This window comes from Callithrix jacchus, chromosome 16 (assembly GCF_049354715.1).
Source record: "Callithrix jacchus isolate 240 chromosome 16, calJac240_pri, whole genome shotgun sequence".
NCBI lineage: Eukaryota > Metazoa > Chordata > Mammalia > Primates > Cebidae > Callithrix > Callithrix jacchus.
The window spans coordinates 60,434,851-60,506,939 of NC_133517.1; positions in this window are offsets into that span (position 1 = coordinate 60,434,851).

The window sequence follows — 72,089 nt, forward strand, 5'->3', positions numbered from 1 at the left end:
AGCATTCAGTTATTAGTTACTCTCTTTCTTTTTAAAGTAAGTAATAGTAAAAGTAATTACTTTAGCTATTTTGGCTTATGGATCTGATCCCATTGGAAGGAGCAGGCTTTAATCTCTACACTCTATTGAGGAGACATTTGACATAAGTTTATTTTCCTCTCTGATGGAGTTATTGCAGAAGACAGTGGCTTGATTTACATTTTCTATTTATCTCTGCATCAGGCCTCCTCAAGCATTTGTGGATTGGTCCTTGACATTTACACAAAAAACACAGGAGAGAAGCACAAAGGCAGTCAACATGCACCAGACCAGCTCTCTGAAGAAAGAGTTAATGAACTTACTTGTCCTTGGGGAATTTGAGGTAGTGGTAAGAGGGGAGTCTCAACAGAACTAAATTGCTCTCCTCAAAACCATCAAGGACTATTATCAGTAAGAATAAGAAGGTTTGAGACAGGGGAGCTTGGCTTTGCAGTTTTGTCTTTAAAACTAAACACATAAAGGAGATGTGGTATAGCAGGAAAATACTAAACTAATATAAAAGCAAGTTTTATAGATGTGAATTTTTCAAATCTAGCTATGTGACTCAGAGATATTTTCATTTCAGTACCTTCTATAGCATGCAGGAGGCAGTCACTTACCAGGTTGATTAGATGAGCATAAGATAGTTTAAAAATGTAGGTGAAATAATTTTTTAAAATGTAATACCTCATAAATAAATTAACACTCAATTATGGATCTGGGTAAAGAGAAAGTAAGAAGAGTTGAATATACAGGATGATAACAGGAAGAAGACAAAGATCAACTCTAAAAGAATGCAAACAAATAAGGTGTTCTTCTGCCTGGAGACACCTACCTTTTACATCACAGAGCAGACAGGAATGCCAAGGAGAGCACAATAATATTCCTGAATTGAAAAGACAGAGATTGGAATGCAGGGAGGAACAAGAGGAGCCTGCAGGGTACCGGAGAAGAAGAAGCTACTCATAGAAAAAGCTGCAGATAATAGCATAAGGTTATATTCTTAAGTCTGATATTCTGAATTGATGGGCTTTGAACTACAGATGAGTAGGGATTTGTAAGACAAGCAGTTCTGAGAGATTGCAAGGCTGTGGAAAAATGAAGTTGTACCAATCTGAACTTAAGTTTTTGTTACTACCAGCACATCTAATAGGAACCCCTAAAGGAACATCCTTTAGTAATAGGAATAAATAGGGCCCTGAATATAACATCATTAAATTCATTCAAGCAAATTTTACAACTACCTCCAAAAGATTGAGCTGATACAAAAGAGATACCTGCTCACCGGAATAAAGTCCAACACAGTATAAAGAAATATAATAAAAATCTGGCATAAAATATATAAAATTCAAAATACTTATTATCAAAATAAATTGCTTAACATGAAAAAGTAGGAAAAAGTAATCTACAGCTAAAAAAATCAGTAAATAGAAACAGACCTATAGATGAGAGAGATAAAGGATTTAGTGGACAATCATTTTAGAATATTTATTATTAATAGTGTACGAATAGATTCAAGTATGTAAAATAAAGACACAAAGAAAATAAATTAAAAGACATAGGAAAACAAAGTAGAACCTCTAGTTTTAAAAAATAAAGTATCTGAATTTAAAAAATAATTGGATGGATTACCCACACATTAGAAACTAACGGAAAAGAAAATATCAACAAATTGGAAGACATAGCAATAGACACCATCCACATTAAAGAACCAAGGGAAAAAAGACAATAAAAAATTTTAAAAAAGCAAAAACATTATATAATAATTTATCAGATCCTTAGCCATCTGTAGGAAAACATAAAATATTATAATGTGTATTATTGGGGTAATAGTTTCAAGAAGGAAGAGAGTTGGGAAACAGAAAAATGAATTAATAAGGCAAAATTATTGTTAAATACCACATGCCTGCAAATCTAAGAAGTTCTATTAAAATTAAGAAGAATAAAATCAAACTAAGCTAAGCTAAGGTAATCATAAACAGTTGCCTAATACCAGTGTAAACAGAAGATCTTAAAGACTAAGAATAAAAAACTATAGACAAGAAAGCAAAGATCAATATATTACAGACTTCTCATTAGAAACTATTCAAATAAGAAAAAAACTGAAATTACAAACCCAGCAATCCCATTACTGGGTATATATCCAAAGGATTATAAATTGTTCTATTATAAAGACACATGCACACATATGTTCATTGTGGCACTGTTTACAACAGCAAAGACCTGGAACTAACCAAAATGCCCATCAATGATAGTCTGGACAAGGAAAATGTGGCACATATACACTATGGAATACTATGCAGCCATAAAAAACAATAAGCTTGTGTCCTTTGTAGAAACATGGATGAACCTGGAAACCATCATTCTCAGCAAACTGGCACAAGAATAGAAAATCAAACACTGTATGTTCTCACTCATAGGTAGGTGTTGAACAATGAGAACACATGGACACAGGGAGGGGAGCATCACACACTGGGGTCTGTTGGAGGGGTTTAGGGGAGAAACAGCAGTGGGTAGGGAGGTTAGGGAGAGATAACATGGGGAGAAATGCCAAATATAGGTGATGGGGGGAAGGAGGCAGCAAACCACATTGCCATGGATGTACCTATGCAACAATCCTGTATGTTCTGCACATGTACCCCAGAACCTAAAGTGTCATTTTATACATATACATATATATATATATATATATATATAACAACAACAATTAAAATATGATTTGAAAATAAACAAGAAGCCAAAACATTTTCAGAAACACTAAAATTGAGAGAATTTATAAATAGTAGACCAACACAACCAAACTAAATAAAATGCATCAGTCTTAAGGAAATGATATCAGAGAAAAACTTGAACGTATCAGAGAACCCAATATAAAATATATGCATAAATATTAAGTAGTTTTATTTTTATAATTTTATAATAATAATTTATTATGTAAAACACAATGACCAATTCTCTTTCAAAAATAAATTTTATTATATATTTAAAAGTAGAATGTATGATTTTAAAAGTACACAGGAGAGGAATAGCAAATAAAATGTTCCAATGTAACTTTTTACCCTACATGCAAAGTTGAATATTACTTAAAACTACATCATGATTATTTCAAGATAAATATTTCAAACTTCAGAATTATCAGTAAAAATGAAACATAATGTTATCGCTAATATTTCAGTGTTAAAAATAAAATGGAATATTAAAAATATAGTTAAGCAATGTAAAAGAAGGTGTGGGGAGAAAAAAATTAAAACAATGAAGAAAGAAAATAAAGGCATGGTAAATTTAAACCTAACAACATAAATAATTACATTAAAGATAGATGGTGTTAACACTCCAATTAAAAGGCAAGATGATCAAAGCTAATAAAAAATAATGACCTACTTGTCTGGTAGGAAACCAATTTAAATATAAAAATACTATTATCTTAAAAGTACAAGGATGGGAAAACAAATAGTAATAAAATATTAATAAAAATATGATGAGTTGCTATGGTAATATCATTAGAAATCTAAATTCAGATAAGAAATATGACAGCAGTTAAAAAAGAAGGGAAACATTTTATAATCACAAGTTTTATAACATTTTATAAAATTCTTAATTCATCATGAAGACATAACTAACTTAAACTTCTATGTACCCAATAAGATAACTTAAAAATGCATAAAACTGAAACTGGAAAACTTGAAAGGAAAAGAAAATCTACACATATTCTTGGAGATGACTACAATACTCTTACAGTAATTGCTAGAACAAGTAAATAAAATATAGTAGGAGTAACTCAACAACACTATCAACCATGTAACTCACACATTTAGAACATTCCAGGTAAGACAATATGTGCACATGCTTTACATATCAAGATAGAGTCATCGAGATAGACCATAAAATGGGTCCTACAATGAGTTGTAATATATTCAAAGTGATTGGAATAACACAGGGTATTTTTTAATTAAATATAAGCAAAGTAGAAATCAATAAAAGAAAAGTATCTAAAAAATTTCAAATGTTTTGAAATTAAACATCACAACTTGAAATAACATGTGGGCCAAATAGGAAATCACAGGAAATTATGAAATATTTTAAAGTAACTGATAATGAAAACAAGCATATCAAAATCTGTATGTAAAGTTAAATACAATTCTTTAAAAAATAGTTTTGAGTGCTTACATTAGTAAAGAAATAAGTCCCAAATTCAATTACCTAGGACAAGAGTAAGACAAAAAAACTATTGTAAAAATTTAATCTAAAGTCAGCATTAGAATACCAATAATGATGTAAGGGATTAATGTAATAGAAAACAGAAAAACAGTAGAAAAATATAAAAGCAAAAGTTAGTTCTTCAAAAAGATTAGTAAAATTGATAGTATACATATGATTGAAAAATAAAAAAGATTATTAATACCAGAACTAGAGAATCTGCCAACATTAAACAAATAGTAATGGAATATTATGAAAATGTTATCCCAATGCATTTTATAAGTTAAACTCATACTGGAGAAACTTAAGCTTAGCTTGAGTCCATAACCTCAACTTAAAGTGGACAAATTCCTGGAAAGACACAAATAATTAAGTTTACTCAAGAAGCCTTATATTTATGAAAAGCTTAGCTAAAAACCTTCCAACAAAGAAAACTGAAGCCCAGAGGGCTTCACTAGTTAATGCTAATAAACATTCAAAGGGCAATAAATCAACCCTATCTGCACCATATCGGCACTCAGAGCATGGGAGTACAGTTCCCATGTGATTTTATATTGCCAAAATTAGTCTGATTTCAAAACCTGAAAAAAAAGGCTTTTAAAGAAAAGAGGACCATAGACCACGTTCTCTCATGAACATAGACGCAAAAGTCATAAAGAAAATGTAAGTTAATCAGTGGAGGAACACACTGGTAAAAAGTCACCACATGCTGACCCAGTGAGATTTAGCCCAGGAATGCAAATTCAGTACATCATTCAAAAACCAGGTAATGTAGCTTACTATATTTAAATGTGGGAAAAAAAGAAAATGAAGAAAAAACACATAATAATCTCAATAAATAAAAGCATGGAACGTTTTTTAACATTTAAAACTTTTGAATTTTCATTATAAAACTCTGAATAAATTAGATATAGAAGGAATATATCTGAACACCATAAAGGCAATATATGACAAACTCATAGGTAAGATCATACCAAACAAGGAAAAGTTAAAAACTTTTCTTCGGAAGATTTGGAACAGGAAAAGAATGCCCATTTTTACCACTTCTATTCAACATGGCATTATCAATCATATTTAGAGCAATTAGACAGGTGAAAGAAATAAAAGGCATCAATATTAAAAAATAAGACATTAAATTGTTTTTTATTGAAGATGATGTGATCTTACATTAAAAAAAAACAAACCCTAAGTCTACACCAAAAACTATTAGAACTAATGAATGAATTCAATAAACTTGTATAAAATCAACATACAAAAATCAATTATTTTTTATACATCAATACCATGCTATCCGAAAAAGAAATTTTATAAAAATCCTACATACAATAGCAGCAAAATATAATAAAATATCTGGGAATAAATATTAGGTATTATAATTGTTATTATCTGTTAAGACAATATCTGAGAATGGAGCTGAATACTAACTTTGCTAGTTTGCAATCATGTAAATTTATCTTCTCTTCGATGTTAGCAGGAATACATTTTGTAAGAAGCTGGTATAGCTTTGGTTGCTCTGGGGAAACTTAAATAGTTGATTTCTCTGTAATGTTTCTCTCTACACATAATGAGATTATTAAGCAGCCCAGGCCGTCTCTAATCTGAAAAAAAAAAATCCCAAAAGATGAGACTAAACTTGCTTTTTCTCATTTTGAGTAAATCGTCTCTAGTCAGACACTGAATGAATAGATTTGTAATAATGAGTTCCTGCTCTGGGCCGGTTACTCTGTTAAGTTATTAGAGGCACAAAGATGACCAAAATATCACCTCAATCCTCCGGGTGCTTACAAACAATTTGGAGTGAAAAGAGTGTACAGAGATGCAACACTCCTTTGTTCCTCCAGAAATATCAAATAATAGGAGAATCTTAAAATCAAGAAGGATGAAAGCTCAATTATTGTCATTCTTTTGCACCTGAAACCCTCCATGGAGTTTTTCTTAATAGCTTCTAATTATCATGACACATTTTCTTTGCTAACACAAGAAAGACTCAGAGAATTGAAGTGACTTTCCCAAAAGGGAAGGGCTCAGGATTAATTTTTAGATTCCCCAGTCTCCAAATTCAATGACATTTCAGCTTATCCCAACACTAAGATTCCATTCACAGAGACAGTGATGCTCCACTTTCACGATACTTTCAGTGGCCCTTTGTGAGGATTTTATGTAATTTTGCCCTTTCAACATAAAGCTAGCTTTTAGAGACAGATCCAATATTCAAAAATTACAATACCACTTTTAAATATCCCTGTCATAAAAGAGTCCTAATTTCTAATAATAATATCGCCCTAATCAGTGATTATATACTCTTTGATAAAGAATATAGCATTTTCAAATTTTCCCATTTGGGAAGAAGTGTTGTGGTTATGTTCAGTACACATTTGGTATCTGAATATTCTCTCTTTGTTTGGGAGAAAGATCAGGACTATGGAGGAGAGGATGATATCATTCTACTGGCATATCTCTGGAAAATTGTTATTACTTGAATAGAGATGTCTTACTAATTTGTGTTAGTGACAGAGTCTGTCTGTGGAGTGTTAGTAAAAGTAGTTTATGGTGGCTGAGTACCAAACCCTGCCACAGACAAGTAATAATAGCTCATGGTGGCTAATGGCAAATTAAAACAACAACATCAATAACAAAAAATACCCCTCTCAATTCAGCTAAGAAGAGACTTTATTAGAAAAGAGCATTGCAGAGGAAGAGGGTGACTATTGTAATAGAAAGAATACCCCAAGCTGATCCTGAAGCACCTCTAATTTCCATAGAAAGAACTTTTCTTTCATAGGCAGGAGTAAACAAGACTAGCAAGAACCAGACGTTAGAAAATATGATGAACTGAAAGCATGATTGTACCATTTGACAAGAAATGTCTTTCTTTTCAGCAAGGCAGTTCTCTGAAGGGACTGTTAAGGGGGAGCGGCTCTACTTTCCAGTGCCAATTTAAGATTCCAGTGCTCACATAAGACTGACTATGGGTTAAAATTCAGGGGTTCAGAGAAAAGGGAGAAGCCTATCTAAAGTCTGTTTAAGTCAAATTAGTGGATATTTTTCCAAATGGTAAGTGGAGACTGGAACTGATCATAATTCTGATGACACCATTCCAAACAACGTAATTTCAAATGTTGAAATCTCAAATAATTGCAATCTTGAAAATAAAATTCTGAAAAAAAAATAAAAAATTTTATTAATATTTTATGCAAATTTTTAAAGGAATATTTGAGAAACCGATAAAAAACATAGCAGAACATTTCATAGGCCACTTTATACAATGAAATATACCTTTATTACATATTTTTGCAAGCATAGACTCTCAGGTATACTAATGACAGTCACTGTAATAACAGTTATGAGCAGACAAACCGTATTCATAAAAACAGATCAGACAGTGAAAAGGAAAAACACATATCAGAATTGTTGGCAACTCTATGTGCTCAGCTGTAAAACTGCAGTCATCTGCAATATTCTGATAGAACCTAAGTTTTTGACAAGTTTTATCAAAAACCAAGACAAGTCATGGTACAGTTTGGCTATATCCCCACTCAAATCTCATTTAAATTGTAGTTGCCACAATTCTCACATGTTGTGGGAGGTACTAGGTGGAGATAATTGAATCATGTGGATGTTTTCCCCAATCCTGTTCTCATGATAGTGAGTTTTCACAAATTCTGATGGTTTTATAAGGGGCTTCTCATTTTGCGCTGCACTTCTCCTTGCTGTCCTCATGTGAAGAAAGACGTGTTTTCTTCCCCTTCCACCATGACTGTAAGTTTTCTGAGCTTTCCCCAGTCATGCTAAACTGCGAGTCAATTAAACCTCTTTCCTTAATAAATTACCCAGTCTTGGGTATGTCTTTATTAGCAGCATGAAAAGAAACTAACACAGTAAATTGGTACCAGAAGCAGGGTGCTGCTATAAAGATACTTTGAAAATGTGAAAGCGAATTTAGAACTGGGTAACAGGCAGAGGTTGAAACAGGAGGGCTTAGAAGAAGGCAGAAAATGTGGGAAAGTCTGGAACTTCCTAGAGACTTGTTGAATGGCTTTACCCAAAATGCTGATAGTGATATGGACAATAAAGTCCAGGCTGAGAGGGTTTCAGATGGAGATGAAGAACTTGTTGGAAAATGGAGTAAAGGTCCCTCTTGCTATGCAAAGAGACTGGCAGCATTTTGCCCCTGCCCTAGAGATCAGTGGAATTTTGAACTTGAGAGAGATGATTTAAGGTATCTGGCAGAACAAATTTCTAAACAGCAAAGTGTTCAAAAGGAAGCAGAGCATAAAAGTCTGAAGAGTTTGCAACCTGACAATGCAGTAGAAAAGAAAAACAGATTTTCTGGAGAGAAACTCAATCCAGCAGCAGAAATTTGCATAAGTATGAGGAGCCTAAGCTTAATTACCAAGACAATGGGGAAAATGTCTTCAGGACATATCAGAGATCTTTGTGACAGCCCCTCCCATCACAGACCCAGAGGCCTAGGAGAGAAAAATAGTTTACTGGGCCAGGCCTAGGGACCCCATGCTGTGTGAAGCCTTTAAACTTGGTGCTATGCATCTTAGCCCCTTCAGCTATGGCTAAAAGGGGCCAAGTACAGCTCAGGCTGTAGTTTCAGAGAGTGCAAACCCCAAACCATGGGACATGACATGCTACAATGTAGTGTTGAGCCTATAGATGCATAGAAGTCAAGACGTGAGGTTTGAGAACCACCACTTACATTCCAGAGAATGTATGAAATCACCTGGATGTTCAGGCAGAAGTTTGCTGTAGAGGCAAAGTCCCCATGGAAAAGCTCTGCTGGGGCAGTGCAGAAGGGAAATGTGGGGTTCGAGTCCCCACATAGAGTTCCCACTGGGGCACTGCCTAGTGGAGTTGTGAGAAAGGGCCACTGTCCTCTGGACCCCAGAAGTGTAGATCCACCAACAGCTTTCACTGTGTAACTGGAAAAGCCACAGATATTCAATGACAGTTCATAAGGCAGCTGGGAGGGAGGCTGTACCCTGCAAAGCCACAGGGGCGGTGGTGTCCAAGACCATAGAAGCCCAATTCTTTCATCAGTGTGCCCTGGATGTGAGACATGGAGTCAAAGGAGATCATTTTGGAAGTTTAAGTTTGAATGACTGCCCTGTTGAATTTCAGATTTGCATGGGGCCTGTAGGCCCTCTACTTTGACCAATTTCTCCCATTTGGAATGGGTGTATTTACTCAATGCCTGTACCTACTTTGTATTTAGGAAGTAACTAACTTGCATTTCAATTTTACAGGCTCATAAGTGGAAGAGACTTGACTTGTCTCCAATGAAACTTTGGACTTGGACTTTTGAGTTAAATCTGGAATGAGTTAAGACTTTGAAGGACTGTTGGAGGGGCATTATCATGTTTTAAATTGTGAGAACGTGAGATTTGGGAGGAACCAGTGGCAGAATGATATGGTTTGGCTGTGTCTCCACCCAAATTTAATCTTAAATTGTAGTGCTTATAATCTTCATCTTAAATTGTAGTGCCCATAATCTTCACATGTTGTGAGAGGGACCAGGAGGAACTAATTAAATTGTGGGGGTGGCTTTCCCCATACTGTTATTATGATTGTGAATGAGTTCTCACAAGATACGAGGGTTTTATAAGGCGCCTTGCCCCTTTTGCTCTGCACTTCTCCTTGCTGCTGTCCTATAAAGAGGCACATGTTTTCTTCTGCTTCCATCATGATTGTAAGTTTCCTGAGGCCTCCCCAGCCCTGCAGAACTGTGAGTCAATTAAACGTCTTTCATTTATAAATTACCCAGTCTTGGGTATGTCTTTATTAGCAGCATGAAAATGGACTAATGCAGGTCACCACTGTACCAGTCATCCAAAGAGCTAAGATCTCAAGACATTTTGTCTTTCACAAATACAAAAGTGCAAAAAGGACTTCTCTTCATCTACTGAACAAGTGCCAATGTTTCTGTATTCACAGACTATACCTACACACAAAGTCAACATTGTGCTAATGCATTTTCATAGAGTCTCATTTAAAAAAATGCATCAAATGAATTAGAATTCCCCAAAAGTTTTTAAACAATTTACACCCTCATTATTGGAAATGATGAGAAGATGATGTATACAGCACAGTAAAGTATAATACAATAGTGATAACAATGTAAAATAGTAAAAAAAGTAATAATTAGCAAAAACACAAAGAAGAATCTAGAATAGAAAATAAAACGATAACCCCAAAATCTAAAAAGAAAATTGACATGTCAAAAAACCCATTATAGAAACAGATTATGGTCAGTTCCACAGAGACAGGCCATAAGAGCCGGCTGAACTTCACCAACATTAACCATGTTGAAATCTTGCATCCCAGGGAAAAGCTGTTTTGTTTTTTGTCTTTTTATCCTTTTAGGACATTCATTTTCTACTAGGCACTATTGTTGCTCTTTTTGAAATTCCTCAATAAATCAGTGTACACTTACATGAGAATTACTTAATTTTTCCATCTTCTTTACCATGCTTCTGTATTTTTTGAGTGACCACACTGTTGCTCAGCTGCCTTTTTTCTTCTCTACCATGCATACAATTATTTTCAAGCCAGTCAGTAACTTTACTGATTTACTCAAGCAAATATGCCTTTAATTCATTAAAAATCCTGGAATGTCATCAACTGGAAGAAATGCCACTACAGACCAATAGTACATTTTTAAACTGAAGTTTTCATCCTTACCATATCATGTTGCCTTTCACATATGTGAATTTTCTGTCAAAGGCATTAAGTGGACAAAAAAATTTTAATGGTAATACCTTGAAATTCACTTTTAGAATCCTTGGTTGCCCTTTATTTCAAATCTGTCATTACGGCTTGAGGATTCAATTAAAAACCATTTTCTTCTGCATAATGGCCATAACAAGATAATAGTTTCACCTAACATGTAGCAACTACCTATGATTGTAATTTTCAGTATTTAAGATGTTAGACATTTGAGATTTTAAGGATTTAGATTTTTGGTATTATATGGTGTTTGAGATTGTGCCTTTTGGAATTATAAACTAAATCTTATGGAGACAAACACTTCAGGTGGTCATTTATGAAAGAAGAATGAAAATGTGGAGTGTTCATGTTTGGCTTTATCATAAGTAAACAAGATGTTCACCTTTGAGAACCATCTTTCTATGCTAAGTGTAGTCCACAATTTATCTTCAGTGATTTTGCTGAAAGTATAGAAAATGATTATTCCATCCAGATTTCTTTTACTTATTATTTTCATAAATTTGGTTAAAATATCCAAACCCTTTAGGAGCTAGTTTTCTCATCTGTGTATTACAAAAAATACCACTTACCTGTTCCCCTTCCACACCCCTACTCCCACAGGGGCATGCTGGCGTCCCTGCCTCGGGGGGCACTGGGCTGCCACTCCCACAGTGCATCCGCTCTCCCACCCCCTCCCCGTTATTAAAAAAAATACCACTTACCTAAAGTGGTCATACAAATATATAACAATACCCTTCACTTTATGACATATTTATTAAATACCAATAGTTTTGTAATGGAGTGGAATGCCTCCCTGCCTGATGACTCTACCTTGTAGGACAGAGTTAGCAAGTAGTTCAAAATTCCAGGAGAAGATGTTCTATGCATAATAAAATAACAAATATAGGAAAAACCTGACCTTCTAATCAAAAGTCCTTGATTATAACACTAGGGCTTGCAAATCTTTACCAGGTAGCCCTAAACTAATCAAATAACCTGAGAAAGAAAATCTACTTTGCTGTCCTTAAACCATTTTTAAGGGAATCAAACACATTGAAAGTAAAAGTTTATTCGTCTTCAGTTTGCTAATATAAATCATCAATATTATTCTGCATTAAAAGGGTTAAATTCTTTATTTTGCCTTGGAATGATTTGATTTTTAAAGAAGTAATTCTCTATTAAAAAGCAGTAATTGATGCATGAAAAAAATGCATGCTATTATCCCCTATGACTCTTTCAGCAAAACATTGCCTGTTTTTTCCAATTGGCTAATTGATTTTAAGCAATTAGTCAGTGCAAGTAACATGTAACTAGTTAATTAGCTTACTATCTAATGCTGCTCCCTTGAGATCCATTAGAATGCGAATCTGCATCCTTTGATAACAAAATAATGGCAGAAGAAAACCAAAGAATATACATATATATATATTTTAGAGAAAATAAAACTGCAGAAAGGACAGCTTCAGGAAACGCATTCAGAGAACTGGTTATTTGGAAATAATTTACGTCACTTTCTTATTATACAAGTTTAGGAAATAACTATCAATAATTTTGAAACATCTGTAATCTTGCTACTTATCACTACAACTAATGATTTTACATATTATGTTCTAAAATTTACATGCACACACAAACATACATTTTCCAAATCCAAAATGTGTTAATCTGTACAGGATATGTAGATTGAGTGGCCATGGTTCACGCCTGGGACCATAAACATTCATGGCATATGATTTGTTGAACAGTAATGGGGAGAAAAATATCAATCATGTAGTTACCCAAATAGATACTCAGTTACAAAGAGATGATCCACCTACATGAAATATGTATATTACTAAGAGTATATTACAAATAAATTTGACTCAAGATACCAAGAAACTTTTCTTGAAAAAGCAATGTTTTGAACTGGTATCCAAATGAAGGAAGGGATTAACCTATATGAATGGTAAAAGAAGTAAGGACTGTTACAGTAGTTTTATAAGATTCAGCCATAGCATTAGGGAGGAACCAGACCATGAAGCTGCCAGCGACAATATTAAGACACCTAACCTGTGTCCGCAAAGCAATAGGAACCAGTGAATTGTTTCCAGCAAAGGAGAGATCCAGTTTTAATGGTTTCAATGTGGGAAATATATTGGAATCTATAGCACTACAGTCCATAAATATATGCAAATATAATTTATCAATATATAATAAATAAAAATAAATTTATATGACAAAACCTGGAGGAGGGAGAACAAATTGTAATAGCACAGTAGAATTACTAAAGTATCTTCATCTGGAGCAAAATAAACCTAAGGTAAATATAATTAGATGAACTGAGGAAAGAATGAAGGAAGAGAAAAGTGTTACAGATGGCCCTCGGTTCACCAAGTAGGTGGATTGAGTGATATTCTCTGACAGCAAGCACCAGACAAGGCCCAGATGAGAGCAGGGGAGGGTCAGAGAAGAATCAGTTAGCCTTGGGTGTGCTGAGTCTGTGATGCCTTTGAGACCTCTGTATGAAGTAGTCAATTACAAATTTGGATCTAGAACTAGAAGAACTGACTGGGATAGCAATATAAATTTGGGTATCATTCCAAAAAAGATAGGTTTTGGAAATTTTGACATTGATATTGTGGTCTAAGAGAGAGAGAAATTAATAAAAAAGGTTTATGGGATAATGGACAAGGGATATAACAGACATTTACAAAAGGATAATACGAAAGCTAGTACATACCGTGATATGTTCAACTCTGCAGTAATTAAAAAATGAATATTAATATATAAGTGTAACACCTCTTTATATTCATTATAATACCAAATAATTAGTGGGATAAAAGAAAATGTTGGTGAAGATACAGAGTGACACTTCTTTGAAATTAGAAATTACACATATTTCTGGCTATCAATCAAGTACTAGTTAGTGAATTCAAGTCTGAGGATGTCCCACAAATGAGAAATTTCACTTCTGCACATATGTATTCTAGAAATCTCCACTGGTCCATTAGAGAACTTCTATGGGGAAAGTATTCTGTTGCTTTTTATAGGAAGGTCTCTGTGACAACTTACCTGTTCATGACGGGGGGAGCTTGTAAGTAAAATTTACTGACATCACTATGGAATACTATACTGCAGTCAGAAGCAACACACCAAATGGACGTTTGAACATATGCATGCATCTAAACGATAGACATTAGATAAAACTGGTAGTCTGAAAAGGGCTCAGGAAATAAAGCATACTGAAAAACAAACAGTAATAAAAAATGTCAGGCACTACTGAGAAGAAGTAAGACGAATTCTGAGGTACGCTCCATGAATCTGCTGATGCGAAACATTGACAAAATATTCACCACACTGGAGCTATTTCAGTGAAGCGACTGAAGCAGAAGTCAGAGTGATTTGAAGAATAAATGAAAATAAGGAGTCTGTTTTCTGGAGAACAATATGAAGCTGAAATAAATTGGGCTGTTGTTCTTTTAAGATTGGTGATGTTTAGGCGAAAATTCCTTATGGAAGGACCCGTATAAGAGAACAGTAACAGAGAAGGAAAATTGCAGGAGCTTTCAGATGAAAGATTTCAGCGTGCTGTGGATGCTATCCAGGAAGTATCACCCATCCCCAGGAATTCTCTGTATGTTTGAATCCATGCACAGTTGTGATTTCAGCAATAGAGTGAAAATAATTGGCTTTTTATTATAATTATTTACTTTGTTTCTTTCTGAATAAGTAACAGGAAAAGAGATGGAACTTAGCTCCAATAACATTGTGGATTTGAATTCCATCTCTAATTAATTAACATTGTGGCCTTGAGGAAGCTCTTCAACTTCTCCTTACATCAGTTTTCTCATCTATACATGTGAATAAAACGCTATTTTCCCACAGGATGATACAGAAAATTAGGTGAGTTAATGAATATTACATGCTTAGAAGATTACCTGCAACATAGTACGTATTGAATAAAATGTAGTTGTACAGTTTTCAAAGAAGCATCTGTTCCAAAGCTGGCAGAAACTCTGCGTGGATAAGTCCTATCGAAAGTCAAAACTGTACTGGTGATTAAGAATCTTTCATGAATAATTTTGACAATACTTAGCTTTTATTTTAAGAGCTGGCAAAACATTTAAATACTTGCATGTATTCTGGCTTTTTAAAGTTGCAAATCTTCACATTTAGGTTTCTATGTCACTCCAAGTTTTTTTCCTCTTAGCAAAAGCATAAATAAATGCAGAATAAAGGCTGTGTTAATTAGATATGCATATCAATGACTTTGAGACTTTAGAAAAAAATGGAATTAATTCTCAAAAGGGCCTTTTAGTGATGAGGAGGCATTGAAAAGCCTTGGAAATATGATAATGGATTAAAATAAGTAAAGCAAAAAAAAATTAAGCCTATACCTGCCATGCTTGTTAGCCTCATGTTTTTTTGTGAGAAAGTTCTCTGCTTCTGTGTTTCAGAGCTATGCAAGTTTCTGTGAGAGGTACACCTCTGAAGCTGAATGTTCTGACAACACTTGTAAGACGCTGCGTAGTAGGGGGAAACTGGCCTGAGAATCAAAAGAACACTGATGTTGAGCAGTCGTGGTCCTAGACTGGGGATGTTGCCTGTTAGCCATGATGGGACTGATGTAGAATTAAGAATCATCACATAATGGAGACTATTTCCACAGCTAAAGCAACAACAAAGAACTGCTCAAAATGAAGAAACATCCTGAGAAGCATTACAATTTTAAAGTAGACATGTGAGCTTTGATGAAATGGAATTCCAGCAGGTGGAAATAAGAAGGAGCAGTTTACAACTTATTCTCTTACCTTTATCCCTAGGCTTACAAGCCATGAGAAACACTATGACAATAAGCACCTGACTTGTCAAGAAGAAACAAGGCATCTCAGATGCATACCAAATTACCCATTGCTACTGACTGCTATTAAGATTCATCCCATGCTTAAAAACTACCGTTATAATGAACCTTAAAACAAAATAAATAATTACATCTCCTCATCTACCCCTAACAAAATATATCAGCCAAGTACATTTTAGAATCTAAGACCCTAATTTATTACTTATTAATTTGTAGAAAGTCATTAGTTGTGATGCGTTTTTCTATAGCTAGTGTTATTTAATATGGCTAAACTAGATAATTTCATCATTATTCTTAAAACTAGCTTTAAAAAGAGCTGAATTGCAGGATTTCAGAGGTAACTTATGACCAGAGGGTGGTAAAGATATGTGAGACAAGAGTAGCATTCATTTTGGCTCCTGTATTTAAATTTATGACTTTTTTTGGAATCTGCATCTCTGTCAATGAAATGCAAGATCTGTAAGATCTGTGAGAAGAAAAACCAGCTTTGTTTCTTTGATCATAGTTATATTCCTAATTCCAGCACAGTACCCTAGTGCAGTCAGTACCTTAGTTATCAAATGAGGAATTTTTGAATTAAAAATGCAATGAATTAAAGGCAAAAAACCAAACTTATTTCATAAAGCTTTAAATTCCTGAGGGGATAGAGATAGCAGGGATAGGACAGTGAGATTTCAAACAGCAAAATGCTTGTTTTAAGTTAAACATGGGGCTAGAGAGGCATAGACTATGAGATTATAGGAATAAGAATGATCAATATCTTGAAGAGCTGCTAGATGAGGTTTCAGGCAAATTCTTGTCTTATTGAGATCTCTGACATGAAAGCTACAATGTAATAAAATAAGCTAAACAGTATTAATAATAGTTGATCTATTATTTTTGTTGTCTTATAACTTTGATTTAGCACTGCATTAGTTTCAGTATAACTATTAAATTAAGTACAAAATGCCAGTGGTTTACATAAAGAAAGTTTATTTCTCTTTTAAACAACTCAAAGATGCTGTTTTTTTCTCATTAGCAGGTTACTTTTCTTTCCATGATAACTCAGGGATCCTGTGGCTCTGCCTACCTAGGGCTTTGGCATCCTCTCCATCTAGTAGGCAGAGGGGGCAAATGCATGGAAAAGCCACACCTGCTTCTTAAAACCACGGTCTCTAAAATGACATGTGCTTATGCTCGCATTCTTTAGGCTGGAACTCATACATGGCCACAGACAACTGCAAGGGGACTAGAGAATGTTGTTTAGGGTGAGCACTAAGCCCAGTTCCAGGAGCACAGTGAATAGGTAAATATATTTTCTCTATTATTTTGTTATTACGCTTAATGCTTATTAAGTAGTCGTCCCCTAGATTGTTAGGGTTGGAGGCCTGAGTCCATTTTTCCAATGTCTTTGTAACTTCAATATGTCATATGAGCCTGTTGTGGTAGAAACTACTAGATGTCCACCAAAATCTACTTCATTTATTTTTTCTCAGACACACAGCTACATTTACATTCTCCAGCTTCCTTTGGAGTAGTTAATGTAGTGACCCACCTGCAGTAGTTAATGTAGCCCTCTCCAGCAACAATTTGAAGGGAAATCATTTGTGCTATTTTATGACCCATGAAAATAAAACAAAACAAACAAAAACAATAAAAGCAAAACTCTTGCATGGTACTCCTCCATTAGAACCCAATGCCAACTGACTGAAGGTCTGATGGACAGGATGATCTTAGGAGCCACTTGGTGAAGGTAGCAAAGCAGCTATTGACTTTAATCTGTGAATAGGTCCTTCGGGGCTGGAAGCTTCCCTGGACTATTAAATGAAAAATAAATCAAGTTCTTTTTCCTTAAGCATCTAAAATTTTGGGCTTATTTGCTACTGTTACTTACGCTATGCTAGGTAATACGGTACCATGATGATGGAAGGCTATAAGCACATAGGCATTGGAGAGAGACATGAGGCCTCATTTACTTGCTGAAGGTTAACCTATAAAAAGGCAATAGAGCTGAATATTAAGCACAGTTTTACCCATTACCAAATCTGTTGATCCTTTCTCTGTACATTACTGCCTCTCATATGATCTTAGTTTTTCTTACACTGTGGTTTCCCATGAGACACCTTTGGTGTTCTTTGGCATTGTCATAGATAAAAACATGATTCTGTTGCTAACTTAAGCTGTTGCTATGGGCAGAACCAATGCTTAGTCTGACTGGTCTTACTGGTGAAATGCTCATTCAAAACTTCAAAGTGTGAGCAGCTGGCATGCTTTATGTCTCTTCAATTTATACACGATAGAAAAATTTTACTCCTACAAAAAATGCCAGAGGGCATGTGGCTAATATTTATAGCTTTTGCTATACAAGTCTATAAATGGTAATTTTGCTGATAATTTAAAGCAGTACGCTAGTCTAAAAACTATGGGACACCTTGCAATAAATGGTGTTTCTCTGAAATGCCCCAACTTCTGAATAACTAACTCACCATGGATAAGTTCTTTTCCTAAGTAAATTAGGAGAAATCCAATTTAATTCTATTTGATTCAATAAATATTTATTTAGGGTTCGTAAAGTAAGACCACATGAAAAAGAGAGCAGAATTAATGAATTATTTCTGCTTGAAGAAATACAAATTTTAGGAGGTAGTACAAGAACATTTTAAGCACATACAGCTTAACTTGTCTACGGCATTGCGAGGATGCATGCATGACAGCCTGGTGTGGGTTACAGCAATGCAGACTAGGAAATCCTCCTGGAGGAAGAAGCAAGATTTAGAAATGTAAGCAGGTGACAGTGCTATAGAATAAAGACAGATAATTCCAGATCAAGGGAACAATCGAAGCAAGGACATGGTAAAGAGAGGAGTATAGGATTTTCTCAGGAAAACTCAAGAAGTTTGATTGTCTTAAGGGCATGACATGTGGAAGAGGAATGGGGAGACAAGAGAACTTTAAAACTTGATTGTCAAAAAAATGAAGGCTTATGCATTCCATCCTGAAATGTTTTGAATTATAGTTTGATAGCATGGAAGGTTCACTTAGCATGTTGAGGATGGAGTCAATGTAAATGAAAGTGTTTATATATATATATATAAATAGTTTATATATTATATATATATATATATATAGTAAATATATCAGGATATCAAATGGAATGCCAAAGAGATCACCAGTAAAACATAAAATAAGCACTTTCTAGATTAAAAGCAAAGTTTATCATTTTAAAATGATTTATTGCATCTCTCCAGGAAACATTCACTCTCCAACTCCCCCACGGACTACAGGCTTCGTACTACTGAGGGAAGCTGCATTTGGAAGGTGGAATGCAAAATGGTGAATATTAAATAGATGACAATTTTCAAGTTCTAATTTTCATAATATATTTTTTCCAACCAGCCATCATACCATCAATAGCAAACCTAACTAGATAAACTGAATCATGCTATAATAACAAAATATAATGAGATTCTCAGAGGTTCTTAGAGGGAAAAACAACTTCCCTCCTCCTCCAAAAAATACCCTTGACTCAGACTCATTTCTTCACCCAGATGTTTTTACAATATGTTTGAGAGCCATGCACTGATTTAGTTCTAGCCACAGGCCTTTTCTCAGTTTTATATTTTATTGGTCTTGTTGAGAAGCAATCACCTCTTGCAACTCTGCAAGTCCTCAGATTTCTGGTTTACTTTTATTTCCTTTTCATGCTTCAAGACAAGCCAGGTCTTTTCTCAACTCATCTTTTTCTTATAATAACGTGTCAAATACAAACAGTAGAAACTATCACACTGTATTATGTTTTAATTTTGTTTCTTTTCCCTAGAGTGAATACTTTATTACGGAGGAAACAACACTAGAATTCTGGTTTGGGCTCCATTTTGAACTAGGCATAAGCCCATCTTTTCTTGCCTCTCTGCTAAGCATAGTTATAGAAATAGCACAAGAGAAAACTAAAGAAGTCTAAAATATGCTAAGAAGAATTAAACTGTTTTGAGGCTTGAGAATGGGAAGAGGATCACAACAACAGGATCCCCCTCCTTCAGATCCTCTACTTTGGAAGAGAAGGTGGTCGTGGGTAGGCTTATTCTTCTGCCAGATCGACCATGAGTCCCTCTGACAGCACGTGAATCTCATACCCCCATCAAAGGAAGATTGAGTGAGTGGGAGCTTTGTCAGAATTAAGTGGTTAATGGAGTTCACTTCTTTCCATGCTGTGTCTAAGGCTCTTCTTTCCACTGAGAGACACATAGGAAGCCTGATGGAACGGGAAACAATACCAGTCAAAGTGCCCTCACTTAGCGAGCTTTCTTTTTCCTAGGAGCCTGAGAACCTCTTTCTTTCTTTCTTTTTTATTTAAAGAAAAAAAAGGAGAGAAGGAGAGAAAGAAAGAGAGGGAGAGAGAACAGGAATATTGCTTTATTCTAAAGATGGGTATTAATAATGGCCGATCAATATTTTGTGTATTTAAAGTGGAGCGCTCTATAAATATTTATTAAGTTTACTTGTTCTGGATCTGTGTTCAAGTCCTGGATATCTTTATTAATTTTCTGTCTCGTTGAGTCTAAATCTCTTTATGAGTCTTATGTATCTGGGTGTTAGGATCGTTAGCTTTTATTGTTGCATTGATCCTTTTACCACTGAATCTTTGTTGCTTTGAAATCTGTTTTATCAAATGCAAGAATTGCAACTCCTGCTTTTTGTTTATTTATTTATTTTTGCTCTCCATTTGGTTGGTAAATTTTTCTCCAACCCTTTGTTTTGAGTCTTTGTGTATCTTTGGATATAAAATGGGTCTGGATATAGCTATATCGAGAACCTCTTGACCATAAGTCATGGCGGTGGCTGGGGTACACCAAATGGGAGATCCCACAACAGCCCTCCCTCTCTAAGAGACATCTGGAAAATCAGCCTTGACAACATCGGCAGCAATCGGTGGAGCCTCAGCAGAAGGAACAGACAAACCAAGCAAGCCAACGTAGCACTGAAGAAGCTCTGTAAATTTAATTGCCTTTGAAACAACAGCCCAGAGTTAGGTCAAGACCCACATGCTAAACCTAAATAGGATGAATGCTGGCTAAAATCAGCTATGTAAATAGATCCACAGTCTCCTACCACAATAGGCAAAATGTCCAGGATGCAATTTAAAATAACTAGGTATGCCAAAAAATCAGGAAAATTGCAACTTCAGTGACCAAAAAAATAGATGCCAACACTGAGATAAATCAGATATTGAATATATTTAATAAGAAATTAATAGTAGACATCAAAATAGTGTTTGAATAATCCATTACATTTTTTTTGCACCAAATGAGAACCTGTAGGAAAAAAAAAAAGAAATTGAGATCCAAAAATAACAAATGGGAATTATTAAACTAAAAAAAATAACCAAACCAAACCAAAACAATCTTCTCTGGTTGAGTTCATGAATAGGTAAAACCCTAGGGTTTCTCTGTCTCTTTCTCTCTCAGTATGTATCTACATCTGTTTATACATGCATATACACACATATATCCACACACACACACACACAAACACAGACACACACACACACACACACAATTTAAGCCATTATGATTGGGGTAGATTTACATTGCTAAATAAAACATATTAACAAGTAGAGTTTTTTTTTCTTTTAATTTATTTTGGAGACTGAGCCTCACTCTGCTGTCCAGGCTGGAGTGCAATGGCGTGATCTCTGCTCACTGCAACCTCGGACTCCTGTGATCAAATGATTCTCTTGCCTCAGCCTCCCCAGTAACTTGGATTACAGTTACAAACCTCCACACTGGATAGTTTTTGTATTTTTAATAGAGACAGGATTTCACCATGTTGGCTAGGCTGGTCTCAAACTCCTGAACTGAAGTCATTCACTCATCCTGGCCCCCCACAGGCCTGGGATTAGAGGTATGAGCCCCCTCATCAGGCAACGAAGTAGAGATTCTATTCCATGATCTACCAATGGTCATAAATATGCATTTTTTAACGTACCAGGCTTGCCTTGATTCAATATTGACTGACAAAGCTTTTCTTCTTTAAATGTTCAATTTAATTGCTATTTTTCCCGTGAATTATTTGGGCTACACTTTATCCAGTCTGCTAAAGTGCTGTGGTGATTGGAGTTAGTTGATGCATTATACAATACTTTTAGTACATTTTCAAATAAATTAATGGTTATTTTTACTTTTTGACATATATTAGCTGGCAAACACAGAAATCTTTGTCAATCAGTTATTCAAGAAGGACACAAAAAGACTGAATCTCTGAGCTTTTAATACTTTATTTCTACAGACTTTATTACACTGGACTTATTTTATAGACATCCATTATCTCCTGCAAAATTAAGGCCCAGCCAAGGATTTGGATTTACTTTTAACCTACGATTTTCACAAGTGAAGGAAATAAAGCGCACCCTCAGAGGAAGGGTGAAATAAGGAAAAGTGGAAGTATTTCCACAATGTATACGTATTTCAAAACTGAATATATATATGCAATTTTTATTTGTCAATTAAAACTAGGAAAGAATTTGAGGGAGAATAGTAGGGTATTATAAAGAGATAAATAAATTTATATGGGGCAATTTCTGCATTTGAAGTAATAATATTGTGGTGTTGCTGGCCTAAATAATTTCAAATTATGAGAAATATAAAGAAAAAGAAAAGAAGATTCCTATTTTTGATGTGAATAATATGTATTTATCAGACTTTGTTTATGACCTATGATTTAGTAATTCTGAGCTACTTTCAAATATATTCTCCCTTTTCTCTCTGTGCTTCTGCTGAGATTTTTCACATGCTTCAATGTGCGGGCACAGTGTATCTGTATGTCTGTCACCCTCATCAGACTTCATGCTCCTTGTGAGTGGAGACGGTGTCAGACAAAATCCTCCCTTGCAGGGCTGGGATGCCTTGCAATTGTGGAGTCTCTAGCTGCAGAGTATTTGAACAAATGGCTTCTCTTACAAGTAATGGAAGTCCATGAAACTAAGATGTGTCCTATATTTTCGTACGGATTTCTTAATGTCTATACCTATCAGTATCCTTATCCAGCCTCCAACATCCTCATTTGTCACCCCTTTCCTGGCTTTGTCATTAAATATATTCATTAAACATACAAACAGGACAGTTAGAGCACACCATACAGAGAAGAAAGGTAATATTTTTTGTGCAGAGGCACCCAAGTTAAGACAGAAATAGGAAATCACTTTTATGTGACAGATTTATAGTGTAATAGTCCTTTTTTCTAAAAAAAGGAAAAAAAAGAAAGAAAAAAGAATTCCAGGCAGAACAAACTCTTTTCTGTAGATGGACTATTACTGTTATATTTTCTATGGAATAAAATGAGTGGTTTATAAAAGTATCTAAAGAAGTGGGCATGGAAATGGTGAGGGGAAACATTAAGGAATTCTGTTTGGACAGGTGTGGGATAAAAGTGATGGGATATCAATGCTTATGGTTTAGAGTGGGGACAGCTGTTTTGGTCACAAGCTTGGCCTGTCACCTGGAAAGACATAACTTAGAGTGAAAAGAAGAGCTACACTAGACCAGGAGGACACTATTAGTCACTGGACCAAGAATAATGAGAAGCTATAAGAAGTAAATGTTGTCTGTGTAAGGCCAGAGACTAAAAGTCCAAGAACACATTATAAGTGAAGTGCATATCTGATAAGAAACAATACAGCTCAGGATGCAGCCTAAATTAAATCATGTTATTTGAGGATCTCCAGTAGCTGGTTCCATGACCTTGCATGTTTCTCAGTAGAAAAGTATGTAAGCCAGTTTTAAAGGTATAGGGAAAGGCTAGACATAATTTTGGGAGGAAGCCTGGGTTGTGTTTCAAAAATAACACTAAATAATAATATGAAGCTTCCACTCTGTTCCAAGCATTGTATTAGAAGCTAATATCCAAAAATATAAAGACCTTCCGCAAGGTTGCAGAGTGAGTTGTAATTCGAATTCTAATCAATCATATATCAAAAATATGTTACAGACACATTCTGCAATGGGAGACAGGAAAATGCAGCTCTGTGTCTCACACATTCAAGAAGCCAATATAGAACAACTTTGTTACAGAGGGGTGATGCTCAGAAATCAGGCTCCAGGTAAGCAAATGTTTTGCCCACCTTGCTCCATAGTCAGTTTCTCTTTAGGCTTATGAGGGTTAAAAAGACCCAGACATATCTGATCATATGAAAACCCCTTGAAAGTCACCCCAGCTGAGTACTGGCAAATATTTTAAGGAACCATCTTTTCAAAAACCCCTAGTAATACAAATATTTTGTACGCAAAGGTTGTCTTCAGTGAAATTTGTAGGAAAAAGAGGTTTTACTTAGGGAGCTATGGTCAATTAAGATATATTTATATTAAGTCATACAAAAGAGTACAAATTTAATATCACAATTAAAAAGCTTATGACTTTATAATGAATAAAATATAGAATATAAATTGAACATATATTATGTTCAGAAGTATAAGAGAATCCAAACAAAATAAAATTCCAACACCAAAATATAGAAATAGAGGAATAAGAAGAGGTCAACAGTAAAGAAGAGAATGGTCCAAGAAGACTTATTAAATGGAAAATTAGCACTGCCTAATATAACAGCCACTAGCCACACATGGCTACTGAGCAGCAGAATGTGACTGATAGAGTCATGTCAGCAAGATTTCAAACGTGGAGTTCTCTACCATCGTCTTCCCACAGAATCATTAATTTTGACAACAACTCCTGGGTGAGAGTAACTTTCAGGTAGTCCAGGAGTCTACTGGAAAAGCTCTCACACAATTTAGGAACAAAAGTCAGAGAATATATGCATTGAAGGAGATAAAAAATAGTTTCACCACACCCATATTACCCCTCTCCCAAGGCAGCACAGATCATAACTAAGAAAACCCTCCCTCCTTAGCCCAAATTTCTCCCACTGGGCAAAGTAAGAGCATAGTGAGTGAGAGCCTTGCTTTTGTAGTCACAGAGGATGCTGCCCAGAAGGCCCATTTGTTTCTCATCCCACTCAGAATTCTGAAAAAATCATCATGGCTGAGTGGTTGGTAAAGGATAGCAGCACGGAAGAGAAGCGAGGGCTCAAACGCTCAGGGTTTAGAACTCAAGAAATGGCCGAAAATCTTACTAATCCCTCCACAGACTTTATAAATAAATATATACATATATAATTTATTTCTGACATATATATATATTTTTTTTTAATTGTACTTTAGGTTCTGGGGTACATGTGCAGATTATGCAGGATTGTTGCATAGGTACATACATGGCAAGGTGGTTTGCAGCCTCTATTCCCTCATCACCTATATCTGGAATATCTCCCCATGTAATCCCTCCCCAACCTCCCCACCCACTGCTGTCCCTTCCCTACCTCCACAACAAACCCCAGTGTGTGATGCTCCCCTTCCTGTATCCATGTGTTCTCATTGTTCAACATTTGCTTATGAGTGAGAACATGTGCTGTTTGATTTTCTGTTCTTGTGTCAGTTTGCTGAGAATGATGATTTCCAGGTTCATCCATGTCCCTACAAAGGACACATACTCATCGTTTTTTATGGCTGCATAGTATTCCATGGTGTAGGAGTGCCACAGTTTTCTTGTCTCGTCTATCATTGATGGGCATTTGAGTTGGTTCCAGGTCTTTGCTATTGTAAACAGTGCTGCAATGAATATATGTGTGCATGTGTCTTTATAATGGAATGATTTATGATCCTTTGTGTATATACCCAGTAATGGGATTTCTGGGTCAAATGGAATTTTTATTACTAGGTCCTTGAGGAATCGCTGCATTGTCTTTCACAATGGTTAAACTAATTTACACACCAACAACAATTTAGAAGTGTTCCTATTTCTCCACATCCTCTCCAGCACCTGTTGTCTCCAGATTTTTTTAAGGATTACTGTTCTAACTGGAGTGAGATGGTACCTCAATGTGGTTTTGATTTGCATTTCTCTAATGACCAGTGATCATGAGCATTTTGTCATATGTTTGTTGGCCTCATATATGTCTTATTTTGAAAAGTGTCTATTTATATCCTTCACCCGCTTTTGAATGCGTTTTTTTTTTTCTTGTAAATCTGCTTTAGTTCTTTGTAGATTCAGGATATTAGCCCTTTGTGGATGGGTAGATTGCAATTTTTTTTCCCATTCTATTGGTTGCCAGTTCACTCTAATGATTGTTTTTTTTTTTTTTTCCTGTACAGAAGCTCTGGAGTTTAATTAGATCTTATTTGTCTATTTTGGCTTTTGGTGTTTTAGTCATGAAGTCCTTGCCTGTGCCTATGTCCTGAATGGTTTTGCCTAGGTTTTCTCCTAGGGTTTTTACGGTGTTAGGTCTTATGTTTAAGTCTTTAATCCATCTGGAGTGAATTGTAGGCTAAGATATCAGGAAGGGGCCCAGTTTCTGTTTTCTGCACATGACTAGCCAGTTTTCCCAAAACCATTTATTAAACAGGGAATCTGCCCCATTGCTTGTTTTTGTCCAGTTTGTCAAAGATCAGATGTTTGCATATGTGTGGCATTGTCTCAATGGCTCCACTCTTTTTCATTGATCTATATCTCTGGTTTGGTACAAGTGCCATGCTGTTTTGATTACTATAGCCTTGTAGTATAGTTTGAAGTCAGGTAGCATTATGCCTCTAGCTTTGTTCTTTTTGCTTATGATTGTCTTGGCTATGTGGGCTCTCTTTTGGTTCCATATGAAATTAAAAGTGGTTTTTTTCCAGTTCTGTGAAGAGGGTCATTGGTAGCTTGATGGGGATAGCATTGAATCTATAAATTACTTTGGACAGTATGGCCATTTTCATGATATTGATTCTTCCTAACCATGAGCATGGAATGTTTTTCCATCTTTTTGTGTCCTCTCTTATTTCCTTGAGCAGTGGTTTGTAGTACTCCTTGAACAGTTCCTTTACATCCTTTGTTAGTTGTATTCCTAGGTATTTTATTCTCTTTGAAGCAACTGTGAATGGGAGTTTGCTCTTGATTTGGCTCTCTGTTATCTGTTATTGGTGTATAGGAATGCTTGTGATTTCTGCACATTGATTTTGTATCCTGAGACTTTGCTGAAGTTGCTTATCAGTTTAAGGAGATTTTGGGCTGAGGCAATGGGGTCTTTTAAATATACAATCATGTTGTCTGCAAATACAGACAATTTGACTTCCTCCTTTCCTAACTGAATATCCTTTATTTCTTTTTCTTGCCTCATTGCTTTGGCTAGAACTCCAAATACTACATTGAATAGGAGTGGTGAGAGAGGGCATCCTTATCTAGTGCCAGATTTCAAATGGAATACTTCCAGTTTTTCCCATTTAGTATGATATTGGTTGTGGGTTTTTTGTAGATAGCTTTTATTATTTTGAGATCTGTTCCATCAATACCTAGTTTATTGAGAGTATTTAGCATAAAGGGCTGTTGAATTTTGTCAAAGGCATTCTCTGCATCTATTGAGATAAACATGTGGTTTTTGTCTTTGGTTCTGTTTATGTGGTGAATTAAGTTTATAGACTTGCATATGTTGAACCAGCCTGGCATCCCCGGGATGAAGCCTACTTGATCATGATGGATAAGTTTTTTGATGTGCTGTTGCAATCGGTTTGTCAGTATTTTATTGAAGATTTTTGCATCTATGTTCATCATGGATATTGGCCTCAAGTTTACTTTTCTTGTTGAGTCACTGCCAGGTTTTGGTATCAGGATGATGTTGGCCTCATAGAATGATTTGGGGAGGATTCCCTCTCTTTGGATTGTTTGTAATAGTTTCAGAAGGAATGGTACCAGCTCCTCTGTATGCCTGGTTGAATTCAACTGTGAACCCATCGGGGACTGGGCGTTTTTTGGTTGGTAGGATATTAATTGCTGCCTCAACTTCAGCCCTTGATATTGGTCTATTCAGGGTTTCAACTTCTTCATGTTTAAGCTTGGGATGGTGCAAGTGTTTAGGAATTCAGCCATTTCTTACAGGTTTACAAGTTCGTGTGCATAGAGTTGTTTGTAGTAATCTCTGATCATAGTTTATATTTCTGTGGAATCAGTGGTGATATCCCCTTTATCATTTTTTACTTTATATATTTGATCTTCTCTCTTTTTTTTTATTAATCTGGTTTGTGGTCTCTTTAGTTGATCTTTTTTAAAAAAAAAAACAGCTCCTGGATTTATAGACTTTTTGAAGGTTTTTTGTGCCTCTATCTCTTTCAGTTCCACTCTGGTCTTTGTTATTTCTTGTCTTCTGCTAGCTTTTGGTTTTTTATTTTGCTTTTGCTCCTCTAGCTCTTTCAATTTTAATGAAAGAATGTTGATTTTAGACCTTTTCTCTCTTCTCATCTGGGCATTTATTGCTATCAGTTTCCCTCTATATACTGCTTTAAAGGTGTCTCAGGGATTCTGGTACATTGCGTCTTCATTCTTGTTTGTTTCGAAGAACATCTTTATTTTGCCTTCATTTCATTGTTTATCCAGCCAACATTCAGGAGCTAGTTGTTCAGTTTCCATGAATTTGTGCAGTTCTGAGTTAGTTTCTTAATCCTGAGTTCTAATTTGATTGCACTGTGGTCTAAGACACTGTTTTGTTATGATTTCCATTCTTTCGCATTTGCTGAGGAGTGATTTACTTCCAATTATGTGGGCAGTTTTAGAGTAGATGTGATGTGGTGCTAAGAAGGAAAGAAATCTGTCAATCAAGAATGTTTTATACTAAAGCTTTTCTTAATATATGAGGGAGAGACAAAGGCTTTCTCAGACAAACAAATCTAGGGAGTTTATGACCACTAGATTTGTCTTATTACAAGAATAAAGATGATTTCTCAATCTGAAACAAAAGAAATGAGTAACATTTAAATAGATAAAAAAATAAAATATACTGGTAAAGATAAGTATATAGTTGAATTTAGAATATTAAAATACTTAAATGGAAGTATGTAAGTTACTTTTATTTTAGTATATAAAATAAAACACAAAACTACTAAATATATAGCTGTTGCTATAGCAGTTTGTTAATGGGAGCATGAAACATCATGATACATAAAATGTAGGAGAGGAGAATAACATGGTGCGTTCCTGCATGTGATTGAAGTTAACTTTTAATCAGTTTAAACTCATGTGATTATAGATGTTTTATGTAAGCTTCTGGTTATCCCCGAAGCAAAAGCCTGTAGTTGATGTGTAAAAGATAGGTGGGAGTCAAATTATACCACTACAAAGTGTAATCAAATTGCAAAAGAGGAAGACAGAAACTACAGAACAGCAAGGAAACAATTTTAAAATGGCAATAGTAAGTAACCTATAAATAATTAATTTTCATGCAAATGGATTAAAATCTTCAATTAAAAGATATGCCGTAGCTGAATGAACAAGAAAAAAAATCTATATGGTGACTATGAGATGCTCACTTTAGCAAGGACCCATCAAGGCTGCAAGCAAATACATGACAAAAAAAAAGTCACATGTAAATGGAAACCAAGGAATAGCAAGGGTTCTATAATTATGTAATAGACTTTTAGTCAAAATCTCTCACATGCAATGAAGTTCACTATATCATGATGAAATCAAATCGTCACAAGAAAATAACAATTGTAAATATATAGATATGCATCTAATATATAAGCACTTAAAGTGAATATTAACAGAATTAAAGGAATATATAGAAATATAATAATAATAAGATACTTCAATACTATTTAAAGTGGATAGATTAGACAGAAAACTAGCAAGGAAACACTATACTTGTACAACACTACAGACCAACTGAACCTAGCAGAAATATATAAAACATTTCATACAATAGCGGGTGACTAAATATTATTCTCAAACAACAATAACAACAAAAGCTGTTGTTCGTAATACATGTTGGGCCACAAAACAAATTGTAATAACTTTAAGAAGACTGGAATCATTTCAGTATCTTTTTCTACCCATAGTATGAAACAAGAAATAAATAATGGGAGAGAAAGTAGAAAATTTATTAATGTGTACTAATTAAACAGCACATTCCTTAACAGTCAATGAGCCAAAGAGTAAACCAAAAGGAAAAAAAAATGCTGATGGAAATGTAAATAGAATTTTAACATATTAAAATTCATGAGAGTAGCAAAAGCAATACTAATAGAGAAAATGGGTAGCAATAAACACCTACCCTAAGAAAAAAGAAATATCTCAAATGAACAACCAAACTTACAATTCAAAGAAATGGAAGCAAAAGGAAAAACTAAGCCCCAAATTAGTATAAAATGAAATATTAAAGATAAGGACAGAAATAAATAAAATAGATTCTAAAAAAAAATAGAAAATATTAAATAAACTAAGAGTTGTTTTTAAAAAGCAGTCATATTGGCAAACTTTTATCTAGACTAAGAAAAGAGCAGACCCAAATAAATATAATCAGAGATAATATATAAAAAAAAGAGGAGACATTATAACTGATGCCAGAGAAATACAAATACACCACTAGAAACTAGTGTAATTATGCACCAGGAAATTGCATATCCTAAAAGAAATGGATACATTTCTAGAAAGAAAGAATATACTAAGTTTAAATCATGAAGAAGTAGAAAATTAAAACAAACAGATGACAGGTAAGGAGACTGAATTAAAAAGACTTCCAATAAAAAAAAGTCCAGGACCAGATGGCTTTATTGGCAAACTCTACAAAATATTTAAAGAATTATTAACCCAGATTCATCTCATAGTCTTTCAAAAACTTGAAGATGAGAGAACAGTTTCAAACATATTTTATGAAGTCAACATTACCCTCATACCAATGCCAGACAAGCACACTGTAAGAAGGAAAACTACAGTCCAATGTTCCTAACTAACATAGACTACAAAATCTCAACAAATTACCAGCAAACTGAATTCATAGCATGTAAAAAGGATTATACACCATGATCAAGTGGATCTATCCATAGGATACAGAGACGGTTAAACATAGGCAAATTAACAATTGTGATACTCCACATTCATTAAGAGATAAGGCATAAAATTATATTATCATATCAATAGATGCAGGTAAAGCATTTAACAAAATTCAACATCCTTTCATGATCAAAATTCTCAACAAACTGGAGAAGAAATTAACCTACACATAATAAGGGCCACATATGACAAGCTCACAGCTAACAATCTTACTCAATAGTGAAAAACTGAAAGTTTTTTCTCTAAGATCAGAAAAAGATGAAGTTGACAACTCTCACTATTGCCATTCAACATAGTACCAAAAGTTCTATCCAGAAAAATTTGGCAAGAAAGAGACATAAAAGTCATCCAAATTGGAAAAAAAATAAAGACAAAATTTCAAGTCCTTGCAAATGATGTGATCTAATATATATTTGTATATATAATTTTTTGACTATAGCAAAATTGGTTAAAATTAACAAATTCAGTAAATTTACAGGATACAAAATTGACAAAAATTACTTGTGTTTATGTATGCTAACAACAAATTTTTCAAAAAAAAAGTCAAGAGAACAATGTCATTTCTAGTGGCATTAAAAATAATAAAATACTCAATAATAAATTTATCCAAGGACTGAAATATTTATGCACTGAAAACTATAGCATACTAATGAAAACACTGAAGAAAACAAAAATAAACAGAAACACATACTGTGTTCGTAATTAAGGGAATTAATGTTGTTTCAATGTCCGTACTCCTCAGAATGATCTACAGATTCAGTGTCATCTCTATCACAATTTCAGTGACATTTTCACAAAAATGGAAAAAAAAAAAACCCTGAAATTTGTATGGAACCACAAATGATCCCAAATAGCCAAAACAATTTTGAGCCAGAAGAACAAAGCTGGATATACCAGGCCTTCTGCTTTTAAGTCATATTACAATGATGTAATAATCAGTATGAATGGCACTGGCATCAAAACAGGCATGGAGACCAGTGGAAGAAAATAGAGAGCCCAGAAATAAACTCACACATACACACTCAACTAACATTCGACAAAATTGCCAAGAAACATAATAAAGAAAGGAGAGTTTCTTCAATAAGTGTTGTTGCAAAAAACTGGATATTTACATGAAAATAATTAAATTGGACCCTTATATTAATTAATTCACAAACAATTAAATTATATTAAAATTTAAATATAAGACCTGAAACCACAAACTTCTAGAGGAAAATAATTAAAAAGCTACTCAATATTAGTCTTGTTAATGATGTTTTGAATGTGACACGTAAAACACTGCCAATAAATGCAAAAATAAACGAGTGGAGCAACATCAAACTAAGAAGTTTTTTGCTCAGCAGTGAAAATAGCCAACAGAGTAAGGAGGCAATCTGTGAAATGGAAGAAATTATTTGCACACCATGTATGCAATTAGAGGTTAGCTTTCAAATCATATAGGCACACAAACTCGCATAACAAAATAGCGAGAATTCAAATGGCCTGAATAAAAACGCACACAGATCCTGATGAGAAATTTTCCAAAGAAGACACACAAATGCCACACAGGTATATGAAAATATGCTCAACATCACTACTCATCTGAGAAATGTGAAAAAAAACCTGTTAGAATGACTGTTACCAAAACAACAAAAGATGACAAATGTTGTTTGTAGGGATGTGGAGAAATGGAAACACTCTGTGTTGATCAGACCAAAAATTGACACAATCATGGGGATGGCAGTGGTGGCCTGTCTGGTGCATCCACTGAGAAGATGCTGACTGTAGAGTGGGAGTCACTCCACCCCCTACTTCGTTGGCCAGGTGATATCTCCAAACTCCCTAGTGCAGCTGCAGCCGACTAGCTATGGCTCTGAACCCAGGCTTCCCTGCACTCTAGGAAGCCCAGGAAGCCCTCCCTGCCCCTGCAAGTTGGGAAGTACCTGCTTCTGTCCCTGGCTTCTCTAATTTTGGAGGAAAGTTGTGGTGGAGCCCAGGTGCTGTTGCATCCCAGTTGGGTGTGCATGCACTCAGGATGCACTGACACACCAGCCTCCTGCTATCTCACCCCCTCTGGAATTTGGGCACCAAGGAACACAGGAGGGAGTCTGAGGGGCAGGCTGAGGGTAGTTTTGCATGAACCTGTAGGCATTCTTCATCCCTTGGCACAAACAACCTTGGCACCGTGGATGGCATGTTGACAGTCAGAGGGAGACAGGCTCCTGGGTGGAAAGGTGCAGGTCCCAGGTGAAACTCCACCTTCAACCCAGGGACGGCCTGAAGGCTGGTGGCCGGGCTGCCAGTTCTGGGTGAAATATGTGGCTTACAGTGAAAACTTACAGTACTTTTTATCCGGGCCTGGTCATGGCTGCCCATGGACCAATAGACACACACTTCCTTCCTTCTGAGCCCATAAAACTTCAGCCGGAATCGGACAGATGTTGGGAATACCAACTACAGGAAGGTGCTCCTCACTTAGGGTCTCCTCAACTCATCAGGACAGCCTGCCTGCAGAAAGGAACTACTGACTGTGGGTCTCCTCTCTGCTGAGAGCTGGGCACATGTTGGGATGACCCGCCTGCAGAAAGGAGCTACCTACTTCAGGTCTCCTGTGAGCTGCTCTGTCACTCAATGAAGCTCCTGTCCACCTGGCTTACCCTCCAGTTGTCCATGCACCTCATTCTTCCTGGATGTGGGACAAGAATGTAGGAACAACCCCCCTGCCCCAATAAATGGCAGGACTGAAAGAGCTGTTACAAAAGCAGGACTAAAACATGGCCCCCCGCTTACCACGATGCAGGCAACAAGAAAGACAGAGGAGCTGAAGCCCTTCTTGGAGTTGAGACATCAGAGATCCCTGAGCCACGGCTGTGACATGCTGTATTGCCCTCTCTGGAGCTTTGGGGTTCCTATCATCTGCAAGCTTTTGGGCCTCATGGCATTCCCCTTTTCCAGATGCTGGTGCCCTCAGGGGAAGCTGCTTGCAGTATGTCTTGCCCAGCCACAGCCTTGCATGGAGTTGGCACCTGTGCTGGCACCTAGGAGCTGCCCTCCCCGCAGCACCAGCCAGTGTACCTGGCTGTGTGCAGTGGCCAGAACCCATACTCACTTGTCACACACCCCTCTCCATTCTGCACCTGGCTCCTCCTTGGCAGGTGTGGGATCCAGGAGGGTAGTGCAGGCCAAATATAGCAGGTCAGGCCAAGGGGTCAGAACATGCCCAGCAGGTATGAGCAAAATCCAAGCAGAGGCACCACTGGCCACAGAGGTTTCAGCTGGTGAAGTGACACCCTAAGGATCCTGGGACAATTGTAGAAATTCTTCCAAAAACTAAAATTAGAACTACAATATGATCTAGCAAGTCTACTTCTAGATATATTTCCAAATGAGATGAAATCACTGTCTTGAAGAGACATCCGCACTTCCAGAATGAAGCATTACAATGGCGAAATAATGTTGCAGCATTGTTCACACTATTCAAGATATGGAAACAACCAAAGTGTCCATCGACAGATGGATGGATAAAAAACTTGGTATTTATGTATATTATGTGGAGTATTATTAAGCCTTAAAAAAATAAAAAATCTTGCCATTTGCAATAACTTGGATAAACCTGAAGGACATTATGTTAAATGAAATCAGCCAGATACATGAAGACAAGTGCTACATAATCTCAGTTATAGGAATAATTTTTTAAAGTTATGCTCCTAGTAAAAGGGAAGAGAATGGTAGTTATCAGGGGCTGAGGGTAGGTATGGGAAAAGGAAAAAAATTAGTTAAAGAATATATAAACGTTTAAGTTATAACACAAATAAATTTTGAAAATTTAACATACAGTATGATGACTCTAGTTAGTAACAATGTATTTTAAGCTTGAAATTTTCTTAAAAGTAGATCTCAAGTGTTGCTATGAAAAAAAATGATACTTATGTGGGATAATGGATGTAGTAATTTGCTTTTTGTGTTAATTATTTTAAAATGTGTAGGTATAGCAAAACACCATATTATTCACCTTAAGTATATACAATTTTTATTTGCTAGTCATGTCTAAAAAATTAAAAGAAAGTATTTATTATGGAAAAAAATTATGGTCAATATGACTGAGGGACTCAATTTTAACTTTACTAAATTTTAATTCACTTACATGTGATTCAACATTAATTTGTAATTTAATGTGGTCAGTTACTACAATATTGGGTCTCATATTTATGAAGTGTTTTCAAGAATGCATACTTTTTTTTACCATCTATGTAAAGGAGGAACTCTAAAAAGATACATCACTCATCTGTAAAATGGGACTAATGATAGAATCAACTTTATTGATCTGTTGCTAAGAGTAAATTTAAAAGGTATAAAACAAAAATCATTTAAGAAAACCTTAACAAGTATAATTTTTTTCATAAATATTAATGGTTGCAATCCTGTGGATAAGGATATTATTATTCCAGGAGTATAAAACAACATGGAAGTATAAAATTCATGTGAGTGTTTGAAAAATGCCCTGTCCTTTGTATAAATGCACTGTTAGGTTTTGGCCGTCTTCATTATAAAATAGTCATGAAGCTACTTCAACAGGTACATAGAGAAGAAAATAGAGTGAATGTACTATAAGAAATCCTTTTTCAGGGCTTTCTAAAGGATTCAGATATTTTGGCCAAATGTATTGAGTGGTCACCCTTATTTTAGAGAGGAAAAGATGCAGGAAGTGAAACTTGATGTGACTACAATGACGTGCCTTGATTCAATGGAACATGGGAGCAGTACTTTTGTATGGTGGGGAGAGGAACTAAAAATTTAAGAAGAAAATAATACAGCAAAGTGAAAATCAACATAATAAAATGTCTTCCACTGTTTGTCCTTGGGCTTCCTCTCTTCACATCACCAGGGTTCCACCTGGATGCTTCCCAAAGTGTGCTGTAATTCCCATCGCTGGCTCCTCTGAAAACTGTACAGGTCTCATTGAGGTTCCAGGTGTTCATGATCCTAGCCTCAATTGGTTATCTTAGAGAGTAATAAAGAAAGGCCTGTGAAAGAAAGAAAGTTGGGGGATAAAGCAAAATTCTGACCTAACAAACAAGAATGTGGGACTATCAAACCACTTCTGCAGTTTTATCTGATGTTTTATTAATGCAATAGCTGCATGTTAATTAACAGAATCCTTTATTGTACATGTACCCTGAGGGTGTTTGCAAAGAGGGCACGCTCTTTAAAATCTACAGAGTAGATAAATACGCAAATATTTCTGCAGACAACATTTCACCACATGCACTGGTAATAGGTATTAATTACTGTGTTGGGATTTTACAGAGACAATTTTAGTAAGCTAGGCATTTGCCTTCCTGTCCTAGGCTTCAAGGACAGAAATGATCATACTGGAACACATTTAAGAGGGAAACACAAAAGCACTGGGGAATTTAACTAATCTGTAATGAGTAAAATATATGAAAATCTCAAAAAAAATTCAGATTACTATCTCAATTTGAGTCCTCCTAGAAATAAACCCTGAGGCAAGGATTTGAGAGGCGTAACTGATTTGAGAGAGAACTCAAGAATTACTAGTAGGGCAGCTGGAAACTGAAAGAAGGAAGGAAGTCTGGCCAATACAATTTGCAAAATTATCCAGTAGTAACATAGGCGACTAAAGCAAAATTCCACTGGAGAAGGCTTAAAGATACCACAGAGCATGCCTCAGAGCTATCCCAACTGAGGAATGAGGACGTTGGTGTAACCTCATGCTTTTACCCTCATGTCCTTGGATGGAGAATGCATTTTTCTGAAGACATTAATCCTCTGGCAATTAGAGGTAGTTCTGTGCATAAGGCCAGCAAGCCTTCCAACCAGGATTAAACACACACACACACACACACACACACACAGACACACACACACACACACACACTCAATACAGACACATCAGGCAAAAAGACACAGGTGCCTTCAGTATGTGCCCCTTGGCATGTGAAAGTGAGCAGTGAGAGGATATGAGCTAGACACCAACAGTGTCTGCTTCAATCACAGTAGTTCTTATTGGAAAAAGAAAATCTGTGTGTATATTTGTCACTGATTACTTCCTATTTGAACAAGTATGCACAGGCTGTAATCAGAGAAACCTGACTTCAAATCCTCAGTCTACACCGTTAAATGGATGACTTTAGATAGTTTATATAACAGTCATGTACCTCTCTTTCATCATTGGGAAAGTGGGAATAATATAAGGTATGCAGCAGTAGTCTTAGGTTGAAAAGCACATGAGATAATATATGCATAACTACTTAATACTTTAGATGAATATGTCCAATATACTATATGAAAAAGTATGAAACAACTAGTCAGTAAGGCCCATATTATTATTTATAATTATGCTTTTGTGCATTCATGTAAAAGGGCATGACTAAAAATGACAAAAATATGTTGATTGCAATGTCTTCAGCTTCTAAATATGCTGATATCTGCATATTGGATTCTAATAGTCAAGGAATTTATATCATAGGAAGTATGATTCTACTATTTAATATTTATAGTAAACATATTCGGTAGATGATCCTCTTCTTTGCTTAATTACTGGAAGTTCCCACCTGCTCCCTACTTCAGAATTTCATCAGAGCATCTTCTCAGCTCAGAAAAGTTGAGGTACTCTTCTCTGAGATTTCCCAGATTTTTCAAATATCCAAAGCTCTGCAGGTTCATGTTGTATTTGTCAGAGTTCTCCAGAAATTGAGCCAAAACCATGTATATGTGTTTTTGCATATGAGAAAGCACAATGCGTGCAAGACTTTATGAAGTTGTTTTTTGTTTGTTTGTTTGTTTTTGTTTTTTGTTTTTGTTTTTGAGACGGAATTTCGCTCTTGTTACCCAGGCTGGAGTGCAATGGCGTAATCTCGGCTCACCGCAACCTCTGCCTCCTGGGTTCAGGCAATTCTCCTGCCTCAGCCTCCTGAGTAGCTGGGATTACAGACATGCACCATCATGCCCAGCTAATTTTTTGTATTTTTACCAGAGACAGCGTTTCACCATGTTGACCAGGATGGTCTCGATCTCTTGACCTCATGATCCACCTGCCTCGGCCTCCCAAAGTGCTGGGATTGCAGGTGTGAGCCACCGAGCCCTGCCGACTTTATGAAGTTAACACATGACTGGGGAGGTGTAAGTCGAAGGCTACAGGGTGAAACCCAGGAAGGTGTTGCTGTTCAAGTGGAAGGCAATGTGCTGGAAGAATCTCTCCTCGCTTAGGGAGGGGAAAATCAGTCTTTCGTTCTATTAATTAACTGATTGAATTAGGCCTATCTACATTAAGGAGGACAATCTGTTTTGCACTCAAAGTCCACCAATTTAGAGATTAATTTCTTGCAGAAATCGCCTTCACAGAAACAGACAGAATAATGATTGACCAAATATCTGCTTACCTGGCCCAGCTAAGTTGACGCATACAACTTACCCTTGCACTGACCCTTGAGAACTCGAAGTTTGTTTCTTCCACTTGTTTCACTGTAAGAGTCATTGTTGAATGAACATAAGCATACCATACGTCTTGTTAGTAAATGTGTTTAGGTGGCCCTGTGGTGGCAGTGAGTGACTTTCCATAAAGAATGTCTGCCTCTTTTGAAGGCCTGTTTGTTATGACAATCATTCATTCACAGATTTAATATTCATTCATTCATTTCCTCAGTATGAATTCATATCTTCTTAGGCTGAGCACTGTGCTAGGCTGGGAGACGAGGCAACAATCATAGTTCTTTTCCTCAAAGAGTTTTCTTTTTTTTTTTTTTTTTAATGAGGAGAACAACAGTTAAGTGAAATACTGAAGTGCCCTGTGGCAACTGCTATGCCCAGGGCTCTTTTGGAATGTGTGAGACCCTCACAGGGAAGCCGCCGTCAAGGCCTTTGGGTAGGGCTGCACCGTTAAGACCACTGGGCATTGAGAAGCCACCTGCTGCCAGCTGAGACACCTGAACGAGAAAGAGGCCTTTCCAAAGAGCTACGAGGAGTGTGATGAGGTATGGAGAAGGCAGCCTTGTGCTCTGGGAACTGAAAGTAATTTCTCATGTCCATTAGAATGCAAGCTCCGTGAGGGTCATCTTGTTATCTGCTATCCCTGCACTAGAACATACTCAGACCAAGCAGACATTGGTGGGAAAATTGGTGCAGTTTGTGCAGACACAGGAAGGAGAGAGGCATAGAGGAAAAGGGGTGGATAGGATGCTCGAGGCTGAGGCTCAAACCTGTATGTAAAGGGAGGTTCAGCAGGAGAGTTAATAATGGAAAAACAGGAATCATGTAGAAGTATGGCATGTTTTAAACAAAAAAACAGAATCCTTCAAAATAATAACCAATGTCTATGACATAATTTCCATTTCAAAGAGAAGGAAGCTTGCTCAATTTTACAAAGAGAAGCAAGTTTCAAGGTTGTCTAAAGCCTGGGACTAGTTTTATTATGGAAAAGGATTTTAGTTCTTCCACCAAAAGGAGTGGTGGAAGCTGGTGCATCAGATTCTGAACCACGGGAGCCTTGAGCACCTCACATTCACTAAGGAAACAGCAGGTCCATATCGAAAGACTATGGTCATGGAATCCAAATTCTAAGCTTGTAGGACTAACTCTGCCACAGAATGACTTGCTGAAAAGTAGCTTCTGGATTTGTTCCACTTCTTCACAAATAGGCTGTTTTGAATTTTCATAACCTACCATCCTGCTTCCTTCAAACCTAGGCTCCTAAGGACCAGGGACTTCCTGACAGGCACAGGGGTAAAATTCAGCCCAGATCCAGGCTCTATCTACTCCTTATACTTCATCCACAGACTTAGAAAAGTCATTTTAAGGATGAGTGCTGTCTTTTCTTGTGGATGGTGTTTAATTTCTCTTCCTCCTGACAATCATGAGGAGTTCAAAAAGAATGATGAAATAAAATCTAAGTGGGTCATTGCCTCAAGTCAGCCAGCTTCTCCAGAATATAGATCTGGCATTTTGCAGAATTAAAAAAAAAGTCAGCATGCCTATATCCTTTGGTTACCAGAATGCTGGAAAGGCTAAGGAAGGATAATTGAAGATGATGAGAAACACAGATGAAATAAATATGTGCAAGCCTTTTCAAGTTTTGATGTACTCCACCTCCAAGAGATGATTATCAGACCATCCCTGCTGTCCTGTACCTTGACTATGAGTGGATATTTCAGGACAAGAAGCCAGATTCACATATACAATTCTAGAGAGTGCAAAAAGAATATGTTTTTGAATACAGTTACACTCTCTAAAATAAGCCTATTGGGAAGGGTCTGGGATGACAGCAGAACCTGATTCATAGAGAAGGGTCCAGTATGTCTTCCAGTCTAGACATTTGGAATCATAAAAGCAATGTATATTTATGTGGTGTATTTTGCAAAGGACTTTCATATCTGTGGTGTTGTCTCATCCTCAGAGGAACCCATGGAGGGACTATTATGGTCACTATAACACAAATGGAGAACTGGGTTCTTCATACACTTTTTATATATGGAAAAAAGAGCTCAATTTTAGGCACTTACTATTTGTCAAATGCAGTACTTAGAACCCGTAATGTAACTTATCCAATTTAATCTCCCAACAACCTTGGTGCAGCTGCTATTGACATTTACAAGTGAGAAAAATAAACCAAGATTAAATAAACTGTACAAATGACATTTCCATGTCCCCCAATGTGGCACTGACACATCATTAATACTGGACTTGTAATATTTTACTGCAGTTAATTTTGTTTATGTAGCTTTTGCCTCTACATTGTTGGAGCACTTTGAAGGCAGTCTCTTTTTATCTTAGGTTAACCAGCATCTAGACACAATAGCCATCCACATTGAAAATGCCATTATGTGCCCTAAGTAGCCCATTTAAATCGAAGTAAAGTGAGGTGCTGACATGGCATTTTTTCAAATTTCCCAAATAATTCTAACGTACAACCAGGATCAGAACCCCCACTGACGTAGGTTGTAGTAAATGTTGAGTTACATAAACTCAGTCTTAAACTTGCTCTTAGTCTCTCCATCCATACAATTGGTACAATGGTTGCTTTGTGCAGACAAGTTTGAAGACTTTAATGTGGTGGTGAGTAAAATTGCTTAGCACATTGTCACATAGCCAATAGCAAATAAATAATAGGTGTCATAACTATTCATCATATCCTTGTTATGAGTGGTGATTATTTGATGGTAAGGTAGAAAAATAATTTCCTAGAGTGTAACATCATATCAGTGAAAATTTGAGATCATATCAAAAATTTCATTTTTAATAATACTTTAATGAAAATACCAGCAAAAATGTCATTCTTCTCACTGCCACACCATGAGTTCCTTTCTGTGTTTCCACATTGAGTAAGGGATTCAACGCCAATGCAGGCAAGGGTGATTCTGGGGTAAAGTCATCCTCATCAGCAATTCTCAGTAGTCGCACAGTTCTTCCCCACTCCCCCACTCAGTATTTTGAGGACTAAGAAGGAAGGGCCATTGCACATGTGCCAATAGATACAGCCAACATTACTGGTTGAATCTGAAAGTGTTAAATGACACTCCACAGACTGAATCTGGAAGGGAAAAAGTATTACAAGTCATCGGATTAAGTGAAGATAAAATATACTCCTTAAAGGGTTCAAAATCAGAAGTGTTTTATCTGATCTTCAATGTGGTCAGAAATAAAAGTAGATAGATATTGGGTAGCAACTCTTTCAAGGAATGTTTGGAACTGTTTACTATCAGACTCCAATCTTTGAACCTCTATTTATTTCCCTAAGCTAAAAATTGAGGATGGTAATATCATTGTTCCTGCCCTTGTGAAAACCTTGTAGGAAAACACTGTATAAATCTGTGGTGACAATTACACATCTTTGTGATAATGTGAAGAGGTCATCCCTAAGATCACAAGACCCAGTTTAGTATATGCTCTATTAAAAAAAATTCATAAAATGTGCAGAGTGAAATGCAGGAAGTTCTTTAGAGAATATTTAGTCTAATGTGCTAATTTTCAACATCAGAAAATCCAGGCTGAGCAATCTTAATAACCTTGACCAAGGTCATACAGTGCATTCTGTCCTCCAGGCTGTGTGCTAATTTATCAGCTTCACTGCCTCACCTACAGATGCCATGTGGTCTAAAGGATTTCCTTCAAACCCCCTCACTTTCCTTTTTGATTGAAGTAAACAGAGAAACAAGGCACATTCTTCCGGGAGAGTGAATCTTGCATAAAGTCATGCTTAATGTGATTTTGTTTAAGTGATCACTAAGTTTGATCATATTCTTTTAGCCACAAAGAACATTTCAGCCTCCTAGACCATTATAAGCCAGTCACATTTCTACAAAGCCATGCTTAACTTATTCAAACACATAACAAGTGATTATATTCTAAGAGCAATTCAGCTAATTACACGGCATTAAAAAATTAGAAATTAATGAATTCTAAAAGCAAAGTATATACTCAAGTTTTCTGTGTAACAGCTTGGCATAAATATTTAATGCATATGAAATCTTTGATGGGAGTGTTTGGCAAACATTCACTTGGGAAAGAAATCAACAAATTATGTGATAATTGCTTTTGTGAAGCTTCATTCAAGAGATAGAGGAAATTGAACTTCAGAGTTTTAGGATTGAGTATATTCTCAGACCTAATTGCCTAAAAATTCACTTCTCTAAATTTTTCATATATATTATCTACATTTCTTTGTGTTCCATTTTTTTCTTTTTTATTTTCTACTATTTGAAAAATATTTAAATTTCTTAATTAACAAATAAAAATTGTATGCATATGGTGACAATGTGATCTTTTGATCCATCTATTTGTTGTAGAATGGCTAAGTCAAGCTACCTAATATGACCATCACCTCACATACCAATGAGTTTTGTAGAGAGAACGCTTAAAATCTACTCTCAGCAATTTTCAATACATGGTTAGTTGCTATAGTCACCATATTATACAATAGAGCTCTTGAATTTATTCCTTCTATCTAACTAAAATTGTATATTCTTTGACCAACATCTCCCCAGGCCCCCAAATTCAGGCCATTTTACTCTGCTCTATGGGTTTGATTTTTAAAAATTTTGTATGTAGTAAAAGTGAGATCATGACGTGTTTGTGATTCTGTACCTAGTGTGTTTTACTCAATGCAGTGTCCTTCAGGTTCATCTATGTTGTCATTCATGATAGGATTTACTTCTTTTTTAAGGATGAATATTTCAGAGTTTTTCATTGTATATCTACACCACATTTTCTTTATCCATTTACCTGCTGGGGACACAGAAGTGGAGTCCATGTCTTCACTATTGTGAATAAGGCTACAAGAAGCATGGGAGTACAGATAAGGCATCAACACATGGATTTGATATCCTTTGGACAAACAACCACTATTGGGATTGCTGGATCATATTAGTAGTTATACAGTAGAAAGCAAACAGGATATTAGGGAACACATTGAAATCTGCTCAAAAGATGTGGATTCCAGCACATTCTTCTCATAGATATCTGAGTCTGACTTAAAAAAAAAAGTAGTTTCGTACTTAGTACGCTGAACATCAATTTTCTTTATTATAAATTTTATTGATTTGTAATTTATTTCTTTATTTTCAGTTATATTTTAAAGTATGTACTGTGTGGGAGACTCTGTCATAAGCACTAGAGATGTAGTAATAAACAAGGCAAATGCAGTCCCTGCTTTTGTGTGGTTTGTGTTCCAGTGAGATGTATTCTTAACAAAAAACGTAGCAAGGTACAAATGTACTAAAATTCAATGAAGGCAATGACTGAAAAGCTTGACATGCTATAAAAGAATATGACAAGATGTCTCATCCCATCTGGAGAGGTCAAGGAATACTTACATAAGTTGAATCCTAAAGAAAAAAATAATTCATATACATGAAGTTAGAAGAAGATAATGGGCTAGGTAATACAGTTTTCTAGGCAGCAAAAGAAAAAAATACTGTGATTTCTTTTCATTACGGTATGTTTTATAAAGCTCGAATAAGAGAAAATATTCAGAATAATTGGAAATTTTTCAACTGTTATACTCACTGCCACCAGACTCCTCCAAGGAAGATGGGCTCTTAATGCAATTATGGGAATAGCTTGGACATGAAGATCCATGAAAATGTATTTGGCCAATACTATACGTTACTTGGCTTCGTGTTGCTAGTAGAATAGGTCGTGTTGAGTCAAAATGCAACCTGAAGTCTGATGTCAGAGCCACTGACACTTCGTCTTTGGTTGATCTGTGTAACCTTTCCCAATCCTTCTTTCTCTAGAATTCTAAGAGTAATTTTATTTAAAATGCTCCCTTATCCTACACATATCCTCAATGATCTCCCACTGTTTCAGAGGATGGAAGGGGAGAGCCACAAAGAATCAGAGACACAAACCATTGTAACCAGTGTGTGCTTTCCAGTGAGGTCTCAAGCAAAGTGCTTCAAGTATAGGTTGTATGGCTGGGAGTGATCGTCAGTATCTTCCACGGCCTCCTCACTATCACAGTCATATTTTTCTTTGTCACTTCTTCCTATTTTTGTTTTAGTTCCCACAATCTTACTCTTACTCTACCTACTCCTAACTGTAAAGCTTATTCGAATGCTCAGTCACAACATGGTAAGGTCTGATCCTCATGGTCTTGTTAGAGAATCAGACTATGCTCTGAAGATCCCTTTAGCTGAAGGAATGGCTTTCCTCAAAACTCTACATTTAGGATCTCAGGGCCTCTCAGATCTATAGACTTTAACAGTTGCAAGATGAGAGCAGAAAGAGAGGATGCTATTGCTCCACTTTCAATTCTTATCTCTGCTTTAGATAGAGATAGGAATTCAAAGTGGAGCAATAACATCCTCTCTTTCTGCTCCACCAAAACTTTTCTTACTTTTGTGACTGGAAGTAGCACCCCCTGTCCCTAATTGCTGTAATACTGCCTCCATATGCTTCTTAAGTCATTTCTCCCATGTAATGTGATATACATCAGTCAGTACATGTTTAAAGAAGGCCATCGTCAGCTTCTTTTTTTTCTGTATAGTCCATATTAACCTTTTAGAGTCCTCTGTACTTTATTTCTTTTTATTTTATTTTTAATTTTTGCATAGGTACATACATGGCAATGTGGTTTGCTGCCTCCATCGCCCTGTCACCTATATCTGGCATTTCTTCCCACGTTCTCCCTCCCCAACCTCCATATCCCCCGCTGTCCCTCCCCTAGTTCCCCCCAACAGACCACAGTGTGTGATGCTCCCTTCCCTGTGTCCATGTGTTCTCATTTTTCAACACATGCCTATGAGTGAGAACATGAGGTGTTTGACTTTCTGTTCTTGTGTCAGTTTGCTGAGAATGATGGTTTCCAGATTCATCCATGTCCCTACAAAGGACACGAACTCATCATTTTTTATGGCTGCATAGTATTCCATGGTGTATATGCACTACATTTTTCCTTGTCCAGTCTTGCATTTCTGGTCATCTTTAAATCCACCATGAAACAAAATAAATAGTTTATGCAAAGGCAGGCAGAAGGGAGGACAGAGGAAGATTAAAGAAAGGAGAGGGAGGAGAAATAGAGGATGAGCAAAAAGAACAGCTTTAAAGAGAACAAGGCCAGTGTGTAGAGGTGCTAACATTTGTCTGGAACTAAGGTATTATCACATATAATACATTCTAATATATATATTTGTAATTTTAAATATTTAACATTTATTTTAAAATGAAGAAATATGAATATAATGAGAATCTTCATTGGGAATCAGGAGTGATCATTGTAATGCTGTAACTCTTCAACCTTTCATTCATTTGCCTATTTTTGTTATAGGATTAAAACAAAACTCAAATAATAGGTATCAGTATTTGCAAATGGACAATGTTTTCTGCAAGTTACATATTGCCGGGTTATTTTTTTCTGTCCATTTGTGGTCTCAAGGAATGCTAACTGATCTAAAGTCACTCAGCTAATATGTGGCAAAGATGGACTTCCTACTCCATAACCTTTTCTCAGGTTCACAATAAAAAGACAATACAAATTCAAGTAAGCGTATAAGTGAGTAAATAACAGATTTCTGGTCAGATGGACCAGGACAGAGGGTAGAGTCTACAGCTTTTAAACAGAGCAAGGACACTGCCCATCCTGCAATTAATCTCCCATTTTTGGCCACATTAACACATCCTTTTAACTGATTAGTATCAACCATAGCCATGTTACCAATAGTATTTCATTTGCCTAAAGATTGTTTATTTTAGTATGTACAAAGCTATGCATCCCATGGATGTACAAACTTCTAGCATCAAATAAGTTTTCCATAACCTGTAAATAATAGGAGATTTGTTTTTTCAAATAATTCAAATAGCATACATTTATCTACTAGCCTAATAATCCTTGTTTTTGTCAAGCTGAAAACAGGTAGTAGTCTTGCAGCACATAGAATGTATTTACTTATTTCATTCACTCCATCACTTATTTATGCCTTTAAATTTCTCTGTTCTTATCCATTCATTTTTCTCTCCAAACATTTATTCAATGTGCATTATTTGCAGATACTGAATTCAACTGCAGTCATGGGAAGACAAATGAAACTAAAAGAGAAAATAGCAAAGCAGATTTTTAAACAATTTTTTGTAAGTATATATTTCTATGTTAACAAAAAGGGAATGTACACTCTTTTAGCAGTAAGAAGTTCAATCTGAGTGTTAGAAGGAAAGCATTAAGAGTTCTCATTTCTCCATTGCTGAGATTCTCTCTAGGGAATTATTCAGTTTTTTTCAGAATGCTTTGGTAGTTCTTCAGACAATGAGAGTTTATTCTGGTTTGTGAGTTTCTCTACTGTCAGAGATCTTGAAGAAAAGACAGACTTATAATAGATTTTTTTTCCCACTAGATAGAATCTTTCCATATCATATCATTTTTAATATAGATCATTCTTTTTTGGGGGTTTTCCAAATGCAATTAAAAGTACATGTGAAGTGGGGTGACCAACTCTCCTGGTTTGATTGAAACTGAGGTGGTTCACAGAATGTGGGACTTTCGGTTTTAAAGTCAGGATGATCCTGGGCAATCTGGATGAGTTGGCCTAAATTGCGATGCAAATCTTCATTTTTCAGTCCTGTATTTACACATAGGGAACATTTTCCAAGTAGCTTAAGTTTTACTTTAAGTAGCAAAGTAATCATTTTGTAAGCATCAGTTTCTTAAACATACACACACACAACACACACACACACACACGCACACGCACATCCTTACCTCAATTCAATTTTAAAAATAACACAATTGAACATTCTCTTAATGTTTCAAGCTGAAAAATAAATTAAAAAAAAAGATGGTCCCATAGTTTCTTACCTTGAGTCAGGAACTATTCTCAAACTTACTGGTCTGAAGTTCTTCACATTATAAATTATTACTACTTGTGATCCGTTTGCTGTCTAATTACCTGGATACAAAATTTCCTCTTGTCTCCCTTCATAACCTGCGAGCTCCTTATAGGTAGGGCCCTTATCTCACTTATCTTTCTGCTTCTCACCATGAACCAGCTCTCACCGTCTTGGAGAGAGAAGACTTTGTGTAGCATAGCTCAGAAACATGGCTTTATTCCATTCATGGTGAGAGAACTTACCCCCTGCCCAGTATTCATCAACTAATTGAGTATTTATCATTGTTTAGTCTATCAGTGGTGATTTACTGAATAATAACTTAATGTTAAGCATCCTGTGGTAGGCATCCTATATTTCATTAAATTATTTTGGTAATTATTTTCTTTCTAGTTCTCCAAATACTTTAAAGTACATAAGGGCAGAGCTCAACCCCAGCTTTATTCTCAGTGCTTTATCAGCAGGCTTATCACAGTGTCTGGGCTTTATAAGCATATGATTGTTGAATTAGTGATAAATATGGAATAATATTGACAGCTGACAGTTATTGAGAACCAATATCATCTGAACACATATTAAGCATTCTGCACACCTTCCTTTATTCTTTTTGTTATGACCTTTACAGCAACCAAATACTACCTATTGATACACTAAGTGGTATTATTAAGTGAGAACTGAAATAGCATTTTGTTCTGGATATCAAATCTATTGTCTAAAAGTAAATGTGACTGTTGTGGGAATGGTGTGGGTACAAAGATGCAATTTTTAAACTCATTCTCACAGTATTCTTGGCAGGCCGAGGTCCTCAGTGGCTGCTGACTGGATATATCAGTTCCTTGCCATGTGATATTCTCCTTAGGGCTTCTCACAACTTGAGAACTGATTCTGAGGAGAGGTTGCAAAAGCATAGTCGAGATAGAAGTCATAGCTATCTGGTAATCTAATCTCAGAAATGTCACCCCCTACTTCTGCTTGGCTGTTATTATAAGTGAGTCAATAAGCTCAGCTCAGTCCATACTGCAGGAGAGGAGAAGAATCAGAGAACAAATGCCAGTAGGCAGGGGTCATTGGGGCCATCTCAGAGGTCACCCATATCATACACATAAACATACACAAAGGGGACTGTATTCTAAGCAAAGCAAAACAAAATTTAGCTGAGACTTTGGAGGAAGAATGAAATACAGACTGGGGCAAATCATTTCTTTCTATGACTAGTGAATCATGTAATGAAACTGAGGGATAAAATAAAGAAAGGAGCTGCCTTAAGTAACATTGAAAAAGATTTGTGTGTGTGTGTAAACTATAGGTATAAAGAGCAAAATAACTGTATATAGACGCAGTATGATAGCTGGTAAATTTGTTTTTCATAAGAGTACAGACGAGAGATTCTGAAACCATACTACACACATACAAGGTATGAACAAATAAATATATAAATTGCAGATAATGGGATCTGGGTTTCCCATTATAGGAGTAAGATGCTTCAAATAAAAAAAGAAGTAAGGATAGACTGAACCCTGTGGTGCTTGGTTGAAGCAAAATATGTCAGTACATATTTATGTTTATTTAGATAGATAGATACATACATACATGGCAAATAGGTAATTGATTATAGGTAGGGGTGTGTGTATGTGTGTGTGTGTGTGTGTGTGTGTATTATATATATATATAGGCTAATACACAGCTATGTCTTTCTTTATCTATCCCTGCTTATATGACCTTAACTAAAGAACAAAAATCGACATCACCAGAAAGATAAGTCATGTTGCTATCATGTCCCACCATCATCTTCTGGCATAAAATAATGAAAGGAGCACTTCATCTCTATGTTATTCTTCCTCAACAACCATAATCCTAAATAAATCAGGTGAAAACCACAAATAAACCAAGTTTAATGATATCTTACAAAATGTTTGACAAATCCTCTTCAAAATTGTCAAAGTCATGAAAGGCAAAGAAAGACTAAGAACCCGCCACAGAAGGGACTAAGGAATCATGACAAATAAATGTAAAGTAAATTTTCTGGATTGGATTATTGGTTTAAAAAAAGGATATTATCAGAAAACTGATAAAAAGTTTGAACTAGAGTTAATAGTATTATGATATTGTACTATGATTAATTTTTAATATTGATAACTATTCTATGGTAGAATACATTGTGATGGATATATGGAAATTATATTATTTTTGCAACACTTTATAAGCCTAAAATTATATTGCTATTAAAAGTTTAATAAATCTGAGAATGGAAAACACTTTTCCTTGGTAAACTGGTTTTCTTCAGCCATTTTCGTCCTACAGCCATTTGTCTATGTTAAGCTCAGATAGATGCTAGCTTGGTTCATGCTGGATGATTCTACTTAAGAAAAAAGAATCCAGCAATGTTATGGTAGTTGTGCAGGGTATTAAAATGAACTGGATTCAAGAGGACTGTATAATGCAGGTCTAACTCTTATAAGACATTTGCTGAGTTCTTTGGTGATGTGGGAAGCTGAAGGACTAAGCTGGAAAAGCAGAGTGGAGTTTCTGGCACTCTCATAGTTCTCACAAATTGGAGGGGGCCTGGAATAAATAAAGCTAGTCTCTTTCTCAATATTGCTGTGAGATTTTTGAAACCAGGGTGAATTCAGCTAAAGAGCCAGGCCAAAAATTTCTGTCAAGCAAAACTTTGAAAACTGGCATTTAGAAATCTGCTAGGATATTAATAAAACTTCAGGAGCATATCACTTGAGGAATAGAATGAATGAGAAGTGACCTGACTTTGATCATCTATGTCCTCTGTGGTTCTACTATACACTTGTCTGATATGTAATAAAATGTATTAGACTGTTGATAATAATGAAGAGAAAAGAAAAAACAAACAATACAAACAAATACTGATAACCCAAATATTGGAGTTGACAAGAACATTAAAATAACTGTGACAATGTGGAAGATGGAAAAAAGAAAAATGGATGAAAGAGTGGATTTTTAAAAGCAAATAGATATTCCACACATAAAAATTATACAATATTCAAAAATAATAATTTATTAAAAGAATTATCAGTAGACTGGCCACAGCAGGAATCAGGATTAGTTAACTTGAAGATAGATCAGAATAAAATATTACATTAAAGCACAAAAGAAAGCAATTCTGAAATAATAGAATTAGAGAGAAAAACATGTGAAACAAATGATCTAATATAAAGACTATCCAGAATAATAATGAAAAAAATAAGACATAGAAGTGAGGACCATATTTGAAGTGAAAATGGTTAGAATTTTCCCAAACTGATGAAAGCCATTGACACATAGATTTAAGAAATGTTATGCCCATGTATTGTATTAGTTAATTTTCACACTGTTATAAAGAACTGCCTGAGGCCGGGTATTTAGAAAGGAAAGAGGTTTAATTGAATCACAGTTCCACATGGCTGGGGAGGCCTCAGAAAACTTACAATCATGGTGGAAGGCAGAGGGGAATAAAGGCACCTTCTTCACAAGATGGCAGGAAGGAGAATGAATGCAGGAGGATTAAACACTTACAAAACCATTAGATCTTTTGAGAACTCACTCACTACTATGAGAACAGCATAGGGGAAACCACTTCTATGATTCAGTTACCTTCACCTGGTATCTCCCTTGACACATGGGGATTATGGGGATTATAATTCAAGATGAGATTTTGAGTGGGGACACAAAGCCTAACCATATCATGTATAGACCCTACACCAGGTACCTGGTTTTCTTGCTCCAGGTCTTCTTTGATGTTACAGAATGGAGTGTGCTTGGATACTCGCCTGGTATTTAGTAGTATACAATCTGACACTATACTTCCTTTGACCACTGCGGTATTAATAAAAGGACACATAGTATGTCTTTAATCTCAGTGAGTTTAAATGGAACAGAAGTATAAATTATAAAATCAAGTATATAATTAAAGGTTGAAAGAAATAAATAACAGAGAGGTATAGGAGATATGTTGCTTTATCAAGATTATCTCCAGTTAGAAGAAGGAGGATTATATGGAGAGATTTTGCAAGGTTTTTAAAGAATGACTAGCATTTATTAAAGGAGAGGTTGAGGCTGTAATATTGAGATGAGTTATTCCAAGCAGAATAACTATGTGAACTCTATTAGCCTTCTCTTTATAATTGTAGTCAAATTTCTTCTGCCTTTGCAGTAACTGTGGGAGGCACAAAGATAATGATGAATATGTCACACTTTCAGCCATCAATTAATTTGCAGATTAGTGGAGAGTATAAGAAGTATCTATTGTTTTCCAGAAATAACCACAAGCACACTTACATATTAGTTGACGTTGCAACTCTGATTTCTAACTGAGGCCACAAAGGTTTAGTGATAACCTCTCTTGCCCAAGGTCATACAGCCAGAATTCGGAAAGGCTAAAATATTTCAAATTCAAGTCAGCCTTCTTCACACCTGATATGTCCTTTACCATACACATATAACCAGAAGGTAAGGCAGAAAAAAGAAAAGAGGTCACAAGAAAGGTACAGATGAAGCCCTTTAGGCCTTTAGAAAGAGAAAATATCTCCACAAGAATGAAGTATTTATGTAATGAGGAATTATTTACAAATGCATACACCATCCAATGCCATTTGTCTTACTCCTCTGTAGGTGTTCATAAAAAAACTATCTACAAAAACATAAATTCTTCTCTATTTAATCTATGGTCAGAGACTTGTACTTAACAAATTAATTAGGAAACATTGAATTGATTGACCTGGGTATTTGCAGATCTTTGCCCACACTTTTAAAAGGCCATGATGTCTCCCTGCGAGAGGAAATTATACATTATTTTAAATGGAGGAAAAAACAAGATTCAAATAACTAGCGGAAAACTAACCACATCAACAGCTAAGGCTTGTCAGTTTTTAATAAGGCTGAGTTATGATTAAGTTATGATTATGATATAAAATATTATGCAGAGCTGTAAGGAACAAATGTGAGACATGCTTATTGAATTAGACAGTGTAAATGATAAGTACTAGTAATAAAAGAATACTCATTTTATATTCTAGCAAAATATGTTTATCATCCTATTATTTATTATTCAAAATATTGAAATGCAATTCCCCCAACTCAAAGTGTAAGATAGCGAAGAAGCTTTATGAATAATTTGACTTTGTTGTCACTGGGAGGTAGTATCAGTATCACATAAGAAAGCAGAGAGTCTGTGGGGATCGCTCAAACCCCAGTTCAACTCTCACGACATTAAATACATTGCAGTATGCCAGATATGTTGCCTTGCCTTTTAGTCTTAATTTCTTCAAACATAAAATAAAGAAAATAATTTCTGCCCAACCTGAATTTTATGTGGGTTAGAAACAATGTATGAGGAGTGCCTGATGCATAATAAGGTCATGAAAAAACACAGTTAATGGTTTGCATGATTTCTGTCTTCATATGCACCTAAAATAACCATGGTTACTGGTTTTATTTCTGTTCTGTAGGTCTTCATGAGAACTTGCTCTGCCACTCCTTTTGATAGGTGTCCTAGTGGCACAAACCACCAGGAGCTCAAAGCTGCATGGGACCTTCCCCACTAACAGCAGACACAGACACAGAATGAGACACAAAATAAATACTATTGGAGCATTTGAGGAAAAAAAAAGATGTCGATTTACAATTAGAGTTTTCTGAAAAGCTGTTTGAAGTGCATGTTATTACTTCATATGCCAAAAGCTGTCTTGGCACTGGTGATACATTACAGAACAAGGGAGACCACTAGCCTTTAAGGCTCTTAAATTCTTTTGTGATAAAGCAGAAAATAAACATGTACATAAAGAAATAGACTTGCAAAGTATATTAAAATATAAAATAAAATAATTGAATGAATTAAGAGAAGGAAGGGTTGCTTTATGTGGAATGACCAGGAAGGGCCTCTTGGACTCAGTGACATTTGAGCTAAGACCCAAACAGTGAGAATCAGGCAGCCATGCAAAAACGTGGAGGGCAGATTTTGCAAGGGAATGGCAGTTTAAAGCCTGTGAAGCAGGAGTGGGTTTGGGGGTGAAGGAAGGACAGAGGCAAGGACAGCATGAAAGAAGTAGAGAAAGAACTGAAAAGTTATTAATGAATTGTAGTCCCAATAAAGAATCCTAACAGCTATACTTCATGGTTACAAATTAGGATCCAGGTTAAATGCCAGATTTTCTGTATAACTAAGTAGTTTTTTACTTCTTTGAAGAATCCTATGTGTAAGACATCACCTTTACTCTATTTCTTCAAGAAGTAGAGGCTTCTGTGCATTAGCAAACTTATCTAAGATCTAAGAATTTAAAGAGCCTGGGTTCAAGAGTCAGTTTGTTTGAATGACTCTGAATCCTGTGTTCATGCATTTATTTTTTCATGCTAATGCTGCATTATTAAGTGTTTGTCAAGATCTTTCTGCAATGGGAGATTGGACAAGGCATAGTATCTGCCTTTGAGCTGTGACTTCTAGAAGGTTAGTCTCAGGAGTTCAGTTTTTCCTCTTACCATCCTCAGATCCATATCCTGGAGTCAAGGAACTTTAATCCATTACTTTACTGTGTGGTTACAAGAAGTGAAAAAAATTATTTTGGGAAAATGTTAATCACAATGTCATTACCTGTGGTAAAGGTAATTATTTTATTTTGTTGTTTTAGTAGTTCCCACATTACCTAGCCCATGTTCCATTGTGGGAAAACAGTCAGAGAGCAAGAACTTCCGTCTGACCCAAGAACAAGGTTTGTGCAATCACCTAGATGTGGTCAATCACCCAACAGATTCTTCCAAAACCTAGGTGTGAAACTAGTTTAAAGAGTTCACCAGTAACCAAATGAACTCTGGTGGAGGATAATTCTAGGAGAGGATTAGTTAAGAAAACTTCTGAATTCCTATATGAACCTGACTTGCAGTCAACTAACAGCTGATATCAGCCAATTGCCATGGGTTTTCTTTTTAGTTCTGTTCCTCACTAGTGGTGTGACTTGAATTTAATGTTTCCTTTCTTTTTCTTTTTCTTTCTTTCTTTCTTTCTTTCTTTCTTTCTTTCTTTCTTTCTTTCTTTCTTTCTTTCTTTCTCCTTCCTTCCTTCCTTCCTTCCTTCCTTCCTTCCTTCCTTCCTTCCTTCCTTCTTTCTTTCTTGCTTTCCTTCTTTCTTTCTATTTATGTGGTTGTTTATGGGAATAATACTATGGATAAGATAACAATTTACATAGGTAGGTAGAAATTTAATATAAGTAAAGCTGCATCTCTTCTGACTATGGTAAAAGAAATGGAGACATTTTATACGTTGTTTTGTTTCAGTATAGCATGCAAACTGCCATAACTGAGGCTATAGTAATAGGTCAAAATATATAATTCTCAATTCAAGTTGATGGACACAGAGTAAGATTTTATAGACAGGTGACACTGGAGCTGAACATGGAAGGATAGGAAAGATTATTTTTAAGGAAACACAAATATCCAGTATATGATAAGTAAAAGTAAGTATTTTTTGAGCCTCTCTCTTGCTACATTGCTCTTCTAGGCACTAAAAATTATTGGTAAACAAAAGAAATTATTCCCTGCTTTTCATAGTTTTCATTCCTTGTAAAAACATAGTGAAATATAAAATATTAATGCAAAGAAGGCACTCATCATCAATTCTCACTGGATTTAAGGTTCAAAAATAGTTCAAATGGGAAAGGAGCTAGGAAGCATGTGAAAAATCCAGACAAACCTACCTGGTGATAATGAACTGAAATGTGCCATTAACTTCTTGTCAGTTGCCTGAATGCAGCACTCCCGCAATTCCATAGCTCCTTCCCAGGGCTCCTTCAGTCTTTGTTCATGCAAAGAATGTTTCCATCTCAACCCTGTGAGCTCTTCAATGAAAGGGGATGCAAATTGCACATTTTTATATCCTCAGTCCTAGCAATGATCACAGAACAGGTGTTCGAGAATGTTTGCTAATGAGGTTGCTAAATACAATGCCAACAATAACAACTCTCTATATGTATGCATGTTTGTGTGCAGTAGAAATTGTATTGCTAAAAATAATATGACTTAAAATGGAATAAAAACTACCAAGTTTCTAAAGCTGAATGTAAAGAAAGAATCTAAGGAAAGAAGTGTGAGACCACTACAGTAAAACGTGTACGTGTACAAAAGCGTGCAACAGCATGTTCACATGTATGAGTGTATTTATCCAGGATAGTGACAACTCTATAAATTCTCTATCACATTTATATCTGTGAGATGCTCTTCTATAGGTTTATATTCAAACATACAATACTGTAAAGATATCAATTTTCCCAAGTTTATCTATGCATTATATATATCCTAATCAATATCTCAGCATATTTGTTGGTGTATGTGTGTGTTGGGGGGAGTCTGTGTACATATATGGGAATTGACAAGCTCTTTCTAAATTTTATGTGAAAAATGCAAATAAAAAGGAATAACCAAGATAATCTTAAAGAAAAAAAACGTTGCTGAAGGACTCCCATTACCAGATATCACAATTTGTTCTAAAGCAAAACAATTTAAAACATGTAATATGGTACAAAGATAGGTAAAGATATATCTATGAGAACACATGGACACAGGGAGGGGAGTACTAAACACTGGGGTCTATTGGGGGGAAAAAGGGAGGGCCAGCGGGGGGGGATAGCCTGGGGAAAAATGACAAATGTGGGTGAAGGGGAAAAAGGAAGCAAAACACACTGCCATGTGTGTACCTATGCAAATACCTTGCACGTTCTGCACATGTACCCCAAAACCTAAAATGCAATAAAAATTTTTTAATAAAAGATATATCTGTGAAATAAAATAGAGAATTTGAAAACAGATGTATGTGTATATAAAATCAAATGCTCTTTGACAAAGGCGGAACGACAGAGCAGTGGGAACGTGTGGACTTTCTGTTTTAGAGTGTGGAGTCAATTTGGAATGAATGGGACTTTTATGTGAAAGGTAAAAGAAAACAACGTAGGATAATATCTTCATTGCCATGAAGTAGACAAACTCTGTTTTTAACTGGCTGTGCAACAGGTATTACTCAAAAAAAGAAAAAACAATAATAAATTAAACTTTATTAAAATTAAAAGCCAAAACACGTCCTTAAATTGGGAGAGGAAGGAGACAGGTTTCTGTAGGCCTCCCAAAGTCCTGTGGGATGTCCCCTAGCAGCAAAGCAAGAGTATGGTAGAAGCTCTGAATGATTGGATTTTAATAAATATCTATTGGATTAATCAATATTTTCATATTTAACACACACACACACACACACACACACATATATATATATATATATATATAGACAAAATACAAACTCACAGAATATAAGAAAGCATATCAGAGACAAAAAATGATGGAGGATTTAGAGATTCTGAAGCCATAATGACTGGGTTTAAATATTTACTCAAAAAATTATTAGCTGATCTTAAGAAAGTGACTTAATTTTTCCGTTCTTCAGCATCCTCAACTAAGAAGAGAAAAACAACGATAGCGTATGCTTCACGATGAAGTCAACATACAAAATGTGTTTTCAGCACAGTGATGGGCTCTGCAAGACTATTCGGTGGCTTTGAGTTCCCGTATCATGCACTTTACCCTGCTGCATGGTGTATCAGGATGGGCATTTCTTATTTATTTATTTACGTCTTATCAACTTCTTTCTGTGAAACATTTAACATTGAATGAATGTACTATAAAACTAATTTAACATCCTCCACTTCTACCCATAAATGTATAGATGTAGGTAAATATAGTGTTTTTGTACATATAATGATACGTGTATGGAATAACCTTTATTAAAGATCTATAATAAGCAGAATGTTCAACCCACGGCTAAGTAAGTATCTTGTGCACCTGCTGTGTCTCATGCATTTTACATGTATTTTCTTATCTAATCTTTCCAGCAATCTACTGAAGGAGATATTTCTCCATTTAACAAAGAAGAAAATTGATGGCAAACACAATTTAGTTATTTACCCAGTACTGCAGAGCCAGTAAGTAGTGGACCTGTCATTCCCACCTGGACTTACGTGCATTTTCCAGGGTACCATGTTGTCTCTTGATCCTGCAAGAACTTGGTATGTTACAGATGCCACAGAACCTGCATACTAGTGGGTTTTGTAATGGATAAAAGCTTCATAAATGCCATAAAGAAGTATGCTCAAATATTCTGGCAGATTAGATAAAGACGAAAACGTTTTGAAGTTAAGGGTGTCAGTAAAGCTTTCTACATTGGTTATTTTTGTTTTTGTTCAGGATGTTGTTTATTAAACATATTTGTATTCTCTACCTCTAGCTCTAATCTTTTTGTTGGGCCAGTCAGTGGTATCCTCCATATTGTACTCTGGATCTGTGGCAATTTCTACATAGTCAGTCATCCCCTCGTAAAGGCTACTATCCTGCTGCCAAATGAATACTTCTTTAATGAATTAAAGAGATACACAGAGAAAGAATTTCTAAAATATTCTACTGTACAACCAGAAATGCCTATTTAGCTACCATTCCTCTATTTCTAAACTACATTCTTCCTTGGTCTATTTAGCTACTTATTTGTGAAATCAGGCTGTTCTAAAAATGTACCAGGACTTTATTTGAGCAGATACAGTAAGACACACAGACACTAAACTGATTTCCATGAAGAAATATTTATTTTCCTAAATTCAAAGAAGCATGCTACTCAGAACAACCTAGGGTAGCACCCAACAGAGATGACCTGGCAGTAAGAAAAAAAGAACTCTGAATTGGCTGGAATCTTCTCGCAGTTTTCATGGGAAAGAAATGGGCAGGCAAGATTCAATCATGAGTAGTAGAAATTATGATTGGAAAATTTGAAAAAGTTTGATGGTTTGTGGGCTATATGGGTAGAGAGTAAGGCGGGGAATAGTGCCATGGACTGCAGTAGTCTGATAAAAGGAGACTGATAAGAAATATTGCCTTTGAATTGGTTGGTTCGCTTATCAAAGGTGTGGAGGCAGGCAAGTTGTCATCTCTAGGAATTAGTTAACCACCAAAACAGTGGTTTGGTTTCCTAGGCATTTAAAGGCCCAATGGCTAGAGCATCAAAAATATAGATATAAGAATACACAGCTAATCCATAGGCCTTACACACTTGTTTAATGTTTATTCAGAGTAAGGCAGATAACACTCTAGTGGGTGAGTCTCTGTAGGATACTATCTGTGGTAGGTGCCAAGAAAATATTAAAACACATAGTGAAATAAAATTGCACTGTCTGGCATACTCACAGTAGTCTTTGTTTCAGATTATTCTTCCCTTTTGGAGAATTTGTCAGCCACTTACTGAAAACAGTATTACTTAGATCTGTACTTAGCATATTCCTTTTCATTCATTTTCTTTCCTGATAGTTCCATGACCATATGTTCTTTGGCATTCTTTTTAATTAGTGGCAGATGGATGAAGAAACTTTAGATCCTACATTGGATTCCATGCTGTTTTCGGTGCTTTTGAAATGGCAAAAACACAAAAATCCCTTGAGAAACTTTAACTGCCCCTTACCTCTGCCTAGTAATGGTCATTTTGAGGTTGGATGTTAGGTTTGAGGCTGGGCATGTTTTTAGATAAGCAACATGGAGCTCTTAAGGGAGTATAAACTAAGACTCTCTGAATCTCTGCAACCACACCCTTTGAACACCCAGCTTCCCCCAGAACATAAACACTAGGCTGACACAATGTCAAATGTGTGGCATCTTTAAGTGTATGGAAGAGCTATGCATTAGAGGAAGATAATAAAGTTTCTTTTCTTTTCTTCTCAGTGTGGAATAGTTTTATTATATGACATTTCAGAAAGAAAAACAAAGAATACCTAAATTCCACCTTGGTCCAGTCACTGCTCATTGTCAAGAAAAATATATTAACAAGGATCAATGGCCATTAAACATCAAGGCATCAGGCTGGGTGCAGTGGTTCATGCCTGTAATCCCAGCACTTTGGGAGGCTGAGGCAGGTGGATCACGAGGTCAAGAGATCGAGACCATCCTGGTCAACATGGCGAAACACCATCTCTACTAAAAATACAAAAAATTAGCTGGGCATACTGGCGCGTGCCTGTAATCCCAGCTGCTCAGGAGGCTGAGGCAGGAAAATTGCCTGAAACCAGGAGGTGGAGGGTGTGGTGAGCCAAGATTGTGCCATTGCACTCCAGCCTGGGTAACAAGAGCAAAACTCTGTCTGAAAAAAAAAAAAAAATTAAGGCATCACTTCATTTTCAGCCACGCTGGTGATGGAACCACAATGAACGACACTCTGGTCAAGTTTATCACAGCACATCCTTCAAGGCTGGGACCTGACAAGCTGAACCAGGGACATAGCTCTCATGTCCCTTCTGTCCAAATATGGAAGAAGTAATGTCCTTCACACTTGCCACCAACCCAGACCTTTTATGCATTCTCTGTCTCTCTATCTTTTTGGAAGGGATGAAAGAGGAAGCAGAATTATGCAAACCCCTCATCAGGTTGACCTGGACAGGCACCCCATCATACTGATTCCGCATAAGCATAGTACCAAAGCGGACCTGGTGCCATTCCTTCTGAAATTATTCCAAACATTTGAAAAGGAGGGTCTCCTCCTTAACCATTTTATGAAGCCAGAATCATCCTGATACCAAAACCGGGAAGAGACATGACAAAGAAAATTTCAGGCCCATATCCCTGATGAATATCAATGCAAAAATTATCAATTAAATAATGGTGAACTTAATCCAGCATCACATCAAAAAGCTAACTCACCACAATTAAGTTGGCTTCATCCCTGGGATATAAGGCTGGTTCAACATGTGCAAATCAATAAATGTAATCCATCATATAAACAGAATCAAAGACAAGAATCAAAGACAAAAACACATGATTATCTCATTAGATAGAGAAAAGGCCATTGGTAAAATTTAACATCCCTTCATGTTAAAAACTCTCTGTTGAGAGAACCAGAGTACTGATGGAACATATCTCAAAATAATAAGAGCTATTTATGACAAACCCACAGCCAATATCATATTGAATGGGCAAAAGCTGGAAGCATTTCCATTGAAAACTGAAACAAGACAAGGATGTCCTCTCTCACCACTCCTATTCAACATCGATTGGAAGTTCTGGCCAGGGCAATCAGACAAGAGAAAGAAACAAAGTGTATTCAAATAGGAAGAGAAGAAGTCAAGTTGTCTCTGTTTGCAAACAACATGATTTTATATTTAGAAAACCCATCATCTCAGCCCAAAAACTTCTTGGACTGGTAAGCAACTTCAGCAAAGTCTCAGGGCACAAAATCAATGTGCAAAAATCAAAAGCATTCATTTACACAAACAATAGACAAGCAGAGAGGCAAATAATCAATGAACTCCCATTCACAATGGCTACCAAGAGAAAAAAATACCTAGGGATATGGCTAAAAAAAGGATGGGAGGGACCTCTTCAAGAAGAGCTACAAACCACTTCTCAAGGAAATCAGAGAGGACACAAACAAATGGCAAAACTTTCCATCTTCATGGATAGAAAGAATCAACATCATGAAAATGGCCATACTGCCCTGAGTAAGTTATAGATTCAATGCTATTCCCATCAAACTATCAAACACATTCTTCACAGAATCAGAAAAACTTGTTTTTAAATTTCATTTAAAGTCAAAGAAGACCCCCTGTAGCCAAGACAATCCTAAGCAAAAAGAGCAAATCTGGATGCATCACACTACCTGACGTCAAACTATACTACAAGGATAAGACTTGCAAGCAAGTCTTATGCTACCAAGACAGTACAACGAAGATGCTGCTACTCTCACACCTGGCTTTCACTGACCTGTTACTGAGCGTCAGCTTTTTGTAGAGCATCTATGTCAGTAATCACAGGCTGCCCAGTCCATTATCTTTATCACCATGTTTTTTTTTTCATGCATAGTGGATGTTTTAAGAAGTGGACTGCCATTTTGTAAGTGTGAGAACATTCATCCTACCATCAGTGATGCGGTCTTCATTGCCTGTAGAAGAGTAATCCAACATCAAATTTTAATCTTCTCACTTTTTTTCTCAAACTGTTTTCCACATTGGGTTTACAGGTTGTGTTCTCTGGAAGCAGACACTGAGACAGAGTTTGATGTGTGAGGCATTATTTATTAGGGATCATCACCTGTGAATAGAAGAGGAAGGAAGCAACATTGGACAGAGGCAGAAGTCAAATCATGATGACTGGCTTGACAGCCTTGGCCAGTCTGCAGGTAGTTCTAGTGTGAGGATTGCTCATTATCCTTGGCCTCTGTACCTTGGGCCAAATGGACAGGTGTTTATCTCCACACTGAGTCCCTGAATTTGGACTTCCCTGGGAAGGGCACAACCTCCTGTTATGTGAGGTGGCTTTAGGCAGCTGGAGTGGAGCTTGAAGGAGCTGATAACTGGAGGTGTCTGTTTGCTGACTGGGCAGCAAATCTTTCCTTGAAAGGAGAGCTGAGAGGACCTGTACTTGATTAACACACTTATATAACTGCAGTACAACTGTCAACATTAGGAAATTACCGGAGCTAGTATTACATTTTAAACACAGTATACACTCAAAATTCACCAGTTGTTACATTCCTCTCAATTGGGGTGCAGAGAATCTTACCCCAAAGTATGATATTTTACCATGCTTAACCCATTGAATTTAAAGAAACGTGAAGACCTTACAAGCTGCCTCAGAATCAGTAACTTTCCAACCTTCTCTTATTTCTTCCTTCTACAAGCACAGGGAGACACTTCCTCTGGAGTTTCCCTATCCAAGAGAATTTCTTTCCAAAAGAATTGCAATTGTATTTAGAACTCCTTTCGAAGACTCTCACCAAATAACCAGGAAAGTTTAACCAGAGACTACGTCGAGAAGAGACGAAGAGTCATCACTGTGCCCAGATAAACTTTTCATGTATTCTTCTGAGGGCCGCTTCCAGAAATTACCCGGGATACCTTATCTACACAACAAGACAACTTTTATTCACAATGCAGTATCACCTCTCACCTTCTAATAACTTGCAGTTCCCATTAAGCTACTTAAGAGAATCATGAACTGGATAATGTCTGCCTCCTGGGTTTATTTTCCATAAAAATTATGCACTACCACTCTAAAATCCCCACAGTCTCCCACTTTTTTCTCCCCTTGAAGAAAGTGCTTGAGCCTCAGCTATCTAGCCCTCTTTTGAGTCTCATATTTGTGAGATTCCCATGTCCTTGTGCATGTTAATACATTTGTACGTGCTTTTTCTCTTCCTAATCTATTTATTGTCAGTTCATTTTAATGATGAACTTTCCAAGGGCAGAGGGGATGCTTTCCCATTCACATCTACATTTCCTTGATAGCACTTTTTTTTCCTAGTTTAATTTCCCTCCCAGGATGATAAAAAGCATCCCATTGTCATAGCTTTTTATACTTCTTTAAGTCTGAAACAATTCAAAGTTTTTTGTTGTCTTTTATGATTTTAATTTTGTCTTAATGACATGAGTCTGTGGTTTTACAGAATGCCAATTTATAATTATTAGTTATCTTTTTCCAATTCAAATATATTTTATAAGAAATCCTTATAAAGAATTATGTGAATTCTTATCACATATTTTGTACTTTTTTTTTTGTTCTCAAAACAGAGTAGTCTAGTATTATTTACGTCTTGTATAGATAGGGAAACCCATGCAAAGAGGTCAAAATAATCAAACAATGAATAGATGTATTAGTGTCACTCAATTTCATTCAATTTAGGCAAAGTCTGTCTCCTTCACAAAACTTACCACTTCGGAAAAGTGTGTCTTTGTTATCTTTACACTTTCCAGTTGGGGAGTCAGTTAAAAATATGTATACTCAAACTGCAACCCAAACTGCACAAAATTATAATCATCAGACATTAGAGAAAGATAATCTGTGTTTTTTAACAGGCATTCCACCTTGAATCTGATGTACAACAAATTCTGAGATGGTGGAACTCAGGTGATGGTGTCAGTGGCTGACTAGGTGTATTTATCTGGCTGAGAATAAAAAGGCTTTACTCCCACCATTGTGGGCTGTCAGGTGCTCCTCATTTTCACCATCCTGGCTGTGGCATCCATTTTCAGACTTATCTTCACTCCCAGACTTGTGATTTTGGCAAACAGAGGAGCACGGGCTATGTTCACACTGTCGCTTTGGCGAGTTCCTTAACCTCTCTGAGCCTCAGTTCCTTAACCTCTCATAAGTTAATGATACATGTCTTCTACGGTGTTTGGAATAATATGTTAGAGATCGACAGTCAACAGGCAAATAATAAATATGACACACTAATATTGTTATTTTTTTAAACGATTTCTCTACAGTCATCCCTTGATATTGAAGGATGATTGGTTTCATGACCCTCCCCCTCAAAAAAAATCTACAAATGTACAAATCTGTTACATAAATTGGCAATAGTATGGTATTTGCATATAACAATTGCACATTCTCTTATATACTTTAAGTCATCCCTAGGTTACTTATAATACATAATACAATATAAATGCCACATAAATTGTTGTTATTCTGTATTGTATTTTTATTTGTACTATTTGAATGTTTTTAATTTTCTCAATAGCTTCAATCGGTGGCTGGTGTAATCTGTTGATGAAGAACCCTTAGATATGGGGGGCCTACTAGATTTAACTTTTGCATTTTACTCAGAATATGAAGAGCCTGGACCAACCACTGCTCCCTGCCAGTTCACCATGTTCACACTCAAAACAAGAGCCCTCAAGCACAGAGTTGTCCCTGACATGCACACACCTGCACTCTATTTCTGCCCCGTTACATCCATTTTTGACCAGGCATTTAGGACTGCAGAGAATTATTTTCTTCTTTTTTTCATTGGATTATTGCTCTTCCTCTTAAAGAATTGATTCATTCTCCCACCAGCTGCTCCCAAATAAGAGCCTAAGAAATGCTTGGTCAACTTTGGGAAATAAATAACAATAGACAGATAAATAGATAGACAGACAGACACATAGGTAGATAAATTGATCTAGTATTTACTCTGAACTCCTTATTAAATTAGAGATTCCCTAAGGAGCAGAACGAAGTGCTATTTTTTGAGTACAAAAAGCTTGTGATTTATCCAACAACCCCCAACAGAGCAGCAAGCTCACCTCACAGCATGCCTGTCTTTGATGCTGATTTTAACTTTCTGTGTAAATATCACAGGTTGGGTGGCATTGCTTTTTGCATTAATATGATGTTAAGCTTTAACTCAAAGTAATCCAGCCAATACAGTCATGTGCCGCATAACGATGTTTTTATCAGTGGCAGAGTGTATATGAGATTTTGGTTCCAGAAGATTATAAAACTATTTTTATGGTGCCTTTTATATGCTATGTTTGGATATGTTTAGGTACACAAGTACTTACCATTGTGTTACGATGCCCACCGTATTCAGTAGAGTAACTTGCTGTACAGGCATATAGCCTAGGAGCAATCTGCTGTTCATACAGCCTAAGCTGGCAGGAGGCTATCCCATCTAGGTTTGTGTAAGTTAAATACATGATGTTTGCGCAATGACGCAGTTGTCTAAGACACATTTCTCAGAACTATACCTTTGTTAAGTGAAACATGACGGTAGTTCTCTTCTTTTTAATTTTTAATTTTTGTAGGTATATAGTTGGTGTGTATATTTACAGAGTATATGAAATATTTTTATAATGACATCAGAAAAAATGATGTATCCATCACCTTAAGCATTTATTCTTTGTGTTATAAACAATCCAGTTTTACTTTTAGTTATTTTATAATGTAAAATCAAATTATTGACTGTAATCACCGTGTTGTGTGATCAAAGACTAGGTCTTATTTATTCTTTCTATTTTTTGTACCCATTAACCATTCTACTTCCCCACCCTACCCACTACTACCCTTCCCAGCCTCTGATAATCATCATTCTCCTCTGTGTCTCTATGAGTTCAATGGATTTAATTTTTAGCTCCCACAAATAAGTATAGTTTTCGACTATTTCTCTATACAAAGGACTATGTTAGCTGTGTAAGAAGAAATTCAAAAAAGAGAAGGGAAAAAAAATTAGTTTAATCCCTGACAATTTATATTTATTAAGAATTTACTGGCTCCTATATTGGGCACTAAATAGGGGTACAAAGATGGAAACGACAATATCCTAACACGTGAGTTGTCATCAATCTCATCAATATATTATTTGGGCTATATTTGTTGAAAATACAGAACGCTAGACTTGAGGACAATATATTCATTTCAAGGGCTGTCCCTGAGACTGAGAAGGTGTCTGGTCTCTAGTAACACTATTAATTTGGGGGGAAAAATAAATAAAAATAGCATTGAGCTATCTTGTCTATTATAAATTAAAAGTATCTTCTTAGGTAACATATTATTTTTCTGATAACAGTATTTAATGGTGGGAATACAATGTTTTTAATTAAAAATTACAATACACATATTGTGGAAAAATGCTTTTAAAATAAATGATCTACGTTCTAGCAATAAAAACTCTAAATATTTAGGTATGTTTCCTTCTGTTTATTTTTTTAATTCTATATTTAGATATGAATACATCTATATCTGTATCTATATTTATAAATAATTATCACTGTGCACATAGTTTTTGTTCTATATTTTTTACTCCTTTGTATATTATATACATTTTCATGTGACCTCAAAAAAATTTTAAATACTCATTTTTAACAGTTCTATATGGTTTTAGTGTAACTTATGCAGCCATTTTTTTGTTTCTGGAGATATGTATTTTATATTGTTTATAAGTAAATATGAAGTAACTTTTATACATTTCTGATTTTTTTCCTCAGTAGTATAGGGGCAAAGAAAAACTGCTGAAAAACGATGATAGTATAGGGGAGAAAAACAGGTTCACTGAAAATCAACTGACAAAAGGTAGCTTAATAGAAGAAAACATATACAAATATATTAATGTGCATATGGCCATGGGAGGCATACTAATATTAAAAGCTCAAATAAATGGCTAGACATTTCATGCTTTTAAACTCTCCTTAAGTTACAAAAGCATAAGGGCTCAGGGCATGACAAACAGGTTATGGGAGGGGGTGGGCCGAAGAAAAGCCTGGAAAAAGGGTAGTCATGCTGTGCAGATGAGACCTGTCAGGCAGCAGCCCTCAGAAGGAATAGATGGTAGCCAGTGGGCAATGTTTCTATCAGACCTTTAAAGGTTTCTCACTCAGTTAATCTTTCCTAGTTATGAATAAGGCAGGGCTCTGAAAAAAAGCCTGTGTGCATCTGTTGTTTATTTCACTTTATTTCCTCTACAGGTGCAAATCTCTCCCACAAAAGACAGCTTTTTAGCAATTCTTATGTTTCCAATCCCGCTGAATAGCCACCTTGAAATATGTCAAATAAGTATATATTGGGGTTATTTATTTATTTATTTTTGAGACGGAGTCTCTGTCACCAGGCTCTGTGGCGTGATCTCAGCTCACTGCAACCACCACCTCCTGAGTTCAAGCAATTCTCCTGTCTCAGCCTCCTTGGTAGCTGGAACTACAGACATACGCCACCATGCCCAGCTAAGTTTTTTTTTTTAGTAGAGATGGGGTTTTACTATGTTGGCCAGGATGGTCTCAATCTGTTGACCTCGTGATCTGCCTGCCTCAACCTCCCAAAGTGGGGTAAAATATTTTTAGTTTCCTTCAGTAATTTTTCCTATGTAATTATTTAACATGCTCAAGTAATTTTAATCATATCATAATGTAAATTCCATTATGATATGATTTAAATAAGGAAGGAAGGAAGGAAGGTAGGAAGGAAAGAAGGAAGGAAAGAAGGAAGGAAGGAAGGATGGAAGGAAGGAAGGAAGAGAGGGAGGGAGGGAGGGAGGAAGTTGGTTAAACTCAAATCTGATTCTAATGAACTCTATTTCAGTGGGAAGTCTGGAGTTAAGAAGTACACAGCAATCACCTGGAGCATTTTAAGTCTTGAGTTTATCTGCGATTGCAATTCTGAAGAGGGATTGATCAAAGGCAACAGGACATGGGTATTCAGCTTCCAGAGGAAGTATAGGATCAAGAGGAACTGAATTAGCCCTACCTAGACCTGAAACCTGAGAAGATAAGAAAGGTCCCCTGGCTTAGTTGGGCCCCAAACACAATGGTCCCGGAAAGGCTACCGTCTCATAAGACTATGTTCTTTAACACGGAACTTCTTTGTATGCTTGATGAGAACACACAAGACTACATTTTATGAGAAAGAGTAAAACTTCACAAATGTTCATGTTTAATGGAAACCTTAGACATGATATATGTTCCAGAAATATTAATTTAACCCGATTTTATTATGATTTATTCCCTGCAAATAATACCTTCTATTTACAATTGTTTAGAATTTATACAATTGTTTTAATTTGTACAGTTATATATTACCTGATAGTTTTCTTTTTCCTTTTTTATTTTTCTTTTCTTTTTGTTTTTTTCTCTTTGACCACTCATTAAACCACACTGAGGAAGTAAAAATTATGTCTATATAATTTTTTCTTAATATTTGTTAAAGAGATGTTAAATTGAAATCTTTTGGTATTCTTTTACCCTCGTGGATGATTTAAGTATAATTGACTTAAACACTAAAGCATTTGATAGCCAGTGAAAGACTAACAGTTTTTTTCAAGCTTCAGATCTTGAAAACCCGTGTTTGATGTCTTCTTTCCAGGCTGCCTTTGTTTATCAAAATGCAAAACTAAACTCTTTCAAGAATCTACTCACACTTACACATTTATGAGACTATTAACTTTGGGGGCAAGATCTCACAGCAGCATCTCACAACTCTTGTACCTCTGGACCCCAGCTACTCCTTCCCTCTTTACTTCTCATCAGGAACAAAGAAAATTTTTATTCTGTAAACACAAAAGGTTTGTATTCTTTACTGGAGCTTTATGCCCTGGTGGTGACAATTTTTATTTAAAATTTTTAAAGATACCTTTGCCTCTGTAAAATGAGAAGAAAGTAAGAAATAGAAAAGTTACGGCCACCAAAGTTCCTTGCCTCAGGAAAAGTAGCTAGGTTGGTTGTTGTTGAGTAAATAAAGCATTCGAAAAAACAATCCGTAAGACAAGTACAGAATTAGAAGGGAAGGGCATTTGTGCAAAACTAGTGTTTCAGCATACATATGGACAAGGTTTGACATTGACGCCTAGATTCATTGGTGTAATTATTCAACATCTCAATGAACAGTCCAAGGGACAGAGAACAGTTGGATATTGCAGCATCAAAGCCATATTCCTCTACTTTTGAGACACAAGAAAGAACTTGACCAGCTCCTATGGGTAATCCATGGAACACTGACCATGTGATTATTATCATCTTGCCTTTGTCCCAGCATTAGTAAAGTCCGGGAAATAGCAGATAAATATTTAATTGCATTTGTGGATTTACTGTTCCTTTTTACCTGTGTTTGGTAAAGCAGATTCTTGCATCAGAGCTATAGTGCAACAGTCTGGAAATTTGCCACTGGCCTTCAGCTAATTAAGGCTATGGTCACTTAAGTTGGCGTGGCTCAAAATAGGTGCCCCATAAATGTTAGGTGAATGAACAAATATGAATGAATATTGTGACTGAGGCTGCGCTATCATAACTCTATTTGTGATAATAATAGTTGACCTGTGAAGCTGCAATCAATACAAACTCTTAGGGGTATCATGTATAGATCTCTTCTCTTATTAAATTAATATGTTCTAAAACAGGAACTAGAAACTTTTATTTATGTTGGTCGCTAATTCATGAGAGGAATATATCCATTGAAGGGTGAAATGATAAAACAACTTGTTATAGTTAGTTTTTAAAGAGAAATATGGAGTTTCCTACTCACCTGCTTTCTTAAAATAAAATAATTCAACACCTGGGCAGACATCTATTGATCTTATACTGCATGCACGGAACTATGCTATTCCAGGCCACTAGAACCCATAAGAATAGCTGGAGGAGACACCTTGGTGTTAGAAATTAATCCTTGTTCTAATTCTTCTGTACCTGTACATACATATAAATATGTGTGACGGATGAAGTGATCGATGACTAAGAACATTCTTTTTTTTCACAGTTCACAATTTCATAAAGGAATAAAAAGTTCAAATCATTAGCAAAATCTCACCTGAATCTTTGCGAGTCACTCACTTACAAGACAAGAGCTATACTTTGCAGCTTTTTTTTAATGTGATTAACTGAATGTTGTTACTTAACTCACCACATATATATTCTATTAGATATGTACACCTCTACACATCTGGATACAAACTGTGTCTACCTTCACATTTGATTTCAAAATTTCGGAGTATCTTCGTTTTGCTTTCTTTTTTCATCTTGCCAGAAACTCTTCTAAGTGAGAAATGGTATCCAGTTACTTTATACCTTCATTCACTTACCAGGTTGAGGGACCAAAAGCACAGGCTTACTAATATTTGATGAAAAATTGGGAGCATATACACTTCCACAAATACATAAGCATATACAACTTCACACTTCCATACTTCTCTATACATAATACTATGCATATGTGTCATTATTTTTCTCTAGTCAAATCTCAATATTTATTAATATAAAAACATTAATGAAGAGGTGTAAGTAGAACATTTTGGATTCTCTACTTAATAGTTTCATCCCTCACACTTCTGCCAGAATGGACTTCGTGTAAGGCAAACACAGTATCTGTGAGACTACCAACAGTTCCCATTGTAAAACGTTCCTGTCTCTCCATATTCTTTTCAGTACTGTTTTCCAGTATGAGCTTAAATACATATTTTATTTATTTCATGGTATAAACATATTTATCTATGATACCAAATTGCATTTTCCTAAGTAGCAAAGTTAAAACATCTTTTGGTTTTTTCAAAAGCACGGGCTGGAGTGCAGTAGCACAATCTCGCTGCAACCTCCACCTCCCAGATTCGGGATTCTCCTACCTCAGCCTCCCGAGTAGCTGGGATTACAGGTACCCAATATCATGCCTGATTAATTTTGTATTTTTAGTAGAGATGGGGTTTCACCAGGTTGGCCAGGCTGGTCTCAAACTCCTGACCTCAGGTGATCCAGCTGCCTCGGCCTCCCAAAATGATAGGATTACAAGTGTGAGCCACGGCATCCAGCTGGTTTTTCCAACTTTTTTGATTAAAAAATATAACATACACATATAAAAGATAAAAATGCTGAATTAAATGCATAGTAATAAAGTGGATGCTATGTAGCCACCACTGAGAGGGAGTAGGAGTACATGGGTAGTGCCCAGTATGTGTGCCCTCCATGTGTCCCTTCTGATCACATTCCCCTCCTTATCCTGTAATATCTACACGCATATCTATTATTGATACTGACATAGGTAAATATTTACAATTAAATATTATGTATAAGTACATAAATACATATTCATACACAGAAGTATGTATTATTTCAAGGCCCTGATTATACATTTATATGTATTATGTGATTTCATTTTTATTTTTTGACTGTACATAAATGAAATAAAACATGTGTTCTCTTAAATCTACTCCCTTTCACACAACCTCACATTTTTGTCTAGATTGTTTTAGGTAGCTGCAGCTCATTCTTTTATATCGCTGGATAATACCTCATTACATAAATACACAAGAGTTCATCCTTTCTCCTGGTGATGAACATTGGTTTTTTTTTAGTTTGGTGTTATTACACACTAATAATTCCATGTGGGCAGCCAATCTGTTGAATTTTTTTTTTTACATTCCTAGGAACTTCTTTATTTCTTTTTTTTTTAATTTTTTATTGCAATTTAGGTTTTGGGGTACATGTGCAGAACATGCAAGACAGTTGCATAGGTACACACATAGCAGTGTGTTTTGCTTCCTTTCTCCCCTTCACCCACATTTGGCATTTCTCCCCAGGCTATTCCTCCCCAGCTCCACCCCCACTGGCCCTCCCCTTTTCCCCCCAATAGACCCCAGTGTTTAGTACTCCCCTCCCTGTGTCCATGTGTTCTCATTTTTCATCACCCACCTATGAGTGAGAATATGCGGTATTTCATTTTCTGTTCTTGTGTCAGTTTGCTGAGAATGATGTTCTCCAGATTCATCCATGTCCCTACAAACAACACGAACTCATCATTTCTGATTGCTGCATAATATTCCATGGTGTATATGTGCCACATTTTCCCAATTCAGTCTATCATAGATGGACATTTTGGTTGGTTCCAGGTCTTTGCTATTGTAAACATTGCTGCAATGAACACTCGTGTGCATGTGTCCTTATAGTAGAACGATTTATAGTCCTTTAGATATATACCCAGTAATGGGATTGCTGGGTCAAATGGAATTTCTATTTCTAAGGCCTTGAGGAATCGCCACACTGTCTTCCACAATGGCTGAACTAATCTACACTCCCACCAACAGTGTAAAAGTGTTCCTTTTTCTCCACATCCTCTCCAGCATCTGTTATCTCCAGATTTTTTAATGATTGCCATTCTAACTGGCATGAGATGGTATCTCAATGTGGTTTTGATTTGCATCTCTCTAATGACCAGTGATGATGAGCATTTTTTCATATGATTGTTGACCTCATATATGTCTTCCTTTGTAAAGTGTCTGTACATATTTTTTGCCCATTTTTGAATGGGCTTGTTTTTTTCCTGTAAATCTGTTTGAGTTATTTGTAAATTCTGGATATCAGCCCTTTGTCAGATGGGTAAACTGCAAAAATTTTTTCCCATTCTGTTGGTTGCCGATTCACTCTAGTGACTGTTTGTTTTGCCTTGCAGAAGCTGTGGAGTTTCATTAGGTCCCATTTGTCTATTTAGGCTTTCGTTGCCAATGCTTTTGGTGTTTTGGTCATGAAGTCCTTGCCTACTCCTATGTCCTGAATGGTTTTGCCTAGATTTTCTTCTAGGGTTTTTCTGGTGCCAGGTCTTATGTTTAAGTCTTTAATCCATCTGGAGTTGATTTTAGTGTAAGGTGTCAGGAAGGGGTCCAGTTTCTGCTTTCTGCACATGGCTAGTCAGTTTTCCCAACACCATTTGTTAAACAGGGAATCCTTTCCCCATTGCTTGTTTTTGTCAGGTTTATCAAAGATTGTATGGTTGTAGATATGTTGTGTTACCTCCGATGCCTCTGTTTTGTTCCATTGGTCTATTTCTCTGTTTTGGTACCAGTACCATGCTGTTTTGATTACTGTAGCCTTGTAGTATAGTTTGAAATCCGGTA